Genomic DNA, 71,618 nt, shown 5'->3' with positions numbered 1-71,618 from the left:
GGCTCAGATTCTGTGGTAAAGAGGAGCAGTATATGTACCATCAATAGATAGCACGTATCGATAGGAAGAGGTGGGGAACCAGTGAGGCCTAAGGCTACTGTGTATGCCAAACTAGGGTATATCTTCACAGCACAGTGAGCTCAAGTTATAACGTGACTCTTATCCCTAACTCGACTCCTGTTCACACACACAAATCTCTAGATCGAGTTAGGTGGCACTTTAAATAGCTAGCCCATGGGGGGAGGGGAGGAAGAAAAGGGAAGGGTATTGAAGCTTGTGTGATTCTGAGGCTCCAGCCAGTAATGCAGTGGGGATGCAACAGTGTAAGTTACAACTACTCAGCAGCAGCTAGTCCAGTCACTGTGTGATGCTAACCAAATCACTCCATGTAAATCCAGTGCTGTTCTGAATTGTGGCTGCTTTCAACTAAACGAGGCTAGCTGGAGTGCAGGAACTTGAGTGTACTAACTTGAGTTGACCAGGCTGTGAAGACAAGCCCTTAGAGTTCAGCTAACCTCAGGCAGTCCTATTTATGGGGGACAGAGGGGAAGAACTCTTTTTTTTAATGGATGCTGGTGAAGATGAGAATGCATTTAACTTGTTAATTTGGACGAGATCTTTCCCTATCTGGAATTATCCCCTCTCCCTTTGCCAAATATGAAACCCAGCCCCTTTTGACCCCAGAATGGAACCTTGGACCAAAAAGACAACAAGAAATTCCATCTCCAAGCCCATTATGTAGCTCTCATTTAAGTTTGAGACAATATCTCACAGTAAATGTGAAGAGCTAAGTAACAATGCTCTTTTGTGGTCATTGAAAATAAATTAAAAAGGGATAGTCTTAACTTTACACATAGGGATTTAGTGGCCCAATTATCATTAGCATTAAGGAGCTGTATGTATGGCTAAAGCCCTGCATATAAAAGAATAACCCCAAAACTGAAGGCATTTAATTAGTCTGTAGGCAAGAAATGTCACATATTAAGAATTGAATTTCTGCTGTTAGATTCCTCATACTTTTCTTATGTGGCTGGTAGAAAATCATGCTTACGTGGGAAAATTTATTTTTCTGTTAGTCATGACTTTTGTTGAGTGAGTTATGAAATGCATATGCAAGTCAAGACTTCCTTCCCTGTTGCTCTTTAACAGACTAAAAGAAGTTAAAATTTAGCAAATTTTCCCTCAAATTACTGTAAGTGTCCTACTGGCTCAGCTGATAACCCACATACTGTACATTGGAAGTTTCTTACTTACACTTCCTGATAAAATGACCTCTTACTTCTTTTTTAGAGAAGAGAAAAATTTTAAATTCTTTGGTACACTTAGAAGAGATTACTGCAGAGGAACATCTGTATGGAATGACAATGCTGTGCTATACTTAGATTGTAAGATCGTTGGGGCAGAGACCAACTTTTTGTTCATGTTTGTACAGCTCCTAGCACAATGGGGTCCTAGTCTGTGACTTGGGCTTCTAGACACTATGGTAATACAAATAATTACTAATAATATCAAAAATAGAAATTAGATACCAGGGATAATATGCTATCCCCTCTGAAGTCAATGGCAAAACACCTTCTGTCTTCAATAGCACTAGTATTTCACCCTAGATTTTATTAGCAGAGGGAGAATACAAAACAGAGGATATTTATCCTCCTACAATACAGATCCTCCTTCATGTTCCCTAATGACGTTGATGCCCTGTTTGAAACTGTGACTAGTGACTGCTCCCCTCCTTCAGCTTCAGTTATTTGTATCATATCTGTTAAACTTGGACTGCACACTCCTCAGCGCATGTACCTGAACCGCTCTAAACTCTGCGTGAAATCCTGTCCCTGTTCAAGTCAATGGGAGTTTTGCCACTAACTTCAAGGGGCCAATATTTCACCTTAGCTGTTTTCTAAAATACTATATTGCACCTCCAGTGCTGGACAGGCAACAATAACAGATTGCTTGGATTGTAGGAGCTTTGAGGCACAGATCATGTCTTCATCTGTGTTTGTACAGCATCTGGAACAATGGGGCTCCAATCGTGACTGGGGGATTTGGGCACTACCACAATATAAATGAATGATAGTAATAAGAGACTATCTGTGTTTAAAAAAAAATTAACTTACTTCTGCATGATATGGATATTAGGCATTTGAAGTTACCAGGCAGATCTCATTCTTCTTCGAGAGCTTGCTCATGTTGATTCCATTCTAGGTGTGTGCACACCTCCATGCACGGTTACTGGAATTTTTTTCCCTTTAGCAGTACCCATAGGGCCAGCTTCGGTGCCCCTGGAGTCCCATGCACATGCCACAGTATAACAGGTGCCACCAGATCTATGCCCCCTCAGTTCCTTCTTTCCACTTGTGATGGTTGCTGGAACTGCTCTGCTTGCTTTCAAAGTGCTCCTTCAGTACCTTTAATAGCTGTTAGATAGTTGTTGTTCTTTGTTCTTTATTACTTAAGTAGTTGTTAATAGTTGATAGTTAAGTTAGGAATAGTCCCTCCTGGGACACTCGCCCTGGAGCAGGCACGCCCTGGTCTCCGTGTTTCAAGCCCTGCGTCTACTGCAGCAAGCTCTTCCCTCTTAGTGACCCCCACGACAGCTGTCTAAAGTGGCTGGAGGAAGCTCACAGGAAGGAAAAGTGCAAGATCTGTAAGGCTTTCAGGCCACGGATTCAAAAGGAGAGGGAAATCCGCCTGAAGGCCTTGCTGATGGAGGCAGAGTTAAGACCAGCCTCCGAACCAGCACGATCCACCTCAGTGCCGAGTATGACACTGGGGCAAAGCGCCAAGTTGGCACCGGCCCCGCCACGGCACCAGACCTCTTCCTCTTCCCCATCAATGGAGAAGCAGAGGAGGCAGCGTGCGGAGAGAGGCTGCTCCCCGCACCGAAAAAGTCCAGGGAAGCGGGGTTGAGTGTGGAACCCATTCTGGACCAGCCAGTTGAGGGTCAGCAGAAGAGGGGATCGCTGCCCAGAAGTGTGACCCCGATGAGAGAGCCACCCCCAATTCCTAGGAGCAGAAGGGGCCTCTTCAGATTATGGTGCCATTGACGCTGAAGGCATTCCAGGCGGTGAGGAGCTTGGTGGCCCTGCCTTTGCCTCCTTCTCCTAGGCCCCTAATGCCTTCCCAGGGGAAGCCCACGAAGGGTCCTCCGCAACAGCTGCACCACTCCTCTGAACAGAGGCGCCCATGCCCGAGGGCCAGGTCACCATGCAGGGAGTCGGCATCGCGGCACTGGTCCCCAAGAAGGCACTCCCGGTCCCCGTCTCCAGGGCGTTCCTTGGCAGTAGAACATTACTGTCAAAGGCAGTCGCCAGCCTCCTCGTGGCACTGATCGTGATCTCTGGCACCAAGGGCCTCGCGCTCTGAAAGACGGTGTTATGCCAGGCACTGCTGCCTGCAGGTTCTGGATACCAGGTGAGGAATAAACACACACCCACACCAATTAGGTACACTTAGCTTTAATACGCCTTATGCTCCAAACAGCAGAGGGAGACCCTACGGCTCTGCGAAGCGGCTGCAGGGGAATGCCAGACACTCCAGGGTGAGTTCATGGCTCACATTTTAAGCTTTTATATGCTGCATAACATATTCACACTAGGGAACAGCAAGCATTGGCAAATTTACAACACATGACCTTGCTAACACTTTTGCTGCTCTTGGCACAAAACACAATTAGATAGCAAATTACAAAACAGGTTACATAACCTATTTACTACTCAACCAGTCCTGACCAGACCCGCCACGTCACTATCTCAAATGCGTCACAACATCTTCTGCAGCCTACACTACAGACGGCACCAATCCCACTCACCCTCACGCAGGCATTCTCTGGAGGGGAGTTGGCACCATCCCTACTCCCCAGCACCGAGAAGATTGCACATACCAGCACGGCACAGAGCCCAGTCGCTGGAAAGGGAGCCATTGCCCAAAGGGGGCAAATGACACCATAAGTCTTTAGTCCCGAGGCACCGATCTTCAGCATGGCACCGGTCCCACTCATCCTTGGGGCGTGGATCCTCAGCAGCCCGGCATCAGTCAGCCAAGCGGCACCACCAGTCATCTTCCTCGTGCTCCCCAACACCAAGGCGGCAGTCCTCAGAGCGTCACAGTGCTCAGGGGTTGGGGTGCTGCTCCTCCACCCCACGGCACAGCACAGCAAGGGACCCAGCTGCTGCCCCCCCGTGGTTGTCCGGCAGCGAGTCCATTTCCTCAAGGGAGGACAGGCAGTCTGCTACCTGATCAGAGCACCGCCATCCCCCAAAGACACAGGAGCAAGTTCCCTGCTCTATACCTCCTGGTTGGCCTCAGGAACAGTGGCCGTATTGGGGACCCTGGGGAATACCGGTGGCCCCAGGCCCTCTATCATACAAGTCCTCTGGTGTACAGTCAGCGCCATTGGCCCGGAGACGCACAAGTTGGCTTCAGAGGAGGACTTGGACCCCTAGGAGGGTATATCGTCAGCAGCTCCTCGTCAGCAAGTGGGGATGTTGCTGCCGCCTGTGCCAGCTCAGTCCTCATTGTCTTCCCCAGACAAGGCAGTCACGTCCGGGCTGTCTGTGCCCCTGGATGATTTTTGGGCCCACCAGGAGCTCCTTAAGAAGGTGGCCTTGAATTTAGGGTTGGAGGCAGGGGATCTCAAGAAGGCCTCAGACAGCCTCTTTGATGTGCTGGCAGTGGCGGCACCGGCCCAGGTCGCCCTGCCGGTTCACGAAGGGGTGCTCAAAGTAGTGAAGACCCTATGGCAGATGCCATTGTCTGTGGCCCCAACCTCAACGTGCAGAGAAAAAGTATTCTGTTTCTGCCAAGGGGTTTGAATATCTGATCACTCACCCCTCCCCAGGTTCCCTGGTGGTGGTAGCCACCAACGAACGCGATAGGCAGGGCCAGCCTACCTTGACTCCCAAAAACAAGGACAACAAAAAACTAGACCTTTTTGGGAGAAAAGTTTATTCAACTGCAAGCCTTCAGTTTCGCACTGCAAACCAGCAGGTGCTCCTGGCAGGTACAACTACAATCTTTGGGACTCCCTCAAGCATTTCGGGGAGGCCTTGCCCCAGGATCAGGCACCGGATTTTGCCACCATCTTCAATGAGAGTAGAACTGTGGCTAGAGCATCCCTGCAGGCGGCTTCCAATGTGGCAAATTCGGCTGGGAGGGCCATGGCCTCGGCAATTTGTATTTGTCAGTGCTCGTGGCTGCAGTCTTCAAGGCTGTTGCAAGAGGTGCAGCAATCCATCCAAGACATCCCCTTTGATGGGCCTGCTCTGGTCTCAGACCAGAACGATACAAAGCTGCACAGTCTGAAGGATTCGAGGACCATGCTATGCTCCTTGGCCTTTTACATGCCTCAGGCCTCAAGGCGACAGTTCTACCCCCAGCAGCAGCAGAGATATCAGCCTCCTCGTTTTGCCCCCTATAGACAAAGGGACAGACATAGAGGGTTTAGGAGGCACCAGGCAACTGCAGACTCCACCCCAGTTCCCCAGCTGAGGCCCTCCAGGCACTCTAATGGCCAGCACCAATCCTTTTGAAGGTGCGCCTGAGGATGGCGTTCCAATCTTGACACAGTATCCTCCCTCCCACCCATTCCTCAACCAACTTGCTCCCTTCCTGTCCGAATGGGCCAAGATAACATCGGGTGATTGGGTCCCTGGCATAATCTTGGTGGGATATGTCCTGCAGTTTTCTTCCCCTCCCCCTCACATTCCTCCATCTTCAGGGACCCTTCTCACAAGCAACTTCTTACACGAGAGGTGGAGACCCTTCTCATTCTAGGGGTTTAGAGGAAGTTCCACCAGACATGAAGGGAAAAGGTTTTATTTCCAATACTTCCTCATTCCCAAGGCAAAAGGGGATCTAAGGCCCATTTTAGACCTGCGTCATCTCAACAAATATCTCAAGAGACTGAAGTTCCACATGGTCTCCCTAGCTTCCATCATTCCCTCTCTGGATCCAGGGGACTGGTATGCTGCCCTCGACCTAAAGGACGCATATTTCCACATTGCAATTTTTCCTGGCAACAGACAATTTATCCTCTTCTTTGTGGCCTGTTCCCAGTACCTATTTATGGCGTTACCCTTTGGCCTCTCTTCTGCCCCGAGAGTGTTTACAAAATGCATAGCAATGCATCTACGATGCCAGGGCAGGCAGATTTACCCATACCTAGATGACTGGCTGATCAAGGGCAGGTCTCAGTCTCAGGTCTGGAACAGCCTGGACCTCATATGTGCCACCTGCCGCTATCTGGGTCTGTTAATAAACTATCAAAAATCAACATTAACCCATGTACAGAGGATAGAATTCATTGGAGCGATTCTGGACTCTATGCAGGCCATGGCATTTCTGCCCCAGCCTCGCTTCGAGGCCATGTCAGACATTACTCGTCTGTGCAAGTGCCCCATCACGATGGCCAGATCTTGTCTGCAACTGCTGGGTCATATGGTGGCTTGCACGTATATAGTAAGGCTCGCACACCTTGGGCTCCAGCCACTCCAGTCGTGGCTGACCTCACTGTATGCCTCGAGGAGACACTCCCTGGACCAAGTGGTCACAGTCACGGTCCTCCACACATCATGTCCTCTCTGAAATCGTGGCAGGACCTTCACTCAGTGCTGTGAGGAATGCCGTTCGAGGAACTAGTCCCCTCGGTCACATTGGTGTCGGACACCTCGGATTTGGGCCCATATCAGCTCTGACCACAGCACTCAGGGAGTTTGGTTGTGGGAGGAATGAGACATGCACATAAATGTGAGGGAGCTATGGGCGATACGCCTGGCTTGTAGGGTGTTCTTTCCTTTCACTGCGGACAAAGTAGTGCGGGTGCTGACGGACAACACCACTGCCATGTACTATATCAACAGGCAGGGGGGGCCTAGTCCTCGGCCCTTTTCAAGGAAGCAGTATATCTATGGAACCTGACAGATGTTATCCTGGTCGCGCCAGCTTGGTCCCGTCAGCATTGGTTCAGCATGCTGCTGGAACTGTCAGTCGCCTTCCCACTGGAGTTGCCTCAGTGGCACAATCTCCTTTCCCAGGACCAAGGTCACCTACTGCATCCAGATCGAGAGTCCCTTCATCTGACGGCGTGGAGACTCCATGGCTGAATCCGGAGGAATGGGCCTGTTTGTCACAGGTTCAGCAAATTCTGCTGGGCAATAGAAAGCCTTCCACTCGTGCGGCATACCTGGCCAAGTGGAAGCAGTTCACTTGCTGGGCAACGTCCCATGGAATTCCACCCAAGTGGTCATCAATCCCAGCTTCTGGAGTACTTATTGCACCTTAAGCTTCAAGGCCTGGCTATGGTCTCATTGAAGGTTCACTTGGTGGCCATCTCAGCTTTTTACCCTCCACTGGATGGGAAAACATTTTTTTTTTTTCCCATTCCATGATTAAGTTCCTGAAAGGAACAGAGAGGCTCTACCCTCAGGTTCAAGACCCGGCACCTCATTGGCATTTAAACCTAGTTCTGTCTTAGCTCATAGGTCCCCCCCTTCAAACCCTTGGCTACCTGTCTGTTACTATTGCTCTCCTGGTAGGTATCCTTCCTAGTAGCGAGAAGAGTCTCTGAGATTAGGGCACTTACCTCAGAGCTGCCTCATAGAAGGTTGTGTAAGGACAAGTTCCAGCTGCAGCCTCATCCCGCTTTCTTACCCAAGGTAGAGTCTCAATTTCATTGTTACCAGGATATATTTCTTCCAGTGTTCTTTCCCAAGCCACATGGCTCGGAGGAAGAATGGAGGTGCCACACACTTGACATTAGGTGGGTGTTAGTGCGTTCAATGTAGAAAGCTAAGTCGTTCCAGAAAACTATGCAACTCTTTTTTGCAGTGGCAGATAGGATGAAAGGCTTACTTATCTCTGCATTTCCTCCTGGATAACTTCCTGCATCAAGTTTTTTGTTATGGGCAGGCGAAGGTGCCTCTACCGGGTGTTGTCACAGCCCACTCCACCAGCACGCAAGCTTCCTTGGCGGCCTTTCTGGCACAGGTGCTAGTGCAAGACATCTGTAGAACTGCCACCTGGTCATCGGTGCACACCTTCACGTCCCACTATGTCACTGTCCAGCAAGCATGGGATGACGCCGGCTTCCGCAGAGCAGTGCTGCAGACAGTAACTCCAGGCCTACCTCCAAGGTACTGCTTGTGAGTCACCTAGTATGGAATGGACATGAGCAAGCACTTGAAGAAAAGACGATTACTCACCTTGTAACTGTTGTTCTTCGAGATGTGTTGCTCATGTCCATCTCATTACCTGCCCCCCTGTCCCCGCTATCGGAGTTGACAGCAAGAAGCCCTGACTAGGTGCAGGTTGTTTACTCACATGACACTGCTCTCATCCTTTCATGGTTACAAGTATTTCAGACTTGCATAAAACAACCTGTCCCAAAGGACATGCTGCCCTCATAATCCTCCCTCTGGTCCACACAATCCTTCGTTAGGGTGAAGATTAGGTTAATTCCTGAAGCTCAAGAGTGTCAGAGTGCAATGCTGGTGCAGAAAATATGCTTTTAAATAAACTTGGTAACATTTATAGGGCACCTTGCACCCTTACAATGCCTCACCATGCCTTCTATTATCCCCAATGCTGAAATGGATACTAAAAGAATAGGCCAGACTTCTATTGCACTGAGCTTGCTCAGTCTTCCCTTCTCACTTCTGTTGACTGATTAACTTGCCTTTGATGTGCTGTGTGAACTGTGTTTAAGTGAAGACTAAAGATGTGCACATACCATCTGTGTTACAACCATGCAACACATGTATGATGATAAGACTAAAAGAAGAAGGGAAACCATTGGTTTTGTTAAGAATTGTTTGCAAAGGCAAGTTTCCATTGCAATTGACCAGAAAAGCCTCAGGATCTTTTCAAATGTATGTGTCTCAACACCTGCAGTGAGAATACAGTAAAGCTGATTCTCATTAAAGATGGAAAAATAGTGTCAATCATCCAACTGCCCCTATATGATAGTCAAGCTAATCTAATACTCTGGGCATCCTTCTTTCCTATGGTTGTTATAGACTATTAGTTTGCCATCAAATCTGTAATAGGACCATAATGACTTTATATTTGTTGTTTATGGGCACAGTTACACTGCATGAGAAGTGTGACTGCAGCTCAGACAGGCATGACCACACTAGCTTTAATCAAGCTAGTATGGCTAAAAACAGCAGTGAAGACCATGGCAGCCAAGGCATCAGCGCAACCTGTCCAACCTCATCTGGTCCCCCTGGCTACATACTCTCATTCCTAACCTGCACTGAAGCATGCATTGCTGCATCTTCACTGGTATTTTTAGCATGCTAGTTAGATTAAAGCTAGAGTGGCTAGGCATACCCAAGCTGCAACCACACCTTTGAATTGTAGACACATCCTATGTCAGAAAATACAGCACAACTTGACACTATGTACCCTTCATCTTTCACAGACATATTTCATGGCTTTCTTTAAAACAGTATGGTCTAGAAGCTAGAGAATAAGGCTCTGAGCTGGGCATCTCACTCTGGCTTTGGAGAAATGACAATCTCTGGATTTGATTCTGATTAAATGCAAATCTGAACAGAAACATTTCATTATTCATATATTTTAATATCAATGGAAACCACTTTTAAAATGAATAGGCATTCCATCTGTAGTGTCTGCAACGCAAACATGGCAGGATTTAGAAGCTGTAGGGGAGACGGACTTCAGTGAAACCACATAAAGAGTGAAAAGTAAACCGGATTTTCAAAAGATCTTTTTGTTTAGCTACGCTAGTAAGCTTTTTGTGACTCAGGTAAAGAATGGTTTGTTGGTAATACAGGATTCTAACACTACCAGTGTCCCATCAAAATGCAGTACAGTGTGTAGAAGATAAGTGAAAGAGGAAACAAGCCCCTACTTTTTGTAGCTGCCTTCTGCAGCACTGGGAGAAATATTCCTTTCAGAAGCTAGCACCAGACATGATGCAGTGAGGCTCAGCTCCTCAAAGGTATTGAGGCACCTGACTCCCATTGATTTCATTGGAGTTAGGTGTCAAAATACCTCAGAGGAACTAGACCTGTGTTCTTTTCAAGATAGGCTGAAAACACCTGTCAAAAGCACTTCTCCTCTCATGAAACCCCACCCCCAGCATTTCAACCATCACTTGGCTATATTCCAGGATCCTTAGTGACTGCTCTCATGGCTCTTCCAAGGTGAACCAGCACCATTGTTTATGAAGTGCTTCATGCAGAGAAGGGGAACATCCCCCAAATGCTAAGAATACCTGACATGCCTTGAGGATCAAACTCAATAAGAACTCCTAGTGGATTAGCTTATGTCTTAATTGCACCTTTCTAATTGCTTGTAACCAGACCCCTCAAGGCTACGCCCCTGCTCTGCCTCTTCCCTTGAGGTCCTGCCCCCATCACTTGCTCCTCTCTCCTTCTCCCCCCATTGCTCGCTGGATTGTCTCAAGGAGCCTGCCTGCTAGGAGGCAGCCCTGGCTGAGCAGGGGCTAGTGCAGGTTAATGACCTGGTGCCTTCTCCTGCCCGGCAGTAGCCAGACTTTTGGTTCAGGTGAGATTTAGGGTTCCCAGGTCCTCTTTCAACTGGACTTTCTGGTTGAAAAACAGGACCTGGCAACCCTAAATGGCATCTGTAAACAGAAGCTAAAACCCGGACCGGTGGCAACCCTACATAGCAGCTAACCCCATACTACGAAATGAAGGCTTTTTGCAGTCCTGGTGGGAATGCAGGTACTTTTGTGGACATACCCACTGTACCTTCATTTGAAATGTTGGCCCTAATGATTATCCGGTGTCCAAAACTACATATACTAGGAACAGATCACCAGCAGAAATGCCATTTCCCCCAGTACTGGTGCAGTGGGACATCCAAAAGACAAATGCAGAGGATGGGCATAAGATAATGTAACAATACAAAATCTTGTAAACAGGATGTGACTATTTTTGTCTCTCTTATTTTGCTCAAAATAGTTGATCTTGAGACACAAATTTATTTCCCATAGGTTTGTCAGACAAACTGAAATAAATTCAACAGATGCATTTTTTATTTTCCTTTTTCATATAAGGGGATCCTGCTCCTGCACTCATTGAAATTCACAGAAGTTTTGCTATTAACAAGAAACGGAGCAGGAACTGGGCATGAAGGTGCATACATTTTTCTACATTCAGTTAGTTGCTTCTGGGCTATAGGTCAAGTAGCAGCATTTGTCTTTATAAAACTAATGTAACATTTTCACTTCCTGTTTAACTTTTTGGTATTGCAGCAGAGAGGAAGTTCTGTTCAATTTATTGGAATGTGAACTTTTGTAACACAGCATCTTTGTGCTGCCCTGAGCTGGCATATTAAGAAATAATTCATGTTACAATCTTCATTGCATGCTCTTGAATGCAAGATTCTGAGGCCAAACAAAAATAAATCATACCACAAACACGTTCAGCTTGAGATGAGAACTGTCCTATAACAATATATCCTCCAAAGCACCTCATTACTAGAAGCCTTGCTGCAGACTAGGTATCTCTCTCTCTCATAGCTTAGGTCACACTATCCCTCCCTTTGAGGTTCAATTAGCCCTTAATGGCCTCAGTATAATCCCACATCCGTTCCTGCAGTGGGGAATGGAAATCCCTTACCTATAACGCTTCCAAGGTTGCACAGACTTTATGATGATCATTTCTATTCTATACTGTTGCACATAGGGTCTCATACTACCCTCATCACTAGAGTATCTGAATACCTTAAGTGACATGACTAACATCAGTGCATCTGTGGTTTGTTCTTTCCATTTCATTGTTTCCCCAGGCGAACTGTGTTTGCAGTGGAATGTTTTCTTTGGTAGGATTTTGTTTGGAGTTCTCTTATATGTATGCTGCTATGTATTTATATTGGAGAACTCAAGGTGGAAGAAAAGCACTCTGCACTTGGAGTGGAAAGTTTGTGATAGTTCTTGTGGAAGTTCATTGCACAGTCTCAGAAAGGCCCCTGAGAACAATGTTTCCTACACAAGTGAGATTTACCCTTATGGTAGAAAGTTCTATTGTGCTGGAGAAGCAGAGCTGTCAAAAATGTTCTTCATCTTGGACCTTCAGACAATCTGTTAGATATACTGGACCCAGGCAATTGAGCGTCTTGAAGATAAGGACCAAAACCTTGAACTAGACTCAGTGTTCTAAGAGAAGGGAGACTAGAGAGCGAAAAACACATTTGATGTACTCATAGTGGACTATGCTGTTGAGGGGACACACTGCAGCGTTCTGTAGCAACTGGCATTTCCTAGACTCTGATGGCTTCATGTCCAGCTATATTGCATTGCATTGCTGTAGTACATCAAGAGGTGACGAAGGAATGGATAATTCAGGCAAGGTCACCATCTTAGCCAACCAGATATGTTAGAAAGTGTCACTCACAGATGCTGCCATGTGAGAGCATGATGTAAGCGAGGCACCAAGAGAACTCAAACTGTAGTTCTGCACTGTGTGCCTGAATGGATTATCACAGTAATCAGCAAAAATGCAATACAGGAATACAAAAAGCCAAGCCATTGCTAGTTGAGTTAAAAGAAAATCTCCAGTAGCCGTAGGAGGAAGACCTGTGTGAAAACTTCATAGCAAATCTCTTGTAACTAGGCAGAACTCAACTGATTTCACATTTCATGATGGAACTGAAACTCACCAAGGTTTGCTGAGTTGTGCCACCTCCCCACGGCTATATAACCCACATATGTGTGCTAGATTGAAAACTGCCTATCAGACTGAAGGCTCTTTCAAACAAGGAAGATATCACTGGTTTATTTACTCCCACACAAACTTTATGTAGAAGGAAAGAAAATCTCCTGCGGTATTTGTTTTCAGGATATCTTCATGGAAAAGAAGAGATCACTTCTCAGGGGGTCTCAGCCTGCAGCAGAGAGTTCAGGTGGCAAGTGTAAGGTTCTTCAATTTTGTCTCCCCTGAAAGGTACCTGAGTATGCAGCTCCTACGAGGAGGTGGGAGGAGAGCTGGCTGGGAATTTACCCATGAAACTGAGAATGGAAAATGCCAATTCACTGAACCTGAAATGTTTCACAGAAACCTATCCGGTTCAACACACTTTCAGCAAATCACAGGCAGAGTTCTAGTGGAACAACTACTTCTCCTTATATCTGCATGCTTTTCCCCCAAGCACACACACAGATACCGTAATCCCTGAGTTTGAAGTAAGGAAATCCCTAAAACCACATGGCTTAGCTTCAGCTCAGGCCTTGCCATGTAGTACATTACCTTTTGCAATGGTTTCAATAATTTCCAACTATCTCACTATACAGAAGGGCTAATCTCCTGTTAGCAGGAGATTGGCTACAAATTATTTTTTATCTCCTGAAAAGAAGTGTCCACTTCCTGCCAAGTAGTTTTAAAAGGGTCATCTGTACAGTACACTGTACATTTATTGCTGAAAGGCTACATGTGGAGATCTATATGATATTTTGCTAGAATCAAGTTTTAGTAACTAGACAGCATTTTGTTTATTTTATTTATAACCTTTCCTATCTCTTTCACTTCTATGTGTAATCCCTGAAACCTATGTTCCTTGTTAATACATTTATTTTTGTTTTATTACAAAACTATCTCAATGCTGTGTATTAAAATGGCTAAAGGTCCATACTTCAGTCTAACAGGCTGATGTGCGTACTCTGTCTCTCTGGACACAGTGAGCTTCATAACTTCTGTGAGGGTCCAGTAAGAGGGGCTGATGGTGTCACCCTGCAAGAAGTAACCAGGCTGGTCTGGGTGAAATCCCCAAGCACCACAGTTACCTTTAATGATGATATTTTATACTCTTATAACATTATTTTTGGAGGATTTCAAGGTACTTTATCAACACTAACATACTGAGCCTTTTCACCCCCTTTATGCAACAGTTAAATCTTATTTCAATTTTACATTAAAAAAATCCCAACTAATGTATAGAAACATTCTTGTAGCTGTGTCAGTTCCAGGGTATTAGAGCAACAATGTTGGTGAGGTAAAATCTTTTATTGGAACAACTTAAGCTTGTCTTTCTCACCAACAGAAGTTCACACCCACCTGGTCTCTCTAGTATAGAAAGATTAGCTGACTTACCCAAGGTTACAAAGGAAATTGTGGTAAAACTGGCAATAAACCCCAGACATGTTATATCCTAGTTTTGTACTTTAATCACAAAGCTCTATTTTTTCTTTTCTTTTTGGTTATTTTAATCTTGAGAAATAGCTTACTTTTAAAATATTTTTTTCATTATTGAAATTTGGTATTATGCAAGTATAGGCTCTGTCTCCCTACCAAAGTTCTCTCCCATTTGTTATCTTCATCATTATTTATTGTATTTATCAACTAGGGTTTATAAAGGGCCATACTGGAAGAAATGTATCTGGTATTGGGGTCTAATCACACCCACTGCTGGAGGAAAAAATGAGTTAAGAAGAAAAAACTGTTACCTCTCTTTAGAAACCAACAGTGTGAGATGGTAATGATATATATAAGGTACCTAATGCAATCTCGGAATCCTTATTTCTTTTACACCAAAGACACTTCTCTCAGGAAGCATGCTTACTTCACAGGACTGGAAGTTAGCTGATGTATATAATCCATGAGATGCAGGGAGCTTTAAGAACAGTAGTTCCGATTCTGAGCCATGTCTCCAGTGTGGCACAGTCCAAGGGAAAGAGGGCATCAAATTAATGCCTCTAGAATTCTAGAGGTAGCTAGGAGCTGTCACTAATTTCCTATGGGGCTATCAAGCAACCCAGAATAGCCAAAGTGCAAAGTGTTCTGGCCACCTATCTTCCTGCTCCTGACAAGCTCCTACACTGGTGGCTGCAAGAAGGGGCAAGCAGAAGGCCATTATGTTGGCCCTTTGCTGCCAGAGGAATCTGACATAATTTTGTTCCCTTTAAGCCACCTAAGTGGCATGAAGAGACTGGAAAGCAGCCCAAAATTAGGGCCTGGATCTAGGGACCTATCATGATGCTGACCTCCCCCATGTCCACTCCACCAGAATTCCCAGCCTTTATCACCTATTGGTCAGCTTTTCCCTTAGATACCTCTGTGCTTTCTCCCATCCTGTCAATTGCACATGAGAAAGATCCCCTGATAAAATCCAAACAGCCACTACTTCATCTTTCTTCAAATCCCTCCTTAAGCTTCACCTCTACCATGATATCTACAATATCTGGCCTGCTGACCACAGCTAATCAGAGCTAAGATGTGACTATTTCTCTTTCCCTTCCTTCCCTTTTCTATTCTCTTCCTCTATATTTCTATGCCCAATTTAATTAATTAAAAACCCCATAACTAACATAATTGTGCCAGTTCATCACCAATTTCATCACCCTAGTGTACACGCAGATGGATAAAGGTGCCGTACGCTGGTATAGTTATTCCCCTTCCCATACAGGAATAAGCTATATCGGTATACAGGTATAACTGCACTCACATTGGGTGGTTGTACCTCTTTAACTATACCAATATAGTTGAAGGGGCACATATTTTACATGTAAATAAGTCCTTTGTCTTTAAATTGTAAGGCCTTCAGGGCAGGGATTGTCTCTTTTCTATGTTCATACAACACCCAGCCTAACAAGGTTCCCATCCTGACTGGGGCCTTTGGTTGCTACCATAACAGAAAATTTTACTACTAAAAATAATGGTTATTGTACATTTATGGTCTGGAATACTCTAGCTGGGGTGCTCCAGAAGAGCCTTGCCAATTAGAAGTGGTTGCAACTGGAGTTTGTTCAAGACTGGATCTATGAATGAAATGAGTTATAAGGACAGATGTATTCTTCTTCTAGCCTTAGGCCTGGTCTACACTACAGATTTAGGTTAATATAAGCTGCCTTATGTCAGCTTAACTCTGTAAGTGTCTACACAACAATGGTGCTCCTGCCAATGTAAGTCACCTACTACATTGAATTAATAACTCCACCGCCGCAAGAGGTGTAAAGCTTAGGTCAAAATAGTTTGGGCGAGGCAGTGTCCGTGTAGATGCTCCATTACTTACATTGCCTGTTGACTGTCAGCCCAGCACAGGGGCTCACAGCTAGAGCCCTCCTTCTCCTCCGCCCAGGGATTGACAACTCATGTCAGCAAGCTCAGTACAAGCCAAGCAGCAAATAAGCAGGATGGGGTGGAGTAACACCTCCACCTACATCTGTATTAAAAACTGGAGTTTCAGTTCTCCTTGCCTTACTGTTTTTTTAAGACATGGGAAGAAATTTAAACAGCAGTAGGAAATAAATAGAACAAACTTTCAAATAACTACACAGTCTCACTAACTACCATTTTAAACAAACTACCCAGTCAAAAGGCTTTTCTGTTATTGACTGAAAATTCCAAGAACAGCCTGATCCTCAGGTAGAAAAAACTCCATAGAGGTTTACAGGAGCTCTACCGCTAAAAATCAGACATCTGGTTTAGCTGAGGTTTGTATGTCAATCCTCAATTCTGTAGTGCTGCCTTTCATGCTAGTGTCTGATCCTTAAGGTTCTTTACAAATAAAAGATGACACAGCCAGGGGGAGGGAGGCATTTCTCAACATACTTCAGCACCTTCCTTCTCTGTTAAAAATAAAATAAGTACATTTTTTAAACAAAGCCAGATACATTTTAAATCTCTTCTGAAAGGAAACACGATCAACTTGAGTAAAATAACCCCTGTTCGAAGATATATTACCTTCTTTAGAACAGTAAACATCTTTTTGGTTTGGTTTGAACACTACCTGCCGCAATAGGGCCCTGATCCTCAACTGGGGCCCCCTTGCGCTAGCAACAGAAATAATTATTCATGTAAGGAAACGGGGGGACAGCTTCTCCTCCCCGAAATTACCCTCTGGCGTTAATTACTGTGGTAGATCTGCCCGCGCTCTAGGCCCATCCTAACCCCCTATTATTTGCATTGCAGCTGCACCCAGAGGCGCTGACCAGGCTGGGAGGAGGGGGGAGCATTCTGCTGGCCAGCGCACAGACCCGGCCAGATTCGATGCGTCCTGCCGGCTGCCAGGCCTGTTTCCTGTCTTGGGAAGGAACCAACCCCGCATCAGAGTCAATCACACAAGCACTGCTGCAGCTGCAGCTGCTGGCTGAGCCGGGCCGAGCTAGTGCGCGCGCGCGCAGCACAGACAGCAGCCGCAGTGACGTCACTACCCCCACGCCACCCCCGCCTGCTCGCTCTCGGCCTCGTCGGCGCCGGGTTTCTGAGGAAAGCAGCTGTTTCGCTGGAAGCCCAGGCGCGCGTGCGCAGTGCGGGACGAGGCGGCTCGCGGCAGTCGCTCGGGCAGCGCCGGCGGTGATTTCCGTTAAGTTCGTTAACTGTGGAGGGGGTGGGTTAGACTCGGGCGCTGAGGCGCGCAGCCAGGCGACAGCATTAGCAGTGGCCTGTTCCTTGGAGCCCCCGCAGAAGGATGGTGCTGCCGAAGTTAGGGCTGCTCCTCCCGTTCCTGCTGGCGGTGGCTCCCCTCGGTCACGCAGGTGAGTGAGCGCGGCGGCTTTGCCACGGCGCGGGCAGGGCAGGGGCAGCCACCGGCGGCAGGGCGGCCTCGCTTGGAGGCGCGGGGTGAGCAGTCGCGTCGCTGCGGGGTCCGTGTCCCCCCCCCCCCCTTGAGCGGCTCATCACGTCCAGCCTGCGGGCCCGGAGCTCGCCCGAGTCCCTCCATCCCTATCGCTGCGCTCTGTCGAGCGGGGCGGCGCCGATGGCGGCTCTGCCCGGCCGGGCTGCGTGTGTCTGCCGCGCCTCGGCCCCGCCCGCGGCCGGGCCGCCAGCGGGAGCGTCCCTCCCAGCGGTGCTGCACTGAGGAGATAAGGAGAGCGGGCGAGAGACTCTCTCTGTCTCTCGCTCCTGGGGCTGCTGCTGCCGCCAGCGGGAGGCTGGGCCCCGCCACGGGCCCCTCACGCTAGGAAAGGCCACCCGAGTTACCTGTTACAGTGGGTCAATTCGTGGCTTCACTGCATGAACTCCCCCCTTCCCCCCCATGCCCTACGTGGCTGGCGCCTTTTATTCAAAGTGTGGTTCCCTTCTGTTGACTTGGAAGTGAATTAAACCAAACTGAATTAGGCCGTGTCTGAGGCTGTGTCTACACTTACCTCGGCCATTGGGCAGCAGTCGACTGGAGTTATGGAAAGTATGCAAAAAAACTTGAGTAAGTCCCCTTGACTTCTGTGCTTCTCTTCTGCACGCCATTTTCACTGCTGATGCAGTGCTAAACCACTTGAGAAGGTGGTCTTAGTAAGTCGACTTCTGGATCAACTGAGGGGGTCTTCAATGATTTGGCCTTCCTGACTGTATACTTTTTTGGCTCTGGTGTGGAGAGCCTTATTATTGTAAAATAACTCTCAGCTAGTGTTCATACATGGACACTGAGCACGTCTATATTCTTCCTTTTCATGATATTCATGTAAAATTTATATTAAAGGCAGATACAACTGTTTGAAATGAAAAACAAAAAATGCTGTGATCACACAAAATACTATCTATCTATATATATATATATATATATAGTGTGAGTGTTGCCATTTGTAAGTGTATCTCTGTGTTGCAGTGGAGAAAAGAAATGGTAATTCTCAAGTCTTCACTGAAAGAGTTGAAGTTTACGGAAAAGGATGTGCATTTCATTGGGTGTTAGGAAAGGAAATGTCATGGATGGAAATGGGTGGACAAGGGTGGTCTGCTTATCTAATCACCAATGATTAGAGGTTGCTGCTACATCTGTGTTTGGTAACACACTCAATCTTGTGTGTGTCTTTTATAAAGAGAAACTCTTTAGTCACCATATGAATAGATTAGATAACTTTTAAAACTGGGGAGGAGACTGAAAACAAACAAGATAACTTTAGATGTGAAAATAGTTTTTTCTTGTGGCTGTCTGAAGTTTCTTTTCCATGATGTGTTAATTTGACTAACATTGTCCAGTGAAAGAAACTATTTGTGTGAGAGAGAGCAAACGGGGACCCTCATACGAATGTTTGTTATGAAAGTTCTTTGAGAATTTCTCTGAGGTGAACTTAAGGGAGCATGGTTTGGGGACTTTCCATGTGTACATATTTACAAATGGAGTGAGATAAGTGGCAGTTCCTTTGGAGTCAAAGGAACATTGTCAACTTTCAAATCACACTTCTCTCTGGAGTTTTGTACCTCCTACAGTTATAGTAATCTTAGGGAGTAACTTTTAAGTAAAAAGTTCATAGACGCATAGACTTTAAGGTCAGAAGGGACCATTATGATCATCTAGTCTGACCTGCACAATGCAGGCCACAGAACCTCATGCTTCCCCACACACACAATCCTGTAATAGACCCCTAACCTATGACTGAATTACTGAAGTCCTCAAATAATGGTTTAAAGACTTCAATGTACTGTGAATCCAACAGAGAATCCATCCGGAAGTGACCAGTACCCCAGTGCTGCAGAGGAATGTGAAAACTCCCCAGGGCCTATGCCAATCTGCCCTGGAGGAAAATTCCTTCCTGGCCCCAGATATGGCGATCAACTAAACCCTGAGCAAACCCTGGGGGCAAGACTCACCAACCAGACACCTGGAAAAAATTCAAATTAATTAAACATTTTTCTATTTAGTTTTCCATTTGACAGCACTGTGTATAGTTTGTTTTACTGATTCTCCTGTGTAGTCAGTTAGCTCCCAGTCCTGCAAACATTCATATGTGTATCCAGTTGAGTGAGTTGTGGGTTAAATGGAACTGCTCATATGCATGAGGCTAAGTATGTGAATCAGTGTGATGTGGGGTCTTGGTCGGTTTCACCCTAGCTGGAAAAAAAACGTAAATGTTGAGGACTGATTTTGAAAAATAAATCAGGACTGTCTCTTTAAAGAGTGATTTATCAGAAACTGGATTTTTAAAGTAATCATTTAGAAAACAAAGTTGATAGTGTCCCTTTAAAGCTCACATGAGCTGCTTTACAATAAAATAATAAACTTTGGTATACGTTTTGGTTTCTGTCAGCCCTGCATCTGCTTGTGTGAAGATAGACAATGCTTTTATTCTTTAAAAAGGTAAAGCCTTTACAATGTTAGAATGTGAATACTTTTGTTGAAGAAAACCATATTCTGAATTTCATGTTGTTCTTTCCATCCAAATCATAAACAGTCCTCTCTTTTTACACCTCTGCTGTCTGGCCCTGGAAATTTCCAGTCACTGTGCAGATAGTGGTTTTTTTTTTTTTTCTCTTTCACTGTGATTAGTCTTTATCATAACATGGTGTCTAGCTAAAGTGAGAGCATGTGTTTGTGGCTGGAGCTGCTCTGCTAGACAGATGTTTGATCAGTAAGATAGGAGGAAATAACTTTCTTTCCTTCCTGATTATCATACAACATAAGCTTTTTAGTATACTGTGTATGGGCAACTGAGAAGAGCAGCAAGTTTGAACATGTTGCAGAATTTCTGCTATATAGTCCATGAAGTTTCACTGAACTTCTTCCTCTCCAGCTCCTGTGATCTCCTGAATTAGGGTTCCAAGACCTAACACTTTTTTGCTAATAGCACTTGAAATCTTACTCCCCACCTTTTTTTTCAATTTTTTTTTAAGAATTTGGAAGATTTTTCTTTATGGACACTTTGTTGAACTTATGGCCTGTACATTGGACAGGTGCGTTTGCTAAAATAAATTTAAAAAATTGTTCTAACAGTAAAAGTGATAGTTTAATATACAAATATTGAGACTAAGCTTTATTACTGATATCACATTAGAAACTTAAAGTTCAGTTCTATTCTGAAAAGTGACTGTTGAGATTTTTTTTTTTTTGAGATTTCTATTTTACTGCTTTAGTGAATTCCAGTTCAGATTTGTTCAGTTTACATGTGTTTTCATGTCTCTCCCCACTCATTTTTCCCCCTGCAGTCTCAGCCTGGGAGCCAAGCCAAAAGTCAAGGCTATGTTCTTTTTGACTCACTGGTCATTACCAGTAATAAACATTCAGTCCAACTACTGCCCTCTAGAACACCTGTGTGACTCTATTGTCTTCAATTAACGCCCTCTGTTAAACTTCTGCTATTCTACTCTTTTCACTGGGGATTGCATAATTCAAAGACAATGGTGTTGCACAAATGGCTTAGCAAAAGAAATTTTTTTAACCACTCTAATGTTACATGAGTAAGAAAATAATCTTTCATTCTTGCAGGGCTATGTTACTTTTAAGGCAGACAGTAGTAAAAAGTAATATCTGATCTTTTTCACAAAATTGAGCTCATATGATTTTGCATACATACAGAGATCAGATCTGCTAAGGAAGAACGAGCCATTTTTTACACACACAGTCTTCAGAGTAGAAACACTTTGGACTGAATCTGTTTTCAAATCAAAATTTCTCATCAACTATGCAACTTTTTTTTTCTGACACCTGGAAATAGAGGCAGCTTACTGGAAATCCTGTGTACTGGCAGGGTGATATGTTCTTGTGCCACACCCTGCACTATAGAATTAGGTAACATTCTTTCCTTCCATTTCTTAAAGGAATATTTTATTTAAAAGTGGGACAGTTGCTGTCTGCAGAGTTACCATGTATTAAAAAAAGAATTGAAAATCTGCAAATTTAATTACCTTTATCTCCACTCTGATGTGCACACAGTAACTGTTGTCATCCCTTTGCCAGCCCCCATTTTCCTATCTTCAAAAAAATCTGTTCAAGACTGATTCCCATTTCCCCACCATTTTCAGCCTCCTGAAATAAAAACATGATGAGTACTAGTTCATCTTCCAACTTCAGACCATCTTCAGTCTCCCCTCTGCTCATTCTTGTTTGTGTCTTGATGCATATTTACCCTTTGCTTTCTGAGCTTTTTTTGGAGGAGACTTACTAGCACTATTCCTGAGTAAGAGCAAACATTGAATTGCTGCAGAGGACACCTAGGATTATACTGTGTGGAGAGGTCCATGTGGTGATTGTATCTCAGAGTACATTGTAGCAGGGAGAAAGACCATAGATCTTCTGGGTCCATTTTATGGCTGTGAAATGGTAGAGAGCAGCAGGGGCAGTCTGTAGTAGAGCTTGTAGCAGAGATCCGAGTGCTGAAAGTTGGCACAGCAGCACTGCTTTTTAAGCATTTTTGGCTGACCTGCATTCAGAACTAGTGAATTCTTCCAAGCACAAAGTCTTGAAACTCTGTATAACAAGAGAAAAAAATTGAATCCCAATTGTAGAGGAGAAATATCTCTTTAACAGGCTAAGAAGCCATGAATTAACTTGCTATTTCAATAGACTTGAACTTTTTAACTAATAAAACTTGGTATTCTTTACATGTTAAAAATGAAATAGGAGATTACTGTTGGGGAACTGATGTCACATATCCTTAAACTTTGTGTACAATAACATTTTCCCCAACCTCTTCCTATCTCTCCCCTTCTCCCTGCCCCAACATTTGTGTAGGCCAAATGAATCTGATGAGCCCTCAGAATGTCCAAGTCCATGCTGTAAACACAAATTTCACTCTAAGATGGAACTGGGATAGTCAGAAAGACTTCAATGTGACATTTTCAGCTCAATACCAACGGTAAGTTTACTGCTTTACTGTGAGCCAAAATTATCTGACATCCATTTCCACAGAAAGTAAGAAGGGGAAAAACAAAACAAAAAAACCTCTTGTGGTTTATTGATTGATATTTAAAAAAAAAAATTGTTAAAATAATCACAGGAGCACACGGTGAACCAAGAAAAGTAATGCTTTTATAGTGGTACTTGTCCTTCTTTTCATCACTGTGTGTAGTTTGAACACATAGCAACATTTTTAACACCTAAAACAAATCTGAAACTGTTTTTGGTTATAAGAGTTTCAAAATGTCCATGTTAGTGTTTTGAAGTGCTACTAATGTTCTATAATTCACACAACTTTGGGAATCTTGGCCCTTCTAGCAGTGCAATCTACACCCAGGCAGTCCCAAAGAGTGAACTGCTAAATCTGGGAATCAACAAGCATTTCAGGGGCATAGCAAGGGTTGTCTCGTAGACCCAGTGGTCTTTAGATTGGTTAAAAATTGCAGTCCAGTCTACTCTACTGGTTAAAACATATTCCAGATAGTTTAGGGGATAATTCTGATGTGGTTATATTTGTAGTGCAGACAGGGACCTAACTCAGGTTCTTTGTGTGTTAATATCTCCATCGTATCACTAACTGTTGTTAAGCCACCAAGAAGGCCTGACTTTTAAAATAGAAAATTTGAAGGCCATTTATTTAGTGTAAATGAATACCCTAAGGGTAGAGATAGAAAAACATTTGTCTGATTGATAAACACGATTTACTTACTATCCACAAACTTTTAAAAGCAGAACTTAAGGGTTTTTTCGGCAAGTACCCTTAATGTGCATACACCTCTTGCGGCATCATTGTCTTGTGTTCAGTAAGACTATGCCTTACATCGGTACCAATGCAGCTACACCGCTGTAAGATCTCTCATGTAGCCGCTCTATGCCGACGGGAGAGCTTCTCTGGCCGACATAGCGTTATGCACACTACCACTTATGCCAGCTTAATTTATGTCATTCAGAATGGTGGTTTTTTTTCACACTCCTGTGCAGCATAAATTTTGCTGACATAAGTGATAGTGTAAACATGGCCTTAATGGCCAAAAATGTATATCATAACTATATTTAGATTTCTATCAGTGTGCATTTTGTCCTAAAGAATCTGTCATCTTGTAAAAATATAGAAGAACAAAATTTTCATTTATATCAGTGGATGCTGGATCAGGCCCAGAATGAATTCTTAAATCAATGCGAATGCCAAAATATGTACTTGCCCAATTGTCCAAATGGATTAGAGGCATATCTGAATCTTACAAAATTGGAATTTTAGTTGCTTCTTTATGACTGGAATGGATGTGTGCAGGGGGAATTATCAAAACTAGGAAAAGCTGCATTGGTGGTGGTGCTCGCATCAGTCTAGGATTGATTTTCCTCACTGCTGTGCATTTAAATGATCAGTCTTTGTGTGGAAATTCTTTAGTTTTCTTTTGTAAGAAATCCTCACTGAGAAACATTTAAAATGCAGTGAGAAGGGAAAACACAATCCTGTGCTGAATAGGAGCCTGAACACACCACAAATTTATCTAAAGTAAGGCTCTCCCAGAGAATATCAAATTGAATAGCATAGACAGACTAATCTTAAATTATGTGCATTTGATACTAACTTTTTATTTAAATATGTATACCCTGTATGTGTGAAGCTGTGTTGCATGTACTTCAGTCATGCTGCCAGTATGGACAAAAACGCCCCAACATACCACGCTCTGAAACACACTTTTCAACATGTGAAAAGTCAGGTCATGCACTGCTAACTGGTGCCATCCACAGGGCTGCCTTAGAGATTTGTGGATTTCCAGGATTGAGCCAGTTCTGAGAACTTCACTACACTATGCCAGGTCAGCGTCATCAACTCTGGTGATGCTGGCTGCTGCAGTGGTCCTCAGTAGACTATGCATGTTTTTTGCAATGCTTTTTCAGGAAACCTAGAACCATAAACTACTGTTACTGGGAGTGGGTCTCACCTGGCCCGGGAATGGCCCCTGCAGGAGAAAAGGCAGTCCCATCCCTTTCCAGACTGGCTGGGACTAGCAGCTGGAGCCCAGTGCACAGTAGGAGCGCCCCCAGCCAACAGACTTGGGAAGGCCAGGAGGTCATGTTCCCCCCTCCCTTTTTTAACGTGGGCATAGTTTGGGGGGGTAGGGAGTGGCATTGCTCTTCCCAAACTGCAAGCTGCAAGAGCAGCTCTGGCAGGGGCTGCACTTTGCAGCAAGGGAGCTGATCACCCTTATCAGTTCCCCCGCTGCAGAGCATAGTCCCAGCTGGCGCTGCTCTGTGCCTGCCCAAGGCTTGCGGTTTGTGGGGGCAATGCCATCCCCTGGCCTCCCAAACTATGATCATATTAAAAAGTGGAGAGGATAGCCCCAGGTCTGTCTGGTTCCAGCGCTGGTGGCCCCCCTCCCCCCCCCCCACAAAGATTCTGGCGCCCTAGCCCCCAGCCCTGACCTTCCCTGGCTCTGGGCCCAGCACTCGGGAGTTAAAGGGGCCTTGGGCTGGCTGGCAGGGGGCCACAGTGCCCCCTGACCATGAGGCACTGGGTGGCCGTACCCCTGTAACACTGGCTGTGTCCCTTCAAAAGTATTGCCCCCCCCCCCAATCATTCCACCCTCCTGTCTGCGCTGCCCACTGCTCTCCAGGTGCCCAGCTCTGAAGGCAGCAGCTCCATCAGCAACAGTGCAGAAGTAAGCCCTCTTTTGGGCTGGGACCCCCATAGTTATAACAACCTGAAATTTAAAATGTAAATATCTGAAATTGTGAAACTGATAACTTTTAAAATCCCATGACCGTGAAATTGACCAAAATGGACCATGAATGTGGTAGGGCCCTACTTATGTGTCAGTGTGTATATCTGTAGGTCTGTATCTGTGATCATTTGAATGTTCTCAATGTATTGAAAAAGTGAAAAATAGCTAATGCTGTGAACTTGAGAATTTCACCATGAAAACACCACTAAATTATGGTTCTCACTGCAGGCAGGACACTGGAACATGGTACTTCTTTGTGTTTGGGAAACACGGTATAATTAAGTGTCTGAAAATTCAATCCCAAACTGATGCTGGTCTATGAAGTCACCAAGGCAGAGCTGCTGCAAATCATATAATTCCTGTGTAGCTGTTCCACCAGTATTGGCATGTATATAATTTTAAAGAACACATTCAGTAGTAACACTGCATATTACAAAAGATCTGTGGCTTTTGATTTACTGATGTGTGTTTCACATCATTGGTTTGGCTCAGAATTGAAAAACACACAAGATTTGGGAATATTCTCCAATACAGAACAATGATTAGCTAAACAAGGCTTTTATAAATACAGAAAAAAGGAATGTTGGCTGGTTGCTCTTAATTTACAGACTTTGGTCACCGGATTAAACTGTACATCCTTATTTTCAGTTAGTTCCTTTTTTTTTTCTTTGTGCTTCTTGCTTCTTTCTAATGTGGTTGATATTTCTCATTACTCCTTCCCAACAAGTAAATGCACAAACTTGTCTGGCTTAGTAGCATCTCCATAATTGATTCTTTCTCTGACATCTTATATTATGTGTTTGAATATGAAGATTGGTGTGTTTCTCTTTATTTTTTGAATGAGAGAGCGGTGGCTTCAAAAACACATTATTTCTGAAATAAATCTATTATTTCAGAAACCTGTAATGCTGCCCTGCTAAAGACAAAATAAAGGGGTTATACAAGGGGATCGACATCTTTACTGGTTATTCCTCAATTTTCTAGATTTTTTCCTCTTTTAATCAGGACTTCATCTCTCCCCTATTGTTTGTGCCACTTCCTAATGTCTGAATTGTCTTTTGGAGACAGAAGTGGTTTTTGGTGAGAAGCCCTGTTCTGATAGGATAAAACAGTTCTCTCTCCTCCTTTTGTTTTCATTTTATTCTGTTTTCTTTTTCCCATCTGTTTGTGATTTCCTATTCTGTCTCCTTTCCTTAGTTGCTCTACTTCCCCCCACCCCCCCATCTATACTCTTTACTATTCAGCTGTTACTCTCCTCCCCCCGCATCCGCCTTCATTTGTCACTTAGGTCTCCTCCAAGTACTTTTTGCAATCCCTATTCTATCAGTGCACCTGATGAGTGATTAAAATACATCTCAGTTTGGTAGTGCACTCAAGGTTTAATCCCTGAACCGATAATCCTGAAATGGTATTTATTTTTTCCGCTGTTCTGTTTAAGTGTTGAAATAGAAAAACAAATTGCCAGCAAGTCTTTGTGGATTCCTTATTCGATAATTAACCCAGACTAGCATTCATAGAGTAACGTAAATTAAACAGATATTCTAGAATAGATCCGTTGAATACATTTTTTACCACCAGATGGTGCTGATCAATATACAAAATGAATGTTCACATTTTATCTTTTATCACCAATAGAAACCTAATTTTTTTTTTACTTGCAGAATACTGGAGGATTATGAGGGGAAAGAGGAAGAAATAGATTGGAAAGAGATCTCTGGCTGTCAAAATGTTTCTGTCACAGAATGTGACTTCTCCTCATCACTGTCATCTTATATTGATTCCTATAACGTGCATGTAAGAGCTGAAAAGGGGGAAGAAAAATCTCCATGGTCCATTACTTTATCATTTAGACCATATTCAATAGGTATGAACTACATATGTACTTTGTTATTAAATAGGTTTAATTATTTTTTAACTGACTGTATTTCAGCACAATATAAAATACAGTGTAGAGATTTGTATTCCCTATTATTATTTTCTCTGCTGTTTTAAAGAGCAACAGCCTTTTTATGCTTTCAGTAATAGTATTTATACAGTAACTTTCCTGAGATCTTGTCCAAATACAAGTTGTGCTGTTTTAAAGGCCTGGTCTATACTGCCGGCAAAATTTGGCAGCAGTCAACGGGAGTTGCACAAGCTACGCAGAGTATCTTGCATAACTCCCGTTGACTTTGTAACTTCCATTTAGCGTGCTGTCTCCACTGTGCTGCGCTGATGGAAAATGTGTACCTGTCGACGCAGTTCTATATTTTTTTGGGGTTTTTTTTTTTTTTTGAGGTGGTTTTAATAGGTCGACTTCCAGATCGATTGAGTGGGTCTTCAGTTCTGCTCAGTCGATCTGGATAGATCCATCTGATGGCGGTGAATTTGCCACTGTCAGTATAGACATACCCAAATATACCTGTATAAAGCAGTACAAACCCCTTCCTCTGCTTCCCCACCCCCATTTGCGTGCAAATATACCAGTATAAAAGTGCTTATGCTAGTATAGCTTTTTCCTGTAAAGAAAGAAAAATAATCTATACCAGTATAACTTTGATTAAGCAAGAGACTTTAATGGTATTATTATATTGGTTTAAAAAACAATCACATCCCTATATGAAATTGATATACCAATACAAAATCTGTGTAGACCAGTGCTGAAATTAAGGGCTTGTCTACAAACAAAAATTGTACCATTTTAACCATGCCAGTATAATTAAAGTAGCACAACCCCCCTTCCCCCCCGTGTGAATGTAATCATATACCAGTATGAAAGTGCCTTTATACTTGTACATGGAGTGGAAGAAGCTATACTGGTATACGGTTCCTTTATGCCAGTACGCCTGTACCCACAGTAGGATGTTATACCACTTTATTGTTTCAGTAGAAAATCATGCCCCTAATTGAAATAGTCTACAGTTTTTGTACCAATGTAGCTGTGCCTAGTCTTGCTACTATCTTTTCTTTCCTTTCTTTGCTGTTGAGCTTTCCTAATCATACCACCCCACAACCACTTCCCAAGCATTTTTAATCACTTAGGGGGACCGCAACATAATACCCTTTGGATTGGGATTGTGTACACAGTGAGATTTTTTTCAAAGGCACAAGGGTGGCTAAATCCCATTTGTGCCTTTTGAAAATCTCGCCTATAGTGGCTAATTTATTACGTTATAGCACAATATGAAATATGCAGAGCATAGGTTTATATTGCTTTGGACCATGTTATTTCTATGATCAAATATGTAATGAACTATCTACATTTAATCTAATTATTAATCAAAATATCTGTGCAGTGTGTAAATTAAAATTATTTTGAGACCCTTAACTCTGACTATTTTGACTAGTGCTCTTAAAGTTATAAGCTTAACATTGCTTTCATGTATCTAATGTTATAAGCAGGTGTAAGCAATTGTCATGGAAAAATTATGACAGATGAGCCCACCAGAATGGTGTGTGTCTATTGGTCTTCTCAACTTTTGAGCTATGCAGTGCTCCAGTGGTAAAGTGGTGTGATGTAGGGTCCCTTGTTTTTTGTGGGTCATGATTTTCTAAAGTGGCCATCTCTACTTTGTACCCACCGTAATGAATTACATTCCTAATGTTAGGGAAGAGGCAGGAAGGTCCAGATTGTGGAGAACTGATTCCTTGAGTACCATATATGTCATTTGCCACTGTACCCCTGTGCTGATGTTCGCAACTGTATTTGAGAAGCTATAGTTTCAGCAGTCCTCCCTTCTACCTTTAATTTGCCATGAACAATTACTGATATATAGCTGGATCCTTCCATTCATATTGGGTTGATTCTTTAGGAATGGTCTTTTCTGAAGTAAGTCTATCTTGTAATCCACAAATTTGTATGACTCTTCGTTTCAGAATCAGAAAGTTACTGTAATATTGTTACAGTCAGTATTACTTTAACTGTCTTTGGTCCCAGATAACACTTGGAGTTTATTCAGTTAAACTACTACTAGTTTCTACCTGAAGAACTTAAAATTGAATACTGTAGGCAATTCCTTGTAGTTTACTTGTTGAAACATGTAACTTTTTTGGTTTTTCAACAAATTTGTTGTGCTTCATGATATTGTTTAATCTTTGCAGCTAAAATTGGTCCTCCAGGAGTGCAGCTGGAATCCATAGATGGAGTGGTGAAAATCAACATTTTTCCTCCAGAAGAAAATCAGAACAGAAAAATGTGGACAAATGATATAAGTTTTACCTACCATGCAGTGTTCTGGGAAAACTCATCAAATTCAGAGGTATGATAGGTAGGGCCCTGCCAAATTCATGGCTGTGAAAAACGCATCATGGATTGTGAAATCTGTGTATTTTTACCTATGGGTAAAAGTATACAAAAGTACATAGTGTTTCTCAAACTGAGGGTCCAGACCCAAAAGGCTATTGAAGCTGGGTTGCGGTATTGCCATCCTTACTTCTGTGCTGCCTTCAGAGCTGGATGGCCGGAGAGCAGCTGTCTGGGCACCCAGCTCTGAAGGCAGTGCAGAAGTAAGGATGGCAATACTGCACCCCGCCCCCGCTACCCCCCCCCCTGTGTCGGGAGCCCCAATTTGAGAAATGCTGACTTAAGGGCTTTACGTGTTTATATTTTGCTGTTTTAAAATACATATTCATGCTTTTACACCACTGTGAAATTTAAGATTTTTTTAAAATACTTTGAGTATGGAAGTTACGAAAATGGACTGTGAATTTCGTAGGGCTCTAAGGATAGGGATAGACTCTCTAAATTAAGTTTAAAATATTGTTTGATTTACTTCAGTTATTGAGTCACTTCCTAGAATAAAATCCTGCTCTTTTCTTTGAGTGGTGTCTCTCTGAGTGTTTCACTTCAGGTGTTGGTGCGTCCTCATGTCCTCAGTCAGAGATTTCTATCAGCCGTGGTTGTTTGGGTCGTGCATGCGTCATCCCCGTCTTGTGCTGAATGAGGCGCCAATGGAACCACGTGCATGACCTAGCCCCCTCAGTTGTTTAACAGTCCGCAGTCTAAGGCTATGTTTACACTGACAGCGGCAAAATCGCCGCCGCCAGATCGACCTTTCAGGATCGAGTGAGCGGTCAGTGAGACCCGCTCAATCGATCCAGAAGTTGACTCAGTAAGTCCACCCCCTCAAGTAGCGCGCAGTAGTGTAGTGTAAATAGCGCGCAGAAGCAGTTGACCTGAGTTACGCAAACTTCTTTGCATAGTTTGCGTAACTCTCGTCGACTGCCGCCGAATCGCGGGGGGCAGTGTGAACAAGCCCTGAGACAGAGTTCTGACTAGTTCAGACCTTTAGTTTGGTTTTGGCAGTTACATAGTCTTTCCGTAGTATAAGGTTCATTTGTTTGTTAGTTACTGTTCCCCATTTATCCAGTTTAAAAAAAAAAAAAAAATTGCTCATAAGTTAGAATAGTTTTCCTCTCAGAGAATCAGCCGTTATGTCTGTTTCACTGGGATTTAAATGATGTACGTCCTGCAGGGATGCAATACCAGCATCAGATGGACACTCTCAATGTATCTGATGTCTGGAAGAGGCGCACATACTGCAAAAGTGCACCCATTGTAAAAATTTAAAATCGAGAGACACGGACCTCCAACTTAAACTCATTTTAATGGAGAAATTGTTGACATGCCTCAGACCCTTGCCAAGAAACCACATCATCTGAGTCCAAGAGAGCTCAATCCTCTGAAAAATCTTCGAGAAAACGAGCCACAACCCCACCTCAGAGAGAACTGGCAAAAAAAGACGAGCTTGCCAGCAAAATCTCTCTCATCAATTCCAATTGTGCCATGACTAAGCACATAAGAGGCACTGGGATCCTCCGTTACCACCCATTCAGTGACATTGCAGGGTGAACAATGAGCTGATGCAGATTTGGAGGTAAAAAATAAAGACCACCTCTACTACGACACTGACGAAACAAATGGCACTGAGACCAGTAACACAGGTCATGCCGCCTCCAGCCACCCCAACGTGAACTTTGGCACAGACCCGAACAACGGCATAGATGAAACCTGCAGTCTTGACATTGGCACCAGCGCAGAAACACACAGCAAAGCAACACTATTGCCACCAGAGGGATATACACATTATTTCCACACCATAATCTCCACTCTTCGGCACGGACAGCTCCCCAATGCACATTGCAACAGAAGAGGCTCTTTCTCCCATACCATTTTCTAGTGACGAAGAGGATGAGAAAGAAGGCTTTTTTTATCACACTAGTCACCTACCAGACTATCTCCTGAATGCATAAAATATAGGTCATGTATCAGACACCAAAGGCAATCATGGTATGGTCCACTGTGGTTGGAACCACCCATATCTTTCCCAATGTAGTGGCCTAACTGGGATGCATGGTCTACCTATGCAAGACAGTATAGCAGACCCCGGAACTCCTATAGTGAAAGAACCAGATCTCCGTTACAATCAATCCCACCTGTTTTCGAATCACCACTTGAAACAACTGAGGAAAGGGAGGAGAGTATTGAGCAGGAACCATCACCTCTGACTCTTAACTAGTCTTCCTCACTTGATGAGGCAATAATACCTTCCCCTCCTAAAACTGTCTTCAAGCAATTCTAGGAACTGTTCAAAAGGGTGGCAGAGAACCTGGAAATCCCACTTGAGGATGTGTCCAAAACACACACACCAGTTGTTGTTGCTTCTTCACACCTCTGCCTCATCAAAAATTGCCCTACCAATTAACGATGCACTTTTAGAACCAGCCAACAACATCTGGCAAACTCCAGCAGTCATTCCACTCACATATAAGAGGGCAGACAAAAAATATTACATCCCATCAAGGGGTATGGAATTTCTTCTTTACCCACCCCGCCCCACCTAACTCGCTTGTTGTGGAGGCAGCAAATCAATGGGGCGAACAGCCCCAATATAGATCAACGCAGTAGGAGAAAGAATGGAAAAGACTAGACCTATTCAGTCACAAAGTGTATTCATCTGCCACTTAGCAATTCTGCATAGCAAACTATCCTGCATTGCTCTCAAATTATAACCACAACATTTACTCCCAAATCATGGAATTTAATAATGATATTCTGGAGGAAAGAAGGGAGCAGTTCAGATCATCCATCAACAAAGGGCATCTTGTGGCAGAACTGCCTTGCAACCTTCTCGTGATGTAGCTGACACAGCTGCAAGATCAACAGCTACTACAGTGGGTCATGCACAGGGCACCTTGGCTTCACTCTGTGGGCTTGACAAAAGAATTACAGGTCACAATAGAGGATCTCCCCTTTGATAAGGAAACACTTTTGCTGCTAAGACAGATGTCCTCCACACTATGAAGGACTCACGAGCCACACAGCATACACCTGCAACAAGGAGAAATCAGCACAGGTATCAGCCATATCAATGCAGGTATTGCCAGTACACTCACCAACAAAGACGATACGAACCACAACATAAAAAACAAAAACAATGACACAACCATCAGATTATGCCGTTTCCAATGTGTGGGCTTCTATTACAATGGACAAATGGGCATTAGAGATCGTGCACTCAGGATATTGCATCCCATTTACCTCGATTTCCTTCCCCCCCCTCCACCCAATCCAACCCTCTTCCTGGTCCCTCTTCAGGGACCCCTTCTCACGAACACCTATTACAACAGGAAGTGAATCACCTTCTATTTCTAGATGCCTTGGAATGAGTATCTCCACAACACAGAGGGAAGGGTTTCTATTTTCACTACTTTTTAACCCACAAGAAAAATGGGGGATGGAGACCCATCCTAGATCTCAGAAGACTCAACAAGTTTGAGAAGATACAATGATTCAGGATGGTCACACTATTTACCATGATACCAGCACTGAAACAGTGGGACTGGTTTTCAGCCCTCGACCTGCAAGATGCCTACTCCATATAACAATTCATCCAACACACAGAAGATTCCTCAGATTCATGCTGGGGGAAGACCATGCTCAATACAAAGTACCACCTTTTGGACTTTCCACAGCACCAAGGGTATTTTTGAAGATTCTCACTGTAGTAGCAGCTCACTTACACAGGTAAGGAGTTATTATATTCCCATATTTAAACAACTGCCTGATTAAAAACACAAAACCAAACAGAAGCCATTCAGGTTACTCAACGAACAATGTCACTTTTTCAAGACCTAGGACTAAAAATAAACGTACAAAAGTCCATTTTGAAACCAGTACAAAAACTGGAATTCATAGGTCCACACCTAGACTCACAGTTGGAGCTTCACTGCTGGAAAAAGGTTCCTCACCATACTTAATATCACTGGTGATAAACAGCCCTAACATAACTGCATGCACATGTCTCCAACTGCTGGGGCACATGGTGGCCACCACATTTGTAGTGTGACGCATGCAACTACACATGCACTTCTTCCAGGGCTGGCTCCCAACTGTCTACAAGCCACACAAACATGGCCTAACCAAAAAAACTCATAATGCCGAACTAGTGTTACAGTGATGGACGCAACCCAACAACACACGCTCAAGGATCCTGTTCTCATAGGAACCACCCTTGGTAATGATGACCAAGATCGTTGCTAGATAGGGGGCTCACCTACAGAATCTTACGATCCAAGGTCACTGGTCCTAAACTGGAATACATTTTCACATAAGCCTATTAGAACGCCGCACAGTATGCAACACATTCACTTATTTCCTTCTACTCATAAAAAAAAAAAAAAGAGACTATAAGAGTATGATTGACATCTCATGCACGTTATACATAAACCAATGGGGAAGAGCACAATCTGACTCCCTGTGCACCAAAGTGATGAAACTATGGAATTGGTGCATCCGACACAACATCAACATATCAGCTGCACACTTAACCAGGATGCCAGAACATGACAGCGGCTATCCTCAGCAGACAATTCGGCCGAAACTGTGAATGGGAACTGAATGACATGATCCTGCAAGACATATTTCAGCAATGGGGTTATCCAGACATTGACCTCTTTGCCGTAACACAGAACCACAGATGTTCCTGCTTCTGCTCGAGAGCAGGTCTGGGAATCAGATCAATGGGGGATGCCTTTCTCCTCAAATGGGACACCGATCTCCTTCACACATTCCCACCCATACCAATGATATCCAGAGTTATACACAAAATACACATCAACAAGGCAAAGGTAATGCTGATAGCACTCACATGGCCCAGAAAAACTTGGTGTTCCTACCTACTTCAGATGTCAATATGCACACCAATCACTCTTCCACTGCGTAATGACCTTCTATCCTAAGACAATAGGTGGATTTGTCATCCAAACCTAGAGAAGCTCCCACTGAAAGCTTGGCTCCTACATGGTTCTGTCACGAAGAACTAAACTGTTTGGAACAAGTAAAAACACATATTACTAAATAGCAGGAAATCAGCAACATGGACAGACTTATTTTCAAAAATGGCGTAGATTGAATATATGGTGCCAAAACAAAAAGGTTTAGTGCTGCATCCATACCGATCCTATTGGTACTTGAATACATTCTAGAGCTGAAGAAATCAGGACTTTCAATGAGTTCAATCAAAGTTCACTTGGCGGCGATCACTGCCTTCCATTATAAGGTGGATAGCACCACACTGTTCACACATCCGACAATTAAACACTTCACAGGTATTCAGAATGTCTACCCAGAGGTATGTGCACCTACAATACCGTGGGACCTGAACTTAGTCTTGTAAGGTCCAACCAAGCCTCCATTTGAACCCTTAGCTACATGTTCGCTTATGCACCTGTCCATGAAGGTTGCATTTTTAGTGGCTATCACATTGGCTCACTTCATGGGAGAAATAGGAGCTCTTATGGCGTACCCATCTTACACCATTTTTTTCAAAGACAAAGTCACTCTTAGACTTCATCCCAAATTTGTACCAAAGGTGACCACATCTTTTCACATAAACCAGCCAATTCACCTTCCTGCGTTCTTCCCAAAACCTCATGGAAACTCACAAGATGCCTTATTACATACATTAGATGTTAGACATGCACGAGCATTTTATCTAGACAGAACCAAACTCTTCAGAAAACCCTTGAAACTCTGAGTCCATTGTAGAATGATCCAAGGGCACAGCCATCTCCATGCAGAGACTATCAAAATGGATCTCGGGGTGTTTTCATTTATGTTTCCAACAAAGGAACTTACAAACCCCTCAAGGAGTTAGAGCACACTTCACCAGGGCAATGTTGGCATCTACAGTATTATTCAATTACCACTTGTAGATATATACAGAGCAGCTACTTGGTCTTCTGAACATACGTTGACAAAACATTATGCAGTTGAGATATACCAATATAGTATGAATGAAATATTACCTTATCCCTAATGTCTGAATGTACCCAAATGTCTTATGTGCTGGTGACATCAAAAGATTGTAACAAAAAAAAGTTACTGTTCTGAACAAAGTTGAGGCTGTTTTGGGAAAGAAAATAATACATTATTTACAACTGTTCCTTTATGTATTGCAGCCAAAAAGCAAAACTATTAATCGCAGAGATATAATTTATGATCTTGCACCAGACACTGTGTACTGCCTGAGGGTTCAAGCACACATAACTTCTGAAAGAAAAGTAGGTTCCTTCAGTCCAGTGTACTGTGTTAAAACTACAGAAAAAGGTAAGGAGTAAAAATCCTTTAAACTCTAATAATCCAAATCCTAGAACTAGCTTGACAGTTTTTTTGAAAATCCATTGCTTCAAAGTAGTAGAACAGTGCAAAATTACCAACTTTTCAACTGATTTCAGTGTAACCTTGTTAATCTGAGTATCAGTTATCCAAACTCCCTGTTCCGAACAGCTTAATGTCTTTCAGCATCAACACTGAGGCTTTTGATAATGAAAGAAATTTTCAGTTACCCATACATATTCAGTGTCCACCGTTACATTTAGATTTTCGGGGTTTTATTGTGTTCCTAGATGCAAAACCAAATATTCCTGTACTTTTTAGTTTGATTTAGGATAAAACGTTCTGATCAGAGAAAAGACTAGGAAATAATATTTATTTAGTGAGCTGTACTCACAAAGAGGAATTTCTAATACAGTTATCTAATTTGGAATTTGAATAGAGTTAACATCTCTTCTTGCAGAAAGTGCCATGGTAAAGTTCAACTGTATATGGCATATGTTTTGCAGCTTTTAAACTTTGGTTAAATTATCAGCAAACTGTGTTGTACATCTAGTAGACTTCTTTAAAACCAATAAATAGCATCATTCAGAAAAGTGCCTTGAGACCTTTTAATGATCACAAGATTCTGGACTTGGTTTCATGTACCTCCACCAGAATGCCCCATAATACTATTCTTGAATATTGGTTCAAAACTGTCCGTCAAAAGTTTATCGCCAACAGTTTCATGTTTCTTGCTGGTATCCCATCTGAGTACAGACCAAGTTCTACCCTGCTTAATTTGTGACATCTTTAGAAAAGTTCCACTAAGTATGCTGACTTTATTATTAGTTTGGTTTGGGGTTTCTTACTCTGTTTCAATAATTGACAATGGAATTCATGATTTCGTGTTTAAATTATACTATTGCTATGGGTTGTCACAGATGGCAACCGAGTACAAACTTACTTCCATTGATGTATAGTAGCATAGAATATATTTATTGCTAACCCCAGTATCAATTTACGTTTTGCTTAAAGTATATTGTCTATTGTTCCAGATTCTTTACCTTTGTATAGCTAAGTTTTGCACTGTGTAAAATCCAAGATAGATTTGAGATCATGCTATGAAGAGAACATCATCAGTTGCATCATAGCATTCTTTATTTGCAGATCTTCCAGAACGTCATTTTAAATTTGTATTTATGTACAATATTCCAGCCAGATTCTCACGGGCACTGACTTCTCAGTGTATTTTCCCTATTCTATCATTTTTGGGCTGTCTAATATTCTCTCTTGATTTAAAAACCGATGCTTTCCTACAGAACCCTCTGTGAGAGAGCTACATACCTCTCTGTGTGCCCACTTCTAAGATGGCAAATCAAAGAATATTTTAAAGTGCTATTCAAACAGTTATTTAAAATATACCATAGAGATGTTCTTACTGTGGAGAAAATAACTGTACATGACTTAAGAATTCTTGATGACAACGATGGTGAGTTTTTTGTTTTCTTTGCATTTTAGCATGGAATGCACTACCTTATCCAATGAATGTGGAAGTTCATGCTTTGAACATGAAGTTTCTTCTAGCCTGGGATAATCAAAATGATCAAAACGTGAGCTTTACAGTACAATATCTCAGGTAAGTTAAATAGTTTTTAAAGCTTTGCTGAATATGTAGTCTTTAAACTTGACTGTTCTAATTTGCCCTTGATTAAGCCTCTGAAGCTAAGTATTCCTAGAAATTCAAGTATGATATTCAGAAAAGTATCTGATGTACTCATTGAGGTAGGTGGTACTTCATCCATTCACCAATGTGGTGCTTACAAGAATAATACCAGTGTTTTGATTATAGAAATTTAGGGCACTCTGTTTCTCTCTGAAGTGTTTGAGCCACCTGCAGGGTAGGTTTCAAAATGTATTACCAGGTACTATTCCTGTAAGATGAACACTCACATTTCCTAATCTGTCTTAATACGAAGGAAATCAGTGAGTTGAAGTTGAGAACTTAAACATGTGAAAGTCAGAAAATGCAAACATAAGGTCCTCAAAGAAATTTTAGCATACCCACATTATACATACTCTCTGAGATTTTCAAACACTATTAATGATTAGGCTGTAAATGTGTACTTACTACATGTGGTGTATGTGCACTCACTGCACATATGTTGCTGTCCTCCTCTAAATTTAAATGTCCTGATCTGTGTTCAGGTTTTCATTGAAAATGTTACATTAATATATTTTCCCCACTCTTTTATCCGTTATAAATTTATAATAAAATTAATTAAATATATACTATAAAAATTATAATAAAATATAACCACTTATAATTAATGAACATTCTATAGAAAAGGTGCAGTTCTGATGGAATTCTTTGAGCATGTCAGCAAAATAGTTGACAGGACTGCATGATATAGTTTATTTGGACTTTGAAGTAGTCTTTGACATAAACTTACACATTCATTACATGTTTGCCTAGAAACAGTGAACAGAAATGGACATACTCATTCAACTGTAAATTAAATGAAAAATATTTTCACTTTGTTTAGAATAGGGAGTTCATATTGACCACAAAATGTCTTTATTTTAGTGCATATTTAAAGAGTCTTCAGGAAGATCATTCAGATAAATGGATCACTGTATCTGGATGTGAAAACATCACTACTACACAATGTGACTTCTCATCTGCCATAGTCCCTAGTGGAATTTACTTTCTTCGTGTACAGGCTATAAATGGGTATAATAAATCACGTTGGTCTAATGAAATAAAAGTGGATCCTTGTGTAGTAAGTAAGTGGATATATTTTCTTCACCATTCTTCATTTCTCAGTTGGCTTATACATCGTTAGTATCTACATTCAGTGTATTCTTCTTCATCTTTTAAACTTTTTTTCTCATTTTTATAGTTCCCTTGTAGAAACATGGGGTGAAATACTGGCACCACTGAAGCCATTGGAAGTTTTTCCATTGATTTTTTCAGTGGAGTCAGGATTTCACCCCAGCTTGGAAATATAAAATTACTTACTAAAATTGAGATACACAGCATCTGATGCATGTTATATACTTTAACTTTCTTCATTCAGTAACTATTATTACATTAATCACTTTCTTATATAAGACTTAGCATACCAGATCATACCAGGAGTCCCTCTAATCTGGCATTGCCTTGAACAGAGGTCAGTTCCTGATATGTCAGAAAGGGGAAAACTGGAAAACCAGTCAATTGTGGAGTGCTGTAAATGTGGCAGAAGGGATTCCTTACAGATCTGGCCCTCATGTATGCTGGTTTATGTTCTAAAGTAGTGTTTCTCAACTAGTGGTTTGCAACTCCCAGGGAAGTTACGAAAGGCAACTGGGGAGAGGGTTGCAAGTCGCTGAATTTTACTAAAATCTAAAAGAAAATCTTGCTTTCATACTTCTTGCACACCTTACTTTTCAATGTCATCTACTTTGTCAACCTTTCAATGCTCAGTCAAATTACATAGGCTTATCAGTTTTATCATTAATTTTTTCAACACCCTTACATTTACTATAAAAGTAGCAATATTTTCTACTTTCAGTTAAGGGGTTTCAACCTGAAAAGGCTAAGAAAACATTACTCTGTAAGATTTGGCTTTTCTTATCCTTTTTACCGAAGAATGAAAATCCGTAATGCTTCTTGTCCAGCTTATGCCTCTAAGGGTAAAAGGGGGACTGCTTCCTGATTCAGTTGATCAGTTTAGGAAGCATGAAGACTGTCATAGTCCTCGTAATTGTTGCCCCTCTGCTGGGTGGTAGATGTGAGAGCGCTTGCATGTGGGCTTCCCATTGGAGAAGAGAGTGGTCGTATGGAGTCTGGATATATTAGTTCAACTTGTTTGTTTTAACCTATATACACCAGTTCTTGAACAGAGGTGATCACAGATATCATGTAAGTAATCCCCTCTTTCAGAAATCACAGCCTATAGATCAGTGTCTGGTTTTCAGGAAGAAGTTCTGCTCCAAGAATTGACTCCAAATAGAGGAAATAAGACAGACAGTGCAAACTCTCCTGTTGTTTGCAACAGCTCCCCCAACAGAATATATAACCACTAAAACTAATACGGCAGTTCTTCAAAGAATGGACAGTGTTTGCACACTAAGGAAAAAACTAAGACTAACAGTGGAATCTGGTGATTCTGACATAAGTTTTTTATCCTAATATAAATGAAAATATTTTCATGTTTTCATTAGCTCTCCCTATTAAATTAGACTATCAAGTAGATGTTGCAATGCATGTTTTAAAATGTCCATAGCTCTATTTTGACTGATATATATCACAACTTCAAAATATTCAGTGTGACTGAAAGCTCCAAAACAACAAATACATTATTAATCTGGAAACATTAGGGTTATATGTTTACATCATTGTGTCCGCTTTCCCAACTCCATCTATTTGTTTTTGTAAAGATGCTAATAAAAGCCTGATTTCTAGCCATAAATCTGAAAACTTTGCTGTAATGGGTTTAATCATAGCTGTAACATTTCTGTTTACATGTTTTAGCTAATGGATTTTTAACTTTTTTTTGTGAAATGTTTTAAGATGAAATTGGCCCTCCAAGCGTAACAGTGAGCCCTAATGAGGATTCGCTTCGTATCCAACTCACTGCTCCTGGAGAATCTGAAAATAAGTCCATGAGTGAATTTTATGACTTGTCATACCGAATTCTGTACTGGAAAAATTCTTCAGATGTTGAGGTAGAAAAACTTTCAAACTTTTTTAAGTAAAAAGGTGTAATAATAAGTAACATGATTTTAATGTTACACTAAGATCTTCCCCTTTACAAATTTTGATTTCACAAAGAGCTCTATATGATTTTCTTGCTGCAGAGCTCACGTGAAATGTAAAATCTTAATGGGATGTATACATCATAAAGGAGGCAATGAGATAGTAATATTGGTTGATTGATGGTAGCTATCCTTCATGACCTTGCCTCTGTTCAGTCATTTTAGGAATCTTGCATGGCTGCTGATGGATCATTTTTGAGTAGCTACTGGAGAAACAGTTTATTTAGGATCTGACTGTGTGCTTATTGAAGTCAGTGGTAAAGCTCCCATTGACTTCACTGATGCAGGATCAGGCTCTTAGAGAAAAAATTACTTCAGTAAGTAACCTCTTTCTGAAGTTCTGTACTGGCAGTTTTCTGAACACTCAGTTCAAATACAATAATTCTCAATTACCCTAAAAAGGGACAAGAAATCTGGCATAGTTGAATTATTTCCCTGTTGATCTAAAAATATTCTATCTTTTTAAAATCTCAGCACTGACGTTTGTGTGGCATTTCTAGTTAATTCAAAGCTCTAAGGTTAGACTGAATTTCTCTGCATTTATGAATTCTCACACATTTTTAGTTGACATTTTAATGCAACTTTCCATTTTTAAACTTGTCTAATAACTAACTTTGTTTTACAAGAGTACAATAATACATATATGAAAAGATATCAGAACACAAACATACAAGGAGGTTTGCTGTATGTACAGCACAACTTTGAAGTGTATTATTGCAAGTACCTTTTCAAAATAGTGAAAATAGTTAGTCATCGCAGACTAATACTTACTAAACATAGTGTTGAAATTGAAACTTTTGATTTTAAGAGTGCAGTCTAATTACATTTCTACAAAAAAAAGTTTCAGTATTGCATTGCCTACAATTTCAATCCAGTTGACTCATTCTTGTACTGTTTTTTAATTTGTATTTTTTATTTTCTTTCAGAAGAAAATCAAAGACCTAGAACAATTATTATTCACAATCCCTGATTTGGAACCCTTTACTTTGTACTGTTTGAAAGTGCAAGCATTTTCACCATCATATAAAAAAAATGGTCGTTTTAGTGAGGTGGAATGTATTAAAACACTCAATGGTATGAAAATTTTAAATATATGTTTGGGATATATTGAAACTCAGTTCAGAAATTTTTATAATTTAGGCTTCAATATATGACTTAACCTAAAATATGCAAGTACCTCTGGAAAGACATACTTCTCCATACACTGTACAATTTGAAGTGATTTTTGTGAATTGTGACATCAAAAATCAGCATGATTTAACTTACACTTGTTACCTGGAGTGTTTCATGAAAATAAAAGTAAATACAAATCAAGTTTAAGCTAGAAAAGTGCTTTAATACTGTATGTGATACTTTCAAGTTTATTGTATTGTGGTGTTTGTTGTATTGTGTCTTTAAACTCTCTCTAAGAATAGGTAATATTAAAAGATCCTATACTGGTGAAAGGGAGGCAAACCACTGAGTGAAATCCCACCCCTGTACCAGAGGACTGGCACAGGGAGTTATTTTTGTCCTATATGAACACCAAGGGATGACGTTTGTAGAAAGTTGCCATACTATACTTTCTAACTGACTTTATGGTAGAAATGTTTTCAAATATTCAAACTAAATTGTCTTAGTTTTAAGCCAACAACTCCATGTTAACTCTGTATCACCCTTGTAAGCCTTACTTATTGCATATTAGTATTTATAATCCCCAAACGTGATCTTTTTTTAAGCAATCTGTATTTAATTCTTTTTATCTTCATATGATAGACCTTTTATTCTTCTTATCCATTTTACTATTCTTTGGATTTTCTGTAATTTTTTTCCACAGTAAGGAGCCTATATCTGTACTCAGGATCCAAGTAATGCCTTATCAAGACTCTCTAAAGAGAAATTATTTCATTGGTCTTGCATGTAATGCCCCCTACATCACGCTGTAGGGTTTTGTTTTTACGTCACTTATCTGGAAGTATGCTTCACAGCCTTGATTTCTGCAGCTAATCTGCAGAATACTATTGCCTGTGGCTTTTGAAAGTATGTGCAAAATGCAGCTAATGAAATGGAGAAGAGATGATGGAAAAGAATGAACATGTCCCAGAGTAGAATGGGTGAAACACTTGTAATAAATCCCAGGTCCCTCAAAAGAAAATTCCAAGAATTGTAAACATCAGAATAAACTAACAGCTGGATTCTGCCGCCCTTACTCTTGTTAAAACACTTAGTATCTTATTTCACAAATACAAATCCGCTTGATCTTGCAAGGTGCTGAACATTCTGGCTCCAATTATTTCAGTTGTCTACATTTCTGCTTAAAGTTAAGCACACACTGCAGTGCTTTGTTGAATTGAGGCCACCATGCTTTTGGCACTTTACAAGATGAAGTCTTAAATAGAGAAAACTACATTCTGATTAAAGGCGCAGAATGTGGTCCTGTAACAAGCTGCTGGGGATACCTAGAGCTGAGAGAAACTGTGCTACCCCTTTCCATCTCATCTTAAATTTAATTTTTAAAGTGTTGTATTTCTTCAGTAGGTGAATTTCTTAAACTGTTTGTCCTGTTAATGCTTAAACTAAATTATTGTGGAACTTGCCACAAAGTCATTGAAGCCAAGAATTTAACAAGTTTTCAAAAGGGATTGTATATCAAGAATATCCAGAGTTGTTAATGATGACAGATTTTGGAAGTGATATTAAATGTCATGCTTCAAAGTTTAGGCAATTTCAGCTATTAGTCAGGAAGACACTTACATGAGGAGCAGATTATCCCATATCTGCCTACTGTAGGGTTCTTCATTTTACTCTGAAGCATCTGTACTAGCCGCTGTCAGATCAGAAACAGGACTAGATGGATCTTGGCTCTGATCCAAAATGGCAGTTTATATGTACCTAAAATTTGGTGATGAAAACATTTTGCTTTGTATCAGTAGAATGCTCGAAGCTATTGGGATGGTGTGAAGATTTATTCATGTTCATGTAATGCTTTCAAGAAGTAAAGCACTGTGTAAAAGTGAAATTTTATGGTGTAGTCTTTACATTGTATATAATCTTTAAAGCTAAAGATCCTGGTGTTAGGGCACTTCATGAACACCTAGATAAATTATTATTTCTTTATTTTTTTAGGTAAAACTTCACCACTGACTATTTTGTTCACCTTTATAATCGCCTTGACTGCCTTCTTCTTTTCGGCATCATTTATTATTTTTGGTATATATTATATATCTAGACGGATCAAATACGCATTCTTTCCATCATGCAAACCTCCTTCAAACATAGAGGTAAGGTTTTGATTATCTTTCCAAGAATATCATTATTCAAGGACCAAAGAACACTAGAGTGTCCTCATGTCATTTATTTCATTGATTGTTCTAAAGAATACTGTGTCTGTATCTCCGGGTATGTCTATCCTGATTCCACTGTGTTGAGCTCCACGGATCGACGCAGCAGGATCAATTAAGCGGCCAGTGGAGACCCGCACACTCGATCCCGGAAGTGCTCTCCATTCAACACAGTAACTCCACCCTCTGGGAAAGAGTAACACTGCGTCGACCGGAGGGCATTTCCCATCAGCACAGTGAAGACACCACTGTAAGGGAGCGTAAGTGAGTCGACCAAGATACGCATTCTACATTCTCCTCTTGACCCAGCGCAGCAATGTAGACCAGGCCTCATAGTGTCAGGGAGACTTTCCAGGATTAGATACCAAGAGTTTAATGATAAAGTATTTGAATCAGTCTGATATCTTGTTATTACTGATATCTCTAAATCTGTGATAAACAGATATTTCAATTTGTATGGACAAAAAGGGGAAACTTATTGAAAATCATTACAAAATAACCTTTTAGGATTTCTACCTTGTTAAGATGACTCAAAAAAGGGGAAAAACCCCTATCAAATTTCCTTTTTTAAATAAAGGAATGCCTTTGTGCAAAAGCTTTTCTTCCAAGCCTCAGGTTTTGCTTTAAAAACCTCTATTTTTTATAGGACATTACATTCTCCAGTAGTTGATGGATAAAGAATAAGTAGAGTAGATGAGAATGAAGAAAGTTGATAGGGTGGTACTCCTTTCCCCTGAATTTCTCTGAGTTTCCAATTCATGTTCCCTGCCCCCCAACTCTCCTAAATGCACTTTGGTTGATGAATGAGAAGCTTAATTTTTGTAGCTGTTGTAGACAGCTGTTTTCTGTCTTTTGCTCCTTTATTCACCTTAGTTCAGTTTTCACCGATTTATTCAACTAGGTAGTTTAACTGTCAGTTCCTTGCAAATATAGGATGTCAACTTCTTGAGGTAGTGTGTCAAAGCTGTGATGTGCCCTGACAATTGTCTCATCTATTCCCTAGAGATGAGCTTCCTCTCTTGGGGGTTTTTTTTTTTTTTTTCCTTTGAGTGTTCTTTGGACATTCCCACTCTTGGGATGCACCAACCACCTTGGACAGGAGAACTTTCTGGTAGCAGTGCCTGTTAGTAGTGCCTGTTAGCGTGCTTACATGCCCCTTCTATGCCTCTCCTAGCATTTGAGCATATTCTGAGGGCGGATGGATGTGGAACTTTCTGGATATCTTGGATCCATAGCAATTTCAAAATGTCTTTCTAGTTTAATGTTCTTTATAAGATTAGTTGATAGTTCATAGTTATTAGTGTTAGATTAGGTTTTAGTATAGCTTTAGAATAATTATTGGTATTTGGCGGCTGCATCTAAGAGACCCGAAGACAAAACGTGGCTTTAAAAGATGTCGTCTTGGCATCGGATATCCATACAAGTGTATCAAGTGCCTAGGAGGAGGACGACATTCTTCACATTGTGCTATTTGTAGTACTTCCACTCCTGAGGCCCAGAAGGAGAGAGAGGATAGACTCCAGACCCTCTTATTGCGGGAGGCTCCATCCACTCAACTTCTGAGATCGGAAGTATCAAAGAGATCTGATGGAAGACACAAAGCTGTAATTGGCTCTAAGTACTTCTGGATCCCAGGGGTCTATAAGGATAAAGACATCAGTCCCAGCACCAAGCTTCAGTTCCAAGTCAACTGAGTTTTCGGTAGCTAAGTCATCCGATCCAGTTCTGAGACACTCATAGCCTTCTTCTGAAGCAGTTCCAGTTAAAAGACCCAAACAGCCGGATAGCATGCTGGAACCAAGTAGTTAAGTTTTGAGGAAGAGGAAAGCTAAACTGAAGCACATCTTGGTGCTGGGAAGCCTTCTCATTCTGGTGATTCATGAAATCTTTTGGCTCAAGAACATCACACAGCTCTGAGATCTAAAGACATGAGAACTCCAAATTGTATTAAAATAATAATGTTTCATGGAGACATTCTATATCCTTGTGACATGGGCATTAAGCTGGGATGTAGGAGATCCAGGTTCAATTCTATGCTCTACCTGTTTTCAAAGAGGAGGTTTTTTTTTTATCCCAGATGCCACTGACTCAAGCAGAGCAGGGAATTGAACCTGGAGTTCTTTCATTCAATACTGCATTCAATGCACCAGTGCAGTTTTTGGACTCTTGAAAAAAATGTCTTTAAAGATTGTGACATCAAGAATCAAACAAAGCTGCTTTGTACCAGGCCGCTGTTATGCCTGCTGTCTTGTACAGTGCCGAAACCTGGGTTACATACAGTAGATACCTGAAGGTTCTTGAACAATATAATCAATACTGCCTGTGTTACACTTATGAAGTTAACAGCAGGATTTTATTTAGGGGACAAGGCAATATGCCACATTTATTGTGAATACAAAAATTCTTTATAGCAAAAGCAATTTCATTTATTTCTAAAATGTATTTAATACATTTACAGACGTGCGCACGCGCACACAGAGTTCTACAGAGATGGAGTATAGTTACCAGCCTCAGTTGCTCATGTTAATCCATTGACTAGGTGGCTAAGGCGTGAAGGTGGGGAGCAGGCATCTGCTGGTGCGCACCGATGCTCCTGGAGGATGACTGTAGAACCAAACCCAAAGTCCTCATCTCTTTACTCCATCTTTATAGTGATCCATCCCCATTCGGGTCTGTGGATCTTGCTGTATCATGTTGCTTTTTCATATCAATCACTCATAATGTTGCAACATGACCACTTCCTGTTACTTCCTGATTCCTGTTTACACGTTTTCTTGTTTCTGTTCTTGGGTGTTGACTCCTTTGGACCCAGGGTTATTTTGATCCCATGTTCTTCAGCCCTCTGGATCATAAAAAGTCATTACAACAAAGTCTTGCTTCACTTCCTTCCTGTCATCTATACCTCAGTCACACTAACTTCTGCTTCAAAAAAAAAAAAAAAAAGCAAACTTAAAACAAAAATTACAACTTTAAATCAAAGCTGCATTCCCCCTAAATAATTTGTGTATTTTTACAAAAAAGGGGAGTACAAATTATTTTAATACTAGAAATGCTAAGGTGGAATTAGCCATTAATATGGATCATTTCACTGACATAAAATAACAAGGCACATTCACAGTAACTGTTCTTAGATATGAGCAAGACAGTTGCTTGTGTAACAAAAGGTCTCAAAACATTTCTAAGCAACAAACTGAACTGAGATGTTACAAACAAAATGCACACACAACTGCAAGATATTCCAAGCACAGTGTTCCCAAACACATGTAAACATGATTACAGCAATAGAGTCTAGGAGGTCACAATTGCTTCTGCCTCCTGAACACTGCTAAAATAGTTGCTTTCAGCCTACTCCTGTACAAGATCTTCTGAATCGAGTGGGATGACGGACACAACAACATCAGTGTTCTGTCCCACGCCAAAACCTCTAGCATTGAAGCTATGATCATCTATCATCAATTCCATTGGGCAGGTCATGTTTTTTTTCAATGCCAGAAATTTGACCCATGAAGCAGGTCATGTTCTCCCAACTGAACCATGGGTGGGCAAAAAAAGCACTTCTAAGACCCCCTCAAAGCCAACATGAAGTGTAATATTGACAAATTTATTGGAAACCCAAGCCATTAATCGACCAGAATGGAAAAGGACCTTGTGGCAGGGATCCCAGTATTTTGAGATCCAACAGGAAACTGAGAAATGGGAAAGAAGGAAAGACCTTGTTGCAGCCTGACTTAACAATCCAGGTCCACCCTTTTCATTGGGAAATGTCAGCCCCAACTGTGGTAAGATCTGTGGATCCCATAATCTGTCTTATTATCCACCTGTGGCTCCACCAGCGATAACTGGTCATTTTATTGGAAGACAATCATCCTTGATCTCCAAGGGATCGCTGACTATTAAAGTAACCGCTCTGAAGAAATCATTGGAGCAGAGTACTTCATCTCATCTGGTTCCTACTATTACAGTAATGGTGTGGGTTCATGAAGGTCTGGAACGCACCTTGGATCTGACCAGTCCACCAACTAGTGTTACGAAGTGATCAATTGAACATCCCTCTCAATTCTCTCCTCTGACAAAAACCTGAGGTAGGACATTGTATTGAATAAGTCCCAAGAAACTGTACTCCTACTGCCCAAAATGCCAACCAGTTCTCCAAGATTCTTGCCTTTATCTCTTCTACAAATTCTTTGTCTTCTACAAATTCCTACTTCAGTTATATCACTCATACTCTCGTTTTCAGATCTGGGGTTGGATCAGTATTCTTAAGAGCTGGATCCAGTACTGATTTCAGTGGTTGAACTTTTTCCTTCGAAGCAGGGGGTCACCTTCTCAATTTGATAACTCTCACATTCAATTCATCAGGCATGTAAGAGGATCCTGAACATGGCTAATTGGTAGGATTGGCATATGCCACCTTAGATTCTATGGGTATACTGGCCAACATTGTTACCTTACTCTTCTCAAAAGTTAGGTTTCAGATCAGGGAAAATCTAGATCTATGGCTCCAAGATGCTCCAATCCTAAACACTCTTAGCAGATAGTCAGGGAGTGTTCCCCTACTTCTACTTTTGGGTGAATTGTGTGCTTAAAATATTAAAAATGCTGCGCCTAATATTTTAAAATTCTGCATATGTTATTTGTCAGAATAACACAATATAATCATGTAGTGGGAACTCTCAATGAGATTATAGGCCAGTTGAGCAGTGCTTCAAATCAGATGCATGAAGGATCACTAAGGACTCTGATTTAGGGCTTATTCACAATTTTGGAGCTTTTCAGACAAATCTTTTTGCCACTAGATTCAACATCAAGTGCCCTCGTTTTTGTCTGAGAGCATTCAGGTAGTAACAGATGAGTTCTTCCTCAGATGGGGGATTGGTTTAATATATACTTTTTCTCCCTTTCTGCTAATGCTGAAGGTAATGAAAAAGTTCAGACAAGACTCGACCAAATTTATATCAGTCGCTCTAGTGGGGCCAAGACAGCAATAGTACACGAACCTCTTTCCTTATTCTATGGGTGTGCAACGTGTTAATTCTAGAAAAGTAGTCTAGAAAAATGTTGTGACTTTAAATGGAAAAATGTGTTTTATGGCTGACTAGCTAGGATATTGATCTGTGTCTATGCCTATTCAGTATATTTTAGAATATTTACTACACTTACCTATGGGTTTATCTGTTTATCTCACTTAGTCCAGTTGGCAACAATTGCAGCTTTTCATTTACCTATTAATGATAAAATCTATTTTTTCACATGATTCTGATAAAAGGTTTTGGTAGGGTTTATTGAATTTGTATCTGCCAGTAGGAAATCCAGTTTCTCCATGTGATCTAAACTTAGTATTAACACAGTTGTCTCCACTATTCAAATGTCTTTCCATAAAAACAACTTTATAATAGGAGTTGCATTCTCTAGAAGAATCATGGAACTGTGTGCTTTGATGGCAGATCCTCTTTTTACTGTTTTTCATAAGATAAGGTTATACCTAGACCTCACCCCAGTTTCTCCCTAAAGTAATTTCAGGTTTTCATGTTAATCGATACACTGATTGTCTTTCCTGGATCTCATACTAATATGGGGTGAGTGTAGTTTTATTGTTATGTCTAAACACTAATCTATCTCCCAAAATGTTCATTTCCAGTGCTGTAAACTTTAGGGGCTGAGCTATTCCTTGTCTAGGCGGGTTAGAGTAGAATTAAGACTTCTTATCTCTCTTCCTGATGGCCTCCTAACTCTCTCAACTAGAATGGTTGGTACCTCTGTAGCATGTTAGACATGTTCCCCTTATTGACATATGTAAGCTGTCATTTTGGGGTTCATGTCTCCCTTTCATTAAACACTTTGGTTTAAACTTGGTATCTAGATCTGATGTTCAGTTTGACAGCAGTGTTTCAGTCTTTATTTAATTAGGACATCATCTGCCTCCATCCTTAGTTTGGCAAGCAGTATTTAACAATCTCATGAGGGGGAATGTGCAGTGGAAACTCAAAAAAGAAATGAAAGTTGGCTACTTGTAACCAAAGTTCTTTGAGATGGAATCTGTATACTCACACTTCCTGCCCACTTCTCCCCTTCTGTGGAGTACTAATTAATTCTGTACTCTATAGAAGTGGAAGAAACTGAGGTGACAGGTAGGACCATGTCCACTTTTATAGTCTTGCCCTCAGAACATGCTTGAATGCTGAGGGGAGGGGTAGGAAGGGCATTCAAGCACTCTGGCATTGCTACCAGAAGGGTCCACTGTCCAAGATGCACTGGTCAGCATATCCAAGAGTATGAATATGCAGAATCCATCTTGAACTCCAATTACAAGTAAGTAAATCTTCATTTTCCCCTTCCTTGGTTGTTTGTGACATTAGGAGAACAATGTTCATTCAAAACACTCCAGGAGCTTTATGCAGTGCCCTAAAAACTGCAGTAAAATTAGCACAATTCAGGGCACTGGCTTTAGCTTCCTCTGCACCTTTAATCTCAAGGCAAGTGATGTCTGCTCATTCACTTCTTCAAACCACTCAGTCTGAAATTTTTGGGAGGAGGAGGAACTGGAGTCACCAGAAGTTCCCCCTACATTTCTGTGTGAGCAGAGGAGGAGAAACCAACTCATTCTTTGTGCAGAGGCTGACTAAATGCATCTTACCTACTGCAAGGTTGACCAGGTGAAGTTTTGACTTCACCCATCCACCCAGTTCTGGAACTGGATGATGAAAGGAATGTGGTTACATCCCCTCACTATCCCCTAGTAATATCAGAAATGGAGCACAAATATCTTGTAAGGGAGGGATACCACTGGCACTTTCTCCCACCCAAACCATAACCCTGGGTCATTGAAGCTGCAATGACTGAAACCAGAAGTAGTTCACGCTTATGGGTACAATTGAGGACTGTATGCAAGTAGTCCTGGAACAAAAGGAAGCCTCTTCCTTCCAAATAATAAGCTCCACGTTTATCCTCATAATAGTTCACACCATCATATGGTAGGGCTGAAGGGTTTAAAGGGGAGACTACAAGGGGCCGTACTGAAAGGTGAACTGTCAGGCTGGAGGTAGGTTACTAGTGGAGCTCCTCAAGGATCAGTCTTGGGACCAATCTTATTTAACCTTTTTATTACTGACCTTGGCACAAAAAGTGGGAATGTGCTAATACAGTTTGCAGATGACACAAAGTTGGGAGGTATTTCCAATACAGAGAAGGATCAGGATATCATACAGGAAGATCTGGATGATCTTGTAAACTGGAGTGATAGAAATAGGATGAAATTTAATAGTAGAAAGTGCAAGGTCATGCATTTAGTAACTAATAAGAATTTTTGCTATAAGCTGGGGACACATAAGTTGGAAGTGACAGAGGAGGTGGAGGACCTGGGCATATTGGTTGATCACAGGATGACTATGAGCCGCCAATGTGATGAAGCCGTGAAAAAAGCTAATGTGGTCCTAGGATGCATCAGACAAGGTATTTCCAGTAGAGATAGGGAGCTGTTAGTACCGTTATACAAGATGCTGATGAGACCTCATCTGGAATATTGTGTGCAGTTCTGGTCCCCCATGTTTAAGAAAGAGGAATTCAAACTGGAACAGGTGCAGAGAAGGGCTACTAGGATGATCCGCGGAAATGGAAAGCCTGCCTTATGAGAGGAGACTCAAAGAGCTTGGCTTGTTTCGCCTAACTAAAAGAAGATCATGGGGAGATATGATTGCTGTCTATAAATATGTCAGAAGGATAAATACCAGGGAGGGAGAGGAATTATTTAAGTTCAGCACCAGTGTGGACACAAGAACTAATGGATATAAACTGGCCATTAGATAGTTTCGACTTGAAATTAGACGCAGGTTTCTAACCATCAGAGGAGTGAAGTTCTGGAATAGCCTTCCAGGGAGAGCAGTGGGAGCAAAAAACCTAGCTGCCTTCAAAACTGAGCTTGATAAATTTATGGAGGGGATGGTATGATGGGACAGTCTAGTTTAGCAATTGACTGATCTTTGACTAATGATGGTAGATATGCCAATGGCCTGTGAAGGGATGCTAGATGGGGTGGGTTCTGAGTTATTACGGAGAATTCTTTCTTGGGTGTGTGGCTGGTGAATCTTGCCCACATGCTCAAAGTTTAACTGATCGCCATATTTGGGGTCGGGAAGGAATTTTCCCCCAAAGCAGATTGGTAAAGGCTCTCGGGGTTTTATGCCTTCCTCTGTAGCATGGGGCACCGCTCACTTGCTGGTGGATTCTCTGTACCTTAAGGTCTTTAAACCATGATTTGAGAACTTTAATAACTCAGTCGTGGGTTAAAGGTTTATTACAGGAGTGGGTGGGTGAGGTTCTGTGGCCTGCATTGTTCAGGAGATCAGACTAGATGATCATATTGGTCCCTTCTGACCTTAGCGTCTGAGTCTTCTTTCTGTACATATTCCAGTAGTGCTTGTATGGAAAAATACTGTTGCCTGCAGGTACCTTTTGCCTCCACATGCACCTTCACAAGATGCAGACTATGCTTTGTGGCTCCCAGCACTCAAATGCTAAAGTGTAGCAAGAACCACCTTTCACAGTACATTCCCAGTTGCCTCTGAGAATGTTATACCTTGTTCCCAGCACACTTCTGCCTCAGTGAAGCCCATAGCATGTACAGTACATAGTGCTTTGCAAACTTTAGTATCAATCAAATTGTAATTTAATCAAAATATCTATCAAAGTATCTGTAAACTGAATTGTAAGGCAAAATTTCAGCTGTTTTTGCCAGTTGTAGACTGAAATTCATGTAATGCTTTTTTATTTAAGATTTTCTAAGTGTTTCCTTCAGAGGAAGGGATTTCAAATATTGGGTTGAGTTAACAGTTCACTATTTGTAAAGTACTGAGCTGCATAAGACTGGAACTCCCTCCCTTATCCAAGTGCCCCAGCACCCACTGTCTCTCTATTTCAAAATCTTCCTCAGGTATGTTGGAGAGAAAAGATTCTATCTATTGTCACCATTTCCGTGTCCTCAAACGCTCCAAGTTCTTTCTCTGGGTCTCAAAGTGTACTTGTGGTGGTGGTGTAGTAGCTGCCTGCTCTGAAAGGCTAGAGTCTATGTAATCTTCTTTCTTGTATTTTGCTGAGCACACTAAGTTCTTAGTACTTGTTACCAGTGTAAAAATGAGAAAAATTAGTTATGACTTTAAGACCAGAAGAGACCATCATGATCACCTAGTCTGACCTCCTGCACATTTCAGGCCACAAAACCATGCTCACCCACTTCTGTAATAGATCCATAACCTCTGGCTGAGTTACTGAAGTCCTGTAAATGGTGGATTCTCTGTAACACTAGTTTAGAGACATTTTGTAATATTTGTCTGTATTTACATACCAAAGCAACCTTTATCACTAAGTTATTAACTCCTGAAAAGAGGTGCCATACTATAAGTAGAGACATCACTATACTGCAGAATATAATGAACAAGATGGCAAAACAGCGATTAACCAAAGCCATATGTAAGTTTTGTAACTAATAATCTTTTTGTTTTTCCTCTCTCCTTCCATTCCCCCCATCTGCAGTGCCTTGGTGGACAATCTTTCAACAGTCCGTATCTGTCAACTTCAGAGGAGCCAACAGAAACTTGTTGTATAATTGAGAGTATTGTTATAGAAGAAACAAATCAAACTGATTTTAAAGACTACAAACACTCTAAACAGAGCAGTCGAGATTCAGGAAATTATTCTAATGATGATGATACTTCTGGAACTAAAGTGTCAGAAGAAACGCTAGAACAGGAAACAGCATAACAAACAATAACACTCAGACTGGCATTTTTGCTGTTCTTGTTACATATGAAAGAGACTTTGCCTGACAAAAGCAGGCTGATGTCAGGCTGTAAGTTTCCAGTTTTGCTTTTCAGTAGCAAAGTGCAAAATTACTTAAATGTGAGGAACAAATATTACTGCTCCTCCAGAAAAAGGATATTCTTCTGGTATACCATTTTGGTTGGTATTTGCTCCTAGTCTTATTGTTTACCATGTAGATCTTGATAACATCTGCAAAAGTCCTGTGATGTCTCCACAGAAAAGACCATCTTCGCCTTTCTATGCTGATAGTAGATGCCAACATACATAGACAGCAGTTTCAAAAAAGAACTCCGCTAAGCTTCCTTAAGCCTGCTCTTGGAACTCCTTGTGCCAGTGGTGTATTGTATGTGCTAGTGTCAATTCTGTTGTTAACATTAACCTTATGACTGTCAACATGCCTTCAGAGAATTCAGCTAGCTTAGCCAACATGCAAAGAGGTAGAGGCAGAAAAGGGATTTTTTTTCAGGTGAATATTAGCTGGAGGAAAATAGTGGAAGCTTGTTGTAAGAATAGGTTTGGGCAACCTTTTAGCCTAGCAAGCACTACATCCAGAATAAAACCGTGATCTTCCAGGTTATATGTGCATAAAAGCAAAATCTCAGCCTTGTAAGAACAGAGCAAATTCTAGTGTGCACTTTAATGCCAAAGCAAGCTTGGGCTCTTATACTCGTATCTGTTTAGTAACCAGATACCCACAAGCTGTAAAGTTTTTATCTACAACTGAGATGTACTTACATGTGAAATTCTTTCCTACATTTGAAAATAACAAACATTTTATTTCCAATTTGTTCTTATTGCTCAACATAAATGAAGGGTAGACGCACAAATATCAAAAGGAAATGACTTTGGAAAATTAGTTCCTTTAAATCAATGGTTCTCAACCAGGGATACCTCTGCATACCCCCAGCAGTATGTGTCTTCCAGGGGGTACATCAACTCATCTAGATCATAGAATATTAGAGTTGGAAGGGACATCAGGAGGTCATCTAGTCCAACCTTCTGCTCAAAGCAGGACTAAGCTTAGCTAGATATTTGCCTGGTTTTACAATAGGCTACACAAGAAGTACTAGCGAAGTCAATACAAACTAAAATTTTATACAGACAGTTACTTGTTTTATACTGCTCTATATAATAAAGTGAAATGTAAGTGCAATATTTATGTTCCAATTGATTTATTTTATTATTATATGGTAAAAATGAGAAAGTAAGCAATTTTTCAGTAATAGTGTGCTGTGACACTTTTGTATTTTTATGTCTGATTTTATAAGCAAGTAATTTAAGTGAGGTGAAACTTGGGGGTATGGAAGACCAATCAGACTCCTGAAAGGGGGGCAGTAGTCTGGAAAGGTTGAGAACCACTGCTTTAAATCCTCTGCCATAGAGCCAAATTACCACTAAAACTATAAACCTGAATCCAACTGATTAGAATAGTGGTGCCACATATACATCTCTAGATATTTGTATTGTTGGAACATCCTTGTTTTAAATAATTCCTCTGTGTGTATGCTGCAATAATTTTCATATGTTGCTGGGGTAAATTAGATTTCTCATTGGTTCCCCTGAAATTACTTATTTGATTTATAAGTTCTCCTGACTGACAGACATGGCAAGAATGTATAAGAACGGCTGTACTGGGTCAGACCAATGGTCCATTTAGCCCAGTCGTCTGACAGTGGCCAATGCCAGGTGCGTCAGAGGGAATGAACAGAACAGGTAATCAAGTGATCCATCCCGTCTCCCATTCCCAGCTTCTGGCAGCACAGGCTAGGATCACTTCAGAGCATGGTTTTGCATCCCTAACCATCTTGATTAATAACCGTTGATGACCTGCCCTCCAGGAACTTACCTAGTTCTTTTTTTAACCCTATTATAGTCTTGGCCTTCACAGCATCCTCTGGCAAAAAGTTCCACAGGTTGACTGTGCGTTGTGTAAAGAAATACTTCTTATTTCTTTAAACCTGCTGCCTATTAATTTCATTTGGTGACCCTTAGTTCTTGTGTTAGGAGAAGGAGTAAATAACACTTTCTCCACACCAGTCATGATTTACTAGACCTCTATCATATCCCCCCTTAGTCATCTGTTTTCTAAACTGAAAAGTCTGAGTTTTACTAATCTCTCCTCATACGGAAGCTGTTTCAAAGCCCTAATCATTTTGGTTTCCCTTTTCTGTACCTCTTCCTATTCCGATATATCCTTTTAAGATAGGGCGACTGGATCTGCAGATTCAAGATGTGGGCATACCATGGATTTATAGAGAGACAATGATGTTTTCTGTCTTATCTATCCCTTTACTAGTGATTCCCAACATCGTTAGCTTTTTTTGATTGCTGCTACACATTGAGTAGATGTTTTCAGAGAACTATCCACAATGACTCCAAGATCTCTTTTTTTGAGTGGTAACAGCTCTAAAATGACAGACCCCATTATTTTATATCTACAGTTGGGATTATGTTTTCCAATGTGCATTACTTTGCATTTATCAACATTGAATTTCATCTGCCATTTTGTTGCCCAGTCACCCAAATTTGTGACTGGGCAACAAAATAGCAGATTCACTATTTAAAAACTTTTCCAGCTCAGATCTTATTTCAGTGGGCTCATGTTTATACAAAATATGCTGCACTGACCTTTTAAAAAAATAACTCCAGTCTTGTGGATCATTTCTCCACTCTTATTCTGTCTCATGGGATTTTTAAAATAGTTTCCCATTTTATGGAGAAAGTTGACTTGGAGTGAAAACCAGGACACACTCTTCCAGTTTTCATGTAAGTTTATAACTTGCTACAGGTAATTGTTGGTTTCTATCAAAATTTGAACATTTTTAATCTCTAAGGTCTAAGTGAGTGTTCCTAGCTTGATCCTCACTATTTACTGGACAGAATAGTATGTTTTATATGGTAGTTTCTTTTTTCCCCAACATAGTCCTGTGACAGTGAGATTGGAATTGCTTAGGATAATTACTTATAGTTAGCATTCGGACATGACATGAGTTTTCCTCTTACTACTTCTAGATTTGGGGAGGGTTCATTATTTTACCTTTTGGCACTTAAATTTCTACTCTGCTCAATTCTTGTGTGTGTCTTCCTCACATCCATCATTCTCCCCCTTTATAGCCTCCCAAAAAATCAGGCTTTTTAATGGCTTGTGAAAGTTGACAGATTTATTTCCTAACATTGTAGGTCAATTGAAAATAACCAGCCATCCCTTGAGCTTTTGAATTGTTTTTGCTTGTTTTTTACAATAGGAGTCTAGGAGGATACATGTGTAAGCCATGCCCACCTTGTGTGTCACTCTATCCATCTTTAGTGGTGCCTAGGCCACAGAAATTAGTTTGTAACTCCCAAGAGATGCATTGGAATAGCCCAGTCTTAGCCCCATTCGTTGGCCTGGCCTCCTGAGTCTGGTGGTGGTCGATGCCAAATGTTTTAGAAGTAGACATAAAACATCCCTAAGTCACCTAATTGTTGTAATAGAGCTAAACTCTTTGGCTTTAGATCCAAAAAATTTTCAAGAAATGCAAAAAAACCAAAACCTTTATACCTTTTGCAGGTAACACTGACCTTCATCTCCTTTTTGGAACAGGGAGCTTGAACTTGCAATCAGAATTGGGTTCTAGTCATAGTTTTATCGATGAGTGTGGCCTTGGACAAATCACTTAATAGCTGCACCTCAGTTTGTGAGGGTGTTGGGAGATCCTTAGATGAAAGGAGCTATAAAATTGTAGTTGTACATACAAATTGTAGTTGGATATAGTTTTACTTCCTCTTGTTTATGCAGCTGTTAGTGCTTTGTGCTGCAGATGTACCTCCTGGGGCTTTTTTTCCCCAAAAAAGTTACTTTGAAAGTAGCATTTGTTAATCATGACCTGTTTCTTCAGCAGTATTTAAGTGTGGAACACATTCTTCCATTTTGGGGGATTTTTATAGGTAGACTTTTTTTTGTTTTTTTTCTCTTCTAGGGAGAACACTTCAATTGATATTTCAATGGCCAAAGGTGAAGTATTACTTCGGAAATGGATCCACTTACAAGTGATGCATTTTTGGTTGGCTCCATGCATTGACTATTCTCCAAAGATTGTGTTTAATATGAAGGATTTCTCTGTCGATAATCAGACTGGTGGTTGAAAAATCTCAAAGTTATAGGTGCATAAAGTAGAGCCAATTCTAGCCTTACAACTTACACTGAATTCAGTGGAAATTGTACACATGCATATCGAACTTGTGCTATAGTGTCATCCTACTGGATATTTGGTAGTACATTCATTGTATTGCTCATCTTTTCACCACTGCCACTGTATCACAGAGGCAAATGCTCTGTAGTACCCCCTTGTGGTTGGGTTTTCACAAGTGCAGCAGCTCTGCTTCAGTTTTCCCCCTTCTCAAGTCTCTCTGAGCAGGAACTTCACAAGCCTCTTGCTCTTGTTATGCTCTGGCTTAGCTTGTGTATTGGCACAAGTGTGCATTTCCAGTTCCCCAACAGTCTAGGAAAAATAATTTGCCCCTTATGACTTTTGACCTCTGCAGCCGCCTCCTTTCTAAGACCATTTTAAGAACAGTCCCAAGCCAAATTAGTAATCTACAGATCCTCTTTAAATCTACTATTCCGGGGCTCGTCTTCCTGAGACAGTTTTAATACAGTCTCCAGCAAAATCAATAAATGGCAGATCCAGTCAACCCTTACCAAGTGGTTCCTCCCCAGGCTGTCCCTAGAGGTAGGTTCCATTTCTGATCCCAGGATTACAGATCTTCCCCAGGGATTCTGGCTGTCTTCTTCAAGGCCCACCCTGCTGGCATTTCCTTTTTCTCTTCTGAATAACTGTGATTTTATAGGCTGCAGCTGCCCCCTATTTGAAGGCACTTAGCTGACCACAGGTGAATTGGGCCTGTTCCCTCTTAAGGGACCAATCCCAGTTGTAACAATCAGTTTTCAGGGTTGATCTGTATCACAGACTGACAGGGTACATGCTCTGCCTCTGACCTCTATGGAAATATATCCTTAGTTATAGGTCCTGTGCCTTCACTTCTTCCAGAGGGAGCCCCATTACTTCAAGACTGGTTCCCTGACTTCAGTACCTCTTTCTCACCATGCCCTTCAGCATGTCCAAAGGGGTTTGGACACCTGTTGGAGAATTGCCCATTTGGGAGCTATGCAAACAGCAGATGTTTGCAGTGACACAGGATGGGCTTTTCAAAACAGGATATTATTTATTAGACAACAGGAATACAGTCTTTAGGCACATTGGGATAAAATGGTAAAGCAAAGCCTAAGTCTATAACTGTGTCCTAACTTGTCAGGTTGTCCTTGCTTAGGCAGCTCTCTGCTCTGGCCTGGAAGGCAGATTGCACACTTACAGCAAACCTCTTTCTGGCTCTGGGAGCATGTTACATAGCAAAAAACCCCCAAAACCCTGCAACAGCAAGTCTCAGAGCCTGAATCAACTGACTTGGGCTCCACGGGCTCAGGCTGTGGGGCTAAAATTAGCTATGTATATGTTTGGGCTTGGGTTGGAGCCCAGACTCTGAGACCCTCCCCACTCCCGGGATCTCAGAATCTGGGCTCCAGCCCAAGGCCAAATGTCTACATATTTGTTTCTAGCCTGAACCCGTGTCAGTTGACCTCAGCTCTGAAATTTGCTGCCACAGGATTTGCTATGCTGTGTAGATGTGCCCTGTGTGTGTCAGTCAATTGTAGTTTATCAGCTTTTCACTGAGCCCCACCCCCTGACAATGTCCGCTAGCTAATACAATCCCTCTCCCTTCTCTAGGATCTTTGAAGCTTTCTAATGTTTGGGTTTGTTCCCTTTGATCCTTCTCTTCTCAGCTTTGGCCAAACAGTTGTGTCACCAGGGCTGGAACTCTGGAGTTGCCTTTTCACTGCTATAAACCTGGCTATTATGGTTTGTGGACGTGTCCCTGGAATCAGGGAGCAGCATCCGGGTCAGGCTCCCTCTCTGGGTCCTCCTCAGAGGGGGACCACCCCTCCCGGCTACCTCTCACCAGGAGCAGTCTTGTGCCTTTCGCAGGGCAATCAGCCTAGCACCGGGCTCCTAGACCAGGCGGGCAAAGCAAGGAGTCTACAGCCAGGCCCCCACGCGGGGCTGGCGAGGCAGCAGTTTCTGACCGGGCCTTCAGGCAGGGCTGGCGAGGCAAACAGGCTATGGCCAGGCCCTCAGGCAGGGCTGGCGAGGCAAACAGGCTATGGCCAGGCCCTCAGGCAGGGCTGGCGAGGCAAACAGGCTATGGCCAGGCCCTCAGGCAGGGCTGGCGAGGCAAACAGGCTATGGTCTAGAGACTAGGTTGACTTTCCGAAAGTCTATGCAGAACCGGCGGGAGCCGTCCGGCTTAGGGACTAGGACCATGGGGCTTCTCCACTCGCTCCGTGAGGGTTCAATTACCCCCAAGTCCAGCATCTCCCTCACTTCCTCCTCGATAGCCTCCCGCATGTGTCGTGGGAGGGGTCTAGCTGGGGCCCGGACCACCACCCCGGGGCTTGTTTGGATGTCGTGTTGTACCAGCGTGGTCCGGCCCGGCTTGGCCATAAATGTTCGGGCGAAGGCTTTCAGGAGTTGTCGGATCTGCCGCCGCTGTCCCTCAGTCAGGTCCTCGCCCAGGCTAGGTTCCTGCCGGTCCCCCAGGTCTGGGGGATGTGGCCCCAACTCTGGTTCGGGGGGGTAGGGCGCGATCATGAGCGCCTCTCGCTCACGCCAGGGCTTCAGGAGGTTTATATGGTAGATCTGTTGGGGTTTCCGCCGGTGGGGCTGGCGGACCTCATAGTTAACCGGACCTACCTGCCGGATAACCTCAAAGGGGCCCTGCCAGCGTGCGAGGAGCTTGGACTCCTCCGTGGGGAGGACGACGAGAACCTGGTCCCCAGGTTGTAGGTGCGTGCCTGTGCCTGCTGGGCGTCCCTCAGGTTTTCCTGGGCCAGTTCTCCGACCTGGGCCAGCCGGTCCTGCAGGGACATGATGTACTGAAGGAGCCCCTGATCGCGAGGCGGTGCTTGTTCCCACGTCTCCCGAAGGAGGTCCAGCAGGCCTCGCGGTTGCCGCCCATATAGCAGTTCAAAGGGGGAAAAATTGGTAGAGGCCTGGGGCACCTCTCGGATGGCCATGAAAAGCGGTGGGAGTAGCTGGTCCCAGCGGCGGAGTTCGTCGGCTGAAAACTTCCGCAGCATTCCCTTAAGGGTCCGATTGAATCGCTCCACTAGGCCGTCCGTCTGGGGGTGGTAAATGGACGTCTGTAATTTTTTTATTCCCAGGATGCCACAGACCTCTCGGAGTAATCGGGATGTGAAATTTGTGCCCTGGTCCGAGAGGAGCTCTCGGGGCAGCCCGACCCGAGCGAAAATCTTTAGCAGTTCGGCGGCTACTGTGCGTGCCGTGGCACTCCGGAGCGGGATGGCCTCCGGGAAGCGGTTGGCATAGTCCATTACCACCAAGATATACCGGAAGCCTGCGGCGCTCTTGGGGAGGGGTCCCACGAGGTCCATGGCAACCTTCTCGAAGGGGGTTCCTACCGATGGGAGCGGTACGAGGGGTGCCCGGGGTATTCCTGGGGGAGCCGCCAGTTGGCACTCAGGGCAGGAGGCACAGTAGTCTTTGACTTCACGTCGGACTCCTGGCCAGTAAAAGCGTGCCAGGATCCGGGCGAGGGTTTTGTCTAACCCCAGGTGTCCAGCTGCGGGAACGTCATGGGCCAGCCTTAGGACGGCCCACCGGTGGGGTCGTGGCACCACCAGTTGGGCCTGAGGCTCCTGGGTCCGGGGGTCCCGCTCCATGCGGTATAGCCGGCCTTTCTGTAATTCGAAGCGGGGCCACTGGTTGTCCTGGCCAGGGCGAATGGCAATCCCGTCCTTATATGCAAGCTGCTCGTACGCATGGCGCAGTGTGGGGTCGTTCCACTGGTCTTGGCAGAATTCCTCCACGGGGGTCATCTGCGGGCCTTCACCGCCTGGGGTACAGTCGACCTCTCGGTCCGTTGGGAGGGGGTTGCCAGGTAGGCCGGTGGCACCCGGGGCTCCGGGGTCCTCCGTCTCCGGGGTCCCCCTCCGGGGCGTTGCCCCCAAGAGGGCTACTTGCCCAGGGTCTGCTTGGTGTGCGAGGGTCTGGAGGAGTCTGGCGAACCCAGGCCAGTCTCGTCCGAGGATGACTGGGTAGGGTAATCCTGCGGCAACCCCGACTTGCACCACCTGGGTCGTTCCGGCAATGGTGAGCTGGAGCGGGCAGGTGGGGTATTCCTTTACATCCCCGTGGATGCACCGTACGTGGACCCGCCCGTGGAGTGGCTGGCCTGGGGGAAGCAGCTCGGGGTGGACCAGCGTCTGCCCACAGCCAGAGTCAACCAGGGCCCAGGCCTGCCTCTCTCGGAGCTGCACGGGGGTCGTCACAGAGGGCCCTAGGTGTCTCCGGGCTCGCCCCTCCCCGGTACAAACCAGGCCATATGAGCAGTCCATGCGGGGGCAGTCGCGCTGTAGGTGACCTAGGCGGCCACAGGTGCAGCAGGGGCCGACCTCGGGGCGTCCCGTCCGGGCTCGGCTATCTCCTGCTGGGCGGGTCGCGCCCCGTGGTTCGGTGCTTCGGTCAGGCCTTCGGCTAGGTGGTCCCTGGGGAGTTGCCGGGGCTGATGGGGTGGACGGTCTGGGCGCCCGCTCCCTTCCGGTTGGCCCCAGCAGGGTGGGCCGCTGCGGTGATGGCCCGGGGTCTCGTGCAGTGGTCCCCTTTGCTGCGGGGGTCAACTGGATTGGAGGATCCTCTGCCGCTAGGAAGTCCTCCATCAGCCGCACGGCATCACTCAACACGGCGGGGCAGTGGCGCATTACCCAGGTCCGGCTCCGTGGCGGTAGAACCTGGAGGAATTGCTCCTTTACGACCTGGTCCACCACCTCTGCGGCCGACCGGTGGTCGGGCAACAGCCACCGCGTGCATGTGTCCTTTAATACTTGGGCGACCGCTCGGGGCCGGGCGCCCGGGGAATAGGTCTTCCCACGAAACCGCCTCCGGAAGGTGTCTGGACAGATGTCCAATGCATCCAGGATGGCCGCCTTCACTGCGGTATAGTCCCGGGCCTCTGTCTCCGAGAGGGCCCGATAAGCCGCTTGCGGCACCCCGGTCAGGTAGGGGGCTAGTAGGGTTGCCCACTGGGTGGGGCCCAGCCGGCCGCCGACGCCACTCTCTCGAAAGTTATGAGGAAGGCTTCCGGGTCGTCTTCTGGCCCCAGCTTCGTCAGTCGTAGGGGCATCGGGGTCCCCGTCGGTCCCACCATCGCCCCTCCAGCCAAGCTGGCCTGGCCGGGGAGCAGGGCAGCCATCTGCTGGAGGTACTGGCGCTGCTGCTCTTGATGCTGTACCCCCAAGTCTCGGACAAGCTGCTGCTGCTGGGCCCCTAACGTTTGGAGCAGCAGTTGCTGCTGCTGCTGCTGCTGCTGGGCCGCCTGTTGTTGCTGGTGGAGTTCGTCCCACCACTGTTTGAGCTGGTCCAGGTCCATCCTGACCTGTATTGGGGAATATAGTTGCAGGTCGCCCCCTTGACAGCAAGGGGCGGGTTATGCCTGCATTCTCCACCACGTGTGGACGTGTCCCTGGAATCAGGGAGCAGCGTCCAGGTCAGGCTCCGTCTCTGGGTCCTCTTCAGAGGGGGACCACCCTTCCCGGCTACCTCTCACCGGGAGCAGTCTTGTGCCTTTCACAGGGCAATCAGCCTAGCACCGGGCTCCTAGACCAGGCGGGCAAAGCAAGGAGTCTACGGCCAGGCCCCGCACGCGGGGCTGGCGAGGCAAACAGTCTACGGCCAGGCCCTCAGGCAGGGCTGGCAGGTGAGCAAGCTGCTCTCGGGAACGGCAAGGCGGGGAAGGCTTCCTCACGGAGGATAGGGAAGGGGGGAGGGGGACGCAGGCCCGCCCGTCTCCACTGCGTCCCGGCCCTGGCAGTGGCAACAGCGTTTGCCACTGGGTCGGCGGGGCTCCGGCCGCAACACACCGCCCAGGTTGCCCCTGACTCAGCCACTAACATGTGGTGATCCCTGGGCTTCTTCCTCCCCGAAACCCCCGATACCTGCCTCCTCTGGGTCGCTGAGGTTCGGTAGACCTGCTAGGCCCTCCTTGACCACGGGTGGCAGCTCAGGGAGCTCCATGGGCTCATCTTCGAAGGGTAGCTCCTCCAGGTCCTGCGGTCCCCAGGCCTCGGGCAGGGCCGGTAGGTCCTCGGGGTCCCAGGCTCGGCACTGCTCTGGCAGATCCACCTCCGGCTCCCAGGCCCCGGGTGTTTCCGGGGGGTTCTCCTCAGGCTCGTAGTCCTCGGGAAGCCCCGACAGGCCTTCTTCCGGCTCCCAGGCCGTGGGGGTCACTGGTGGTCCCTCCAACTCCCAGGCCGTAGGGTACCTGGGGGAGGCCTCGGTCGATCCCCAGGCTGGGTTTAAGGCCAGCCACTCCCTCTCAGCCCGGCTCCCCGGCCCGGCCTTGGCTAGGAGCTCCGGAGGAGACGCGTCCTTCCCCTTCGGCCGCCTCCCTCCAACTGAGCTCACCGGCCTGGCTCTTAAAGGCCTAGCTCCGCCCCCCTGCTTCCGGTCAGGTGGGGCCACTGGGGCCTTTAAAGGCCTAGACCGGCCCCCTTGCTTCCAGTCAGGGCTATCCCTGGGGCAGGCCTCTGTCAGCCAGGGTGGGTCTGGCTCCCTCTCTGGGTCCTCCTGAGAGGGGGACCACCCCTCCCGGCTACATGGTTTGATGTTTGGAATGTTCCTTATTGTGACTATTTTACCTTTCCTACTTATATCCTCTAACACCCCTTTTGAAGCAGCTCCATAGAAAGTATTCATGAACAAACACCCATAGCCATACACCTTATTCATAAATGACATCTAGTTTGTCACAGCCTGCAACACTTTACATTGCAGTCTGATGCACTATTGCTTTGTCATTGGCCAGCTGAAATTGGATAGTTAGCATGGAGTTCTAATATATGCATTGGAGTGGGAGTGAAGACGCAACTTCAGAGAACTGGAAGAGCTCCTTTGAATGCCAGGAACTTCAGACAGAGTGGCCCATTAGAGTTGAATGGTGAAGAAATTAATGCTGTCTCAAAGGTTTGCCAACATTTTTCTCAGGTCATCATCTTCTCTAGCTCAGGTGTAGCAAGGTGTCTTGTTGTCTTAGCCTGACTTAGTGCTTTCTTGCATAATGGCCCAATACACCTTAATGCTAGTGCTGGCTGCAGTGCTTTTCTTAACATGTTGCTGCACGCAGATGTGCTGATGCCTTCTCAGTTCAGTAAACATCAGAATGCCTCAACACAGTTTATTGCACTTTTCTTGCAGTAGCGCTGAAGTACTGACATCACTTTACTGTTCCTACTTTCTATGCTCTGGATACCCATATGGGTTTTGGAACCAAAAGGCTGACATTTTTTGGCGCACTGCGAACTACCTATGCTTTCCATGGCTGTGATACAATAATAGGTTGCAATAAGGCTTTTTTTAAAAACTTGGGATCATGATCACCTAGTGAATTGTCACAAGTCTTCATTCATTAGGAGCAGCATTTCCTTTGGAGTAGTTATGTGCAATAGGCATGTAAGATTCATATGTACAAACTGGCATAACCAGATAAGAATGAGGCATATGCTAGTTACAAAAGATATCTTTTAATTTTGTGTGCCACCTTTGAGCTGGTATCAGCACATAAGACTTATGAAATGCCTAATGACCTGCTCAAAGACAATGGAAGTATTCCACTTGAATTTTTGGGCTAGACCAGGGCAACTCTATTCTTCAGTATAGGTATCTCAGTGGTCACAATCATCTCAAGCTATTTGCCTCCACATGATAGAATTCCCAACAGAGACTCTGATTTAGTGGGATCAAGTAGATAATCTCAGTTCAGGCATATAGTTTCATGTTCTTCCTGCCCAAGTTAATATTCACATGCATTCCATGAAGGTTGGAAAATCCATGTACATGGATATGCTCCTTAGGAGTTTAATGCTTCCAGGTTCCATATTGGTATCTTGGGCATTTGGATGGGTGGGGGATATTCCTGACTTCTAGAAATCAAATGTCTAAAAGATTTGGAATTCAAACAGACTTTTCAGACTGTGAATTTCATATCAGTAGAGTGGGAACTACAGGGTTTTTATCTGTTGTGTTAGAAAGCTGTGGAGATGTAGAGAAAAATGTCCCACAATTTATTCTCAAAATAATTTCTCAAGTTGGATCTCTCTATTAGTTTGCCATGTTACAAACACAATGTATAGCATGATGTGTTTAGTGATCTTAATGCTTGTGAAAGATCCTACATCAGTAGCATGAGCGTCTATCCACATAACGACCTATTTTCCCAGGACCAGGGGTGTCTTCTGCACCCGGACCTGGAGTCCTTCCACCTGACAGCATGGAGGGTGAATGGCTGAGCTTGGAAGAACAAGCTTCCTTGTCTCAGGTGCAGACTGTGCTGATGAGTAGCAGGAAGTCCTCCATGAGGGCATCGTATTTGGCCAAATGGAAGAGGTTCACTTGCTGGGCTGCAGCGCGGCAGGTTACGCCCCACCAGGCGCCAATCCAGGTGGTTCTAGACTACCTGTTACACCTCAAGCTTGAAGGTCTAGCTACTGCCTCGCTAAAGGTGCATCTGGCTGCCATCTCAGCCTTCCATCCCCTGATTCACAGAAGATCAGTTTTTCTCATGCTGTGGCAGCGAGATTTCTGAAGGGCATAGAAAAGCTCTACCTGTAGGTCAGGGATCCTGTACCATCCTGGGACCTGAATTTGCTCCTCTCTAGGCTCACAATGGTGCCATTCGAGCCCATGGCAACTTGCCCACTTCTGCTACTGTCATGGAAGGTGGCCTTCTTCGTAGCTATCACCGGCTAGGAGGGTGTCTGAAATCAAGGCACTCACCTCTGAGCCCCCCTATACAATTTTTTTTTATAAGGATAAGGTCCAGCTAAGGCCTCACCCGGCCTTTCTGCACAAGGAATGCAATTCCACACCAACTAGGACATTTTCCTGCCAGTGTCTTTCCTGAAGCCACACGCTTCCAAAGAGGAAAAGAGATGGTGTGATCCATCCCGTGCCCAGGGCAGCCAGCTGATAATGCCAACGTCAGGGCAGGTTGTAAAAGGAGAGCAGATTCATAGAATCATAGAATATTAGAGTTGGAAGGGACCTCAGGAGGTCATCTAGTCCAACCCCCTGCTCAAAGCAGGACTAACCTCAGCTATATCATCTCAACCAGGGCTTTGTCAAGCCTCAGCTTAAAAACCTCTAAGGATGGAGATTCCACCACCTCCCTAGGTAACCTATTCCAGTGCTTCACCACCCTCCTAGTAAAAACTTTTTCCTAATGTCCAACCTAGACCTCCCGCCCTGCAACTTGAGACGGTTGCTCCTTGTTCTGTCATCTGCCACCACCGAGAACAGCCTAGCCCCATCCTCCCTGGAACCCCCTTTCAGGTAGTTAAAGGCCGCTATCAAATCCCCCCTCACTCTTCTCTTTTGCAGACTAAACAAGCCCAGTTCCCTCAGCCTCTCCTCATAAGTCCTGTGCTCCAGCCCCCTAATCATTTTTGTTGCCCTCCGCTGCACTGTCTCCAACTTGTCCACATCCTTTTTGTAGTGGGAGGCCCAAAACTGGACACAATATTCTAAATGCGGCCTCACCAATGCTGAATAGAGGGGAATAATCACTTCCCGTGACCTGCTGGCAATGCCCCTCCTAATGCAGCCCAATATGCCATTAGCCTTCTTGACAACCAGGGCACACTGCTGACTCATATCCAGCTTTTTATCCACCATTACCCCCAGGTCCCTTTCTGCAGAGCTGCTGCCCAGTTCGTCGGTCCCCAGTTTATAGCTGTGCATGGGATTCTTCCTTCCTAAGTGGAGGACGCTGCACTTATCTTTGTTGAACCTCATTAGATTTCTTTTGGCCCAATCCTCCAGTTTGTTTAGGTCACTCTGTATCCTATCCCTACCTTCCAGGGTATCTACCACTCCCCCCAGCTTAGTGTCATCCGCAAACTTGCTGAGGGTGCAATCTACCCCATCCTCCAGATCATTAATAAAGATGTTGAACAAAACCGGCCCCAGGACCGACCCCTGGGGAACTCCGCTTGTGACCGGTTGCCAGCTAGACATGGAGCCATTGATCACTACTCGTTGAGTCCTATGCCCTAGCCAGTTCTCTATCCATTTTATAGTCCATTCATCCAACCCATACTTCTTTAACTTGCCGATAAGAATACCGTGAGAGACCGTATCAAAAGCTTTGCTAAAGTCAAGGTATATCACATCCACCGCCTTCCCTACATCCACAGAGTCAGTCACCTCATCATAGAAAGCAATCAGGTTGGTCAGGCATGACTTTCCCTTGGTGAATCCGTGTTGACTGTTCCTGATCACCTTCCTCTCTTCCAAGTGCCTTAAAATGGATTCCTTAAGGACCTGCTCCATGATTTTTCCAGGGATTGAGGTGAGGCTGACCGGTCTGTAGTTCCCTGGATCCTCTTTCCTCCCTTTTTTGAAGATGGGCACTATATTTGCTTTTTTCCAGTCCTCAGGGACCTCCCCCTGTTGCCACGAGCTTTCAAAGATAATGGCCAATGGTTCTGAAATCACCTCAGCCAACTCCCTCAGCACCCTCGGGTGCATTGCATCCGGCCCCATGGACTTGTGAATGTCCAATCCTTCTAAATAGTCTTGAACCCGTTCCTTCAGCACTGCAGGATGTTTGCCTCCTTCCCATTCTGTGCCACCCAGTACGGCAGTCTGGGAGCTGATCTTGTCTGTGAAGACAGAGGCAAAAAAGGCATTGAGTACCTCAGCTTTCTCCACATCCTCCGTCACTAGGTCGCCTCCCTCATTCTCTAAGGGGCCCACACTTTCCCGAACCTTCCTCTTGTTGGCCACATGCCTGTAGAAACCCTTCTTGTTCCCCTTCACTTCCCTTGCTAGCTGCAACTCCAATTGCGCTTTGGCCTTCCTGATTTCATTCCTGCACGTTCGAGCAGTGTTTATGTACTCCTCCCTAGTCATCTGACTAAGCTTCCACTTCTTGTAAGCTTCTTTTTTGCGTTTAAGGACATCGCCAAGGACATCTTTGTTAAGCCAAGCTGGACGCCTACCATATTTGCTATTCTTTCTGCACATCGGGATGGTTTGCTCTTGTGCCCTCAATAAGGTCTCTTTAAAATACAGCCAGCTCTCTTGGGTTCCTTTCCCCCTCATATTAGCCTCCCAGGGAATCCTGCCCATCAGTTCCCTGAGGGAGTCAAAGTCCGCTTTTCTGAAGTCCATGGTCCGTATCCTGCTGTTCTCCTTTCTTCCTTTCGTCAGGATCCTGAACTCGACCATCTCATGGTCACTGCTGCCTAGGTTGCCACCCACTTCTACTTCCCCTACCAAATCTTCCCTGTTTGTGAGCAGCAGATCAAGAGAAGCTAGGCCCCTAGTTGGTTGCTCCAGCACTTGCACCAGGAAATTGTCAGCGACACTCTCCAAAAACTTCCTGGATTGTTTGTGCTCTGCTGTATTGCTCTTCCAGCAGATGTCAGGGTGATTGAAGTCTCCCATGAGAATCAGGTCCTGTGAACTGGAAACTTTCCCTAGTTGAGTAAAGAAAGCCTCATCTACCTCATCCTCCTGGTCTGGTGGTCTGTAACAGACACCCACCATGACATCACGCTTATTGTTCTTGCTTCTAAGCTTAACCCAGAGACTCTCAACTGGCTTATCTCCAGTTTCATACTGGAGCTCAGAGCAGTCATAGTGCTCTCTTACATACAGTGCAACTCCTCCCCCTTTCGCCCCTGCCTGTCCTTCCTGAACAGTTTATACCCATCCATGACAGCGCTCCAATTGTGAGAGTTATTCCACCAAGTCTCAGTTATTCCAATCATGTCGTAGTTTCTTGACTGTGCCAGGACTTCCAGGTCTTCCTGCTTGTTTCCTAGGCTTCTTGCATTTGTGTACAGGCACTTGAGATAAGTAGCCGACTGGCCTACTTTCGCAGTATGAATCGGGAGGCCTCCCCTGCTGCACCCTCCTCCTTCTGATTCCTTGTGGTGTCCCTCTTCCCCCTAACCTTCGGGCTTAGGTCCCCGTCCCCCATCGAAACTAGTTTAAAGCCCTCCTCACTAGGTTAGCCAGCCTGTCTGCGAAGATACTGCGAAGATTCTCCAAGAACTGGTGGGTGACACTGAAGTCAGGCTTTCCAACCAGCCACAAACTGCACTTCTGATTCCCCCTAACCAGTTACCAAGAAGCCAGTTCACAAATACACACAGCCCCCTCTACTGCATTTCAGCCTCTGACTCTCAGTCAGCCACTAGGTCCAGTAAAGAGACCAGTTATTTAAACTCTATGCTCTTTACTAAAAAGGTTCCCTCTGACCCCAAGGGGTCAGCCACAGTGCCAGTTCAATATAAGTTTGGATCTTATCTAAAATACCACGCTGCCAGCCAATCCTTTAGTAACTAAAACTAAAGGTTTATTGTAAAAAGAAAGAAATAAACCATAAGAGAAATGTTAAAGGATTAGAGCAATCAGATACATACAAATAATTAAAAGTCCATATACATCAGGTTTCTAGAAGAAGTGTGGAGTTGCAGACTTGTATGGTTCCTCTGGTGTGCACCCAATCTCTGGGTGGGTCCCAGTCCTTTGTTCCACAGCTTCAGTTCAGTTGTAGATGAGCTGATCCAGAGGTAAGTTGGTACCTGAAACTGAATCCTGGCTGAAGACCGGTGACTGAAGACAAAATGGATTCCCAAGGCCTCTGCCTTATATACCCACTGACCTAACAGTGGGTTTGTAGAGTTTTACAGGAGTTTTACAGGAACTAAAATGGAGTCCAGAGCCACATGGGCCAGTCCTGGTGCCTCATCAGGCATGCTGCTCGTGGAATTTTACAGGAACCAAAATGGAGTTCACAGTCACATGGGCAAGTCCTGGTGACTTGTCAGGTACATCTTTGGTTCCCCCCCCACCCCCCCCCCCGGGCTCCTTGCACCTGGGAATGTCTTAATGGGCCATTAAGCAGACTATTGTTCTGCAGCCATCCTGTCTGAGTCGTTATCCAGACAGCACCATTTGAAATACAGATACATCAAATATATCTATAACTTCCATTTCACATATCATACATGAACATAAGTATTATCTTACTTAGCATTTCATAACCTTTCTAATAGTACCTGACATGGCATATCCCACATGAATTAATATGATTTTGACATATTGATGTCAAACAATATAACAAATGCTCTCCCCACCATCTACCCAGCATGACAGATGGCATATGCTGTATGTATGCAGAGCCCTGGCTTTCTACTTGGACAGGACGAAGCCATTTTTTAAGTCCACGCAGCTGTTCGTCGCGGTGGCCGAGAGGATGAAAGGCTTACATGTCTCGTCGCAACGAATCGCCTCCTGGATAACTGTCTGCATATGCTTCTGCTATGAGCAGGCTACGTTTCCACTTCTGGGCAATGTCACAGCTCACTCCAGCAGAGCGCAGGTGTCTTCTGCAGCATTTTTGGCGCAGGTGTCTATGCAGGACATATGCAAAGCTGCTACGTGGTCGTCGGTGCATACTTTTACATCCCACTATGCCATTGTGCAACAGGCTAAGAATGACACCAGATTCGGTAGAGCAGTGCTGCAGTCAACCAACCTATGAACTCTGAACCTGCCTCCAAGGTACTGCTTGCAAGTCACCTAGTATGGAATGGACATGATCAAACATTCGAAGAAGAAAAGACAGTTATTTACCTTGTAACTGTTGTTCTTTGAGATGTGTTGCTCATGTCCATTCCATGACCCGCCCCCTGTCCCCTCTGTCAGATTTGATGGCAAGAAGGAACTA

General features: G+C 43.6%; 1 protein-coding gene across 1 annotated transcript; it reads left to right on the top strand.

The window, feature by feature from the left end:
- The first annotated feature begins 17,267 nt into the window (after positions 1 to 17,267).
- Positions 17,268 to 54,921, top strand: IFNAR1 (interferon alpha and beta receptor subunit 1). Its single transcript, XM_067565592.1, has 11 exons — positions 17,268 to 17,458; positions 22,366 to 22,489; positions 26,921 to 27,123; positions 29,340 to 29,497; positions 35,700 to 35,847; positions 37,354 to 37,471; positions 38,420 to 38,619; positions 40,391 to 40,545; positions 41,562 to 41,709; positions 43,741 to 43,895; positions 53,481 to 54,921. The coding sequence occupies exons 1-11, from the start codon at positions 17,392 to 17,394 to the stop codon at positions 53,706 to 53,708; spliced, it is 1,704 nt and encodes a 567-aa protein (XP_067421693.1). The 5' UTR covers positions 17,268 to 17,391; the 3' UTR covers positions 53,709 to 54,921.
- The last annotated feature ends 16,697 nt before the right edge of the window (positions 54,922 to 71,618 follow it).

This window comes from Emydura macquarii, unplaced genomic scaffold (assembly GCF_026122565.2).
Source record: "Emydura macquarii macquarii isolate MOO-44397 ecotype Brisbane River unplaced genomic scaffold, CSIRO-AGI_Emac_v2 contig_2681, whole genome shotgun sequence".
In the NCBI taxonomy this organism is placed as follows: domain Eukaryota; kingdom Metazoa; phylum Chordata; order Testudines; family Chelidae; genus Emydura; species Emydura macquarii.
This window is presented reverse-complemented; position numbering and strand designations above follow the sequence as displayed.

Bases quoted from the DNA above. Each gene is read 5' to 3' on its own strand.
- IFNAR1 (XM_067565592.1), top strand. From the start codon at position 17,392: ATGGTGCTGCCGAAGTTAGGGCTGCTCCTCCCGTTCCTGCTGGCGGTG. The intron at 29,498-35,699 runs GTATGATAGGTA...TATGTATTGCAG, and splicing joins AAAACTCATCAAATTCAGAG to CCAAAAAGCAAAACTATTAA. The intron at 35,848-37,353 runs GTAAGGAGTAAA...TTTGCATTTTAG, and splicing joins TGTTAAAACTACAGAAAAAG to CATGGAATGCACTACCTTAT.